Raw genomic sequence first — 72,089 nt, forward strand, 5'->3', positions numbered from 1 at the left:
TTCATCCGATTGCGATGAAACCTTCGTCAGTTGTTGTGGTAACACCCGCAATGGTTTTTGAATTAGTACAACTATCTTCTTCTTCTTCTTCTTCTTCTTCTTCTTCTATTCGTATGCGTTTCTATTCCATTCATCCGATTTCAATGAAATTTTGATCAAGTGTTGTGCTCACGCCGCAAAGGTTCTGAATTGTTACAACTATTTTCTTTTTCTTCTATTCTATCTTCTTCTGTTTGTATGCGTTCTTATACCATTCATCCGATTGCGATGAAATTTTGAACAGTTGTTGTGAGCACGCCCGCGAAGAGTTCTGAATTAGTGCAACCATCTTCTTCTTCTTCTATTCGTATGCGTTCCTATACCATTCATCCGATTGCAATGAAAATTTGATTAAGTGTTGTGTTCACGCCCGCAAAGGTTTCTGAATTGATACAACCATTTTCTTCTTCTTTTTCTTCTATTCTATCTTCTTCTATTCGTATGCGTTCTTATACCATTCATCCAATTGCGATGAAATTTTGACCAGTTGTTGTGCGCAAGCCCGCAAAGGTTTCTGAATTAGTACAACCGTCTTCTTCTTCTTCTATTTGTATGCGTTCCTATACCATTAATCCGATTGCAATGAAACTTTGGTGAGTTGTCGTGCGCACGCCTGCGAAGGTTTCTGAATTAATACAACCATCATCTTCTTCTTCTATTCGAATGCCTACCTACACCATTCATCCGATTGCAATGAAACTTTGGTGAGTTGTCGTGCGCATGCCCACGAAGATTTCTGAATTAGAAAATCATCTTCTACTTCTATTCGTATGCGTTCCTATACCATTCATCCGATTGCAATGACATTTTGGTAAGTGGTTGCATGCATACCCATAAAGGTTTTTGAATTAGAAAAATCATCATCTTCTTCTTCTTCTTCATTATATTTTCTTTTATTCGTATGGTTCCTATACCATTCATCCGATTGCAATGAAACCTTCGTCAGTTGTTGTGGTAACACCCGCAATGGTTTTTGAATTAGTACAACTATCTTCTTCTTCTTCTTCTTCTTCTATTCGTATGCGTTTCTATTCCATTCATCCGATTGCAATAAAATTTTCGTCAGTAATTGTGCCAACACCCGCGAAGGTTTCTGAATTAGTACAACCATCTTCTTCTTCTATTCTATCTTCTATTCGTATGCGTTCCTATACAATTCATCCGATTGCAATGAAATTTTGATCAAGTGTTGTGCTCACGCCGCAAAGGTTCTGAATTGTTACAACCATTTTCTTTTTCTTCTATTCTATCTTCTTCTGTTTGTATGCGTTCTTATACCATTCATCCGATTGCGATGAAATTTTGAACAGTTGTTGTGAGCACGCCCGCGAAGAGTTCTGAATTAGTGCAACCATCTTCTTCTTCTTCTATTCGTATGCGTTCCTATACCATTCATCCGATTGCAATGAAAATTTGATTAAGTGTTGTGTTCACGCCCGCAAAGGTTTCTGAATTGATACAACCATTTTCTTCTTCTTTTTCTTCTATTCTATCTTCTTCTATTCGTATGCGTTCTTATACCATTCATCCAATTGCGATGAAATTTTGACCAGTTGTTGTGCGCAAGCCCGCGAAGGTTTCTGAATTAGTACAACCGTCTTCTTCTTCTTCTATTTGTATGCGTTCCTATACCATTAATCCGATTGCAATGAAACTTTGGTGAGTTGTCGTGCGCACGCCTGCGAAGGTTTCTGAATTAATACAACCATCATCTTCTTCTTCTATTCGAATGCCTATCTACACCATTCATCCGATTGCAATGAAACTTTGGTGAGTTGTCGTGCGCATGCCCACGAAGATTTCTGAATTAGAAAATCATCTTCTACTTCTATTCGTATGCGTTCCTATACCATTCATCCGATTGCAATGACATTTTGATCAAGTGTTGTGCCCTTACCTGCAAAGGTTTCTGAATTAGTACAATCATCTTTTTCTTCTTCCATTTGTATGCATTCTTATGCCATTCATCCGATTGTGATAAAAATTTTGACCAGTTGTTGTGCACACGCCCGCAAAGGTTTCTGAATTAGTACAACCATCTTTTTCTTCTTCTATTTGTATGCGTTCTTATGCCATTCATCCGATTATGATGAAATTTTGACCAGTTGTTGTGCGCACGCCCGCGAAGGTTTTTGAATTAGTATAACCATCTTCTTCTTCTTCTATTCGTATGCGTTCCTATACCATTAATCCGATTGCAATGAAACTTTGGTGAGTTGTCATGCGCATGCCCACGAAGATTTATGAATTAGAAAATCATCTTCTTCTACTATTCGTATGCGTTCCTATACCATTCATCCGATTGCGATGAAAATTTTGTCAGTTGTGTGCGCACACCTACGAAGGTTTCTAAATTATTATTATATAACATACAAAGTTTGTAGTTTGTTTGTCCCATCCAATTTTGATTTTTTTTTTACTACATATTAATAACATTAATAACGTTTTCATATTTTGGATTCGATTTTAATTTAGTGTTCTTATGTTTGACCTTTACTCCTATTAGAATTATTTTCATATTGCCATATTGTATTACACAGATATTTTAATATAAAAAAAAATAATTACCTCTTATTATTTTTCAAATATCTAAGATAAATATAACCACGAAGCGACCCTGTGCGAAGCCGGGTACTTCAGCTAGTCTTATATAAATATATGAAGGTATACTAAAAATAAAAGACAAACCCGTTTACAGTGCACCAGAAACTGACCTAATTGCTCTTCACTTTAGCATTGGTTTCATCCATATTCCACTGCGTCAGACTAGCTTCAGTGGAATCGAGAAGAACACCTCTTCGCATATCATGCTGTCTGACTGATGAAGATTATTAAAAAAATATATTGAAATATTTTATGCAATAAAAAAATATAAATGACGTCCCTTGGCAAAGTGCCGACCCTTTTTATTTTTAATCTCGATTTTTATGCTCTACTAAATTTATTTTTTATTTGCATTATTTCCATTATATACGGATGTATATAGTATGCAATACTGACGTCTAGAAGGGGGTTGTTGTCAGCGCCACAGTCAAAAAAAATCTTCTACACAAAACCTTCTTTTAACATAATTATTATGTAATATCCGAGTTTCTTCCTTAATTTCCGGCCTTTAGAATGTGTCGTCCGTAAACAATGCATGATCTACATAACGCTCACGTAACATTGCAGAAACTAGTCACACAATAGTATTTTATCTAGATATTGGTGTGACAATTGGAATGTGTATTGTAAATAACCTATAAATGAAATTTGAAAGTCAAAAATGCGCAACAAGTGATTGGTTTGTAATAAAAATTGATCATCAAAGTTGTTAGTGTGCATTGTTTATAAAATTCACAATAAATATAACACTATTATTTTGAGAAACACAATTTGGGAAACTCTAAAGTAATTAATTAAGATAAAAGCATTCTAAGCTAAATATATTCCCCAGTCGGATTTAAAATAACTAATCACTTACAAAAATGTATTTATAAGAAAGTATAATCAGATTATTCAAATTTCTAATTTATTTCATTGCTGAACTGTAATTATTTTGTGTTTTCTTGCCAGAGCCAAATCTACATAATAATATAATAAATTAAAAACATCGGCTTAGTGCTTCAAAATTCGATAAAAAATACGAAACTGTCTATCTGGAAATTGTTTAGTGTTTTCAATCAAATTTGAACAAATATATTGTTAAAATTCATTTAGATACCCTAGTTTAATACGGAAACAACAAAAAACCCTATGATGAGATAATTGCGTTTGAATTTTTACACAGTATCATTCCAATCTAAATATCATTGATTTTTTAGGGAAATGTGTTCTTTACTATTTTTAATCTAATAGAATTTACCAACGCTCAAAAAATGTTCATTACAATAAAAAAAAACCAATCAAATATTCACGTATAGAATTTCTTCTTTCTTCTTTCGACCATGTCCGATCCTAATAGGATCATATGGGCCTCCGCAGCGTGGAGGTTTGTATTGACAGATTTTTGTTTTTACGAGAAATGGATGTCAGCCACTTGCTCAACCTATTAGGTCCATACTCTGACTCATACACAAATTGAAAAACAATATGTGTACTTGCCACACCCAGGATTCGAACCTGGGACTCACGACGCAATAGGCCAACGCTTAAGCCGCGCGGCCATCGTGGGTGTGAAATTAATGAATAATCCTAGAAAGGGTGATTCGATTTTATGACACATTCAATATTTCTTTGGCTAAATTATAGGTACACTTGATTAAACTACACGATTTTACATGAATTTATAGAACTAGGATATCATTTTTATAATTTCCAACTTGTTATACGTGTGATTGAGTTAATCTTGTATTTACCCAAATACTTTCGATGTCGGTGTGTATATAAATACACCGAGTAGAATTATTACGGATATGATTTGAGTTGCCGCATCTGTACCATACATCATACATGCCGCATCTGTACCATACATCATACATGCCGCATCTGTACCGTACATCTTCCATGACGCTATAAACGTGTTAGAATGAAAAGATTTTAGTGCCACACTTCCTTGTCCCGAAGCGATGCTGCACGGGACTGATGTAGCAACCATGCACCTTAGTGCTTAAAGAAAGAGTTTTAGATAATAAAAGAATCTTGACTTGCTCTGCCGTCATTTATCTCTAGTGACATGAAGTGTCATCTATACCCGTGTACCTACTTACGGATAGTAGAGACATAAGTCTATTGATAAAAGATGACAATGCCTAATGAAGAGAGGGCAAAACTGCACACATATTTTGTTTTAATTGATAGCATTTCGAAAGTAATTTTTCGTCTTACATATTAGAAACAGGGTGACGATTAGGCAATAAGAATTACGTTAAACTTCGGAAGGTTTATTTTGACGGGACTGGTATTTTTTTCGACACTTTGAAGTGAATATTGGATTTTGTATGAAATGTTTAATCTACATGACTGTGTACCTATATAAATAAATCAATCGAATCACCAACATGTTTGCAGTCAGTTATGGTTATGGTGTTCGCACTGCTTAGTATCCTCCTTATTACGGGTCTGATATATATCTATTCTGTTTTCAGTTGGAAGCATTAAATTCGGACCTGTACGAGGACAAGCGCGCGTGGCAGAATCTCCACGGGCAGTGGGGTAAGCGGGGATGGCAAGACATGAATTCGGCGTGGGGAAAGCGCGGATGGCAAGACATGAACTCTGCATGGGGAAAGCGCGCATGGCAAAACCTGCACGGCGGATGGGGAAAGCGCGGATGGCAAGACATGAACTCCGCATGGGGAAAACGGGCATGGAACAACTTACACGTAAGTTTTTCTTAACACCCTTCCCTAGATCTAATAATCACATAAGTCCAATTATTGATCATTTATGACACTTAATAATTTTCTTGATTTTTTCTTCCCCCGGGGCTCCATACAATACGACACAATAATTATATAATAAATAAAGTGTATTGAAAAGTCAAAAGTAGAATTTTTAAACAGTTCAATATTTATAATGTTTTCCGTAAATACTTAATTCATTTTTAATGCCTACATGAATTGAAACCATCGAAAAAAAGTTGATTTGTAATTTTAAAAAATGCATTGTCACAATAACAAATTATAATATAAAAGATACATAACGTTTTCATTTATAGATTTAGAGCCATATTCCCAAACTGTCTTGGCTATTTTTAAAAATATGTTTTCAGCACTCATTAATAATTAATTCTGAATTTATCAAAAACTCCACAGTTTTATATCATATTTACTCAACCCTGATACAATGATCAAAAAACTCATAATATTTACGATTTGTTTACATTTAAAACGTATCTCAATCACTAATTAAAGGGTTGAAAGTCTATAGGGTCTAAGTGCCAAAAATATATATAACAAGTATTTTACTTCAATACAATCTATATGCCAAGCCTAATGATATTCTGATGAGTATAAGTTCCTAACGCTACCATTTTTGTCACACAGATACATTGAAACATGGGTTTATGTGCTATTCTTCCTTTTGTTTATTTTATCTTTAGAATTATGTAAACTTATCATATTATACTGATGTTCTTCTGTAACTTTGTAAAAATAAAAATGTAAGTTTTCATATTGGTATGTATTATTTTTTTGTTATATCTCAGTTTCACATTTTTGGCACTTAGACCCTATAAACTTTCAACCCTTCAATTATCTATTTAATGAGCAAAAATATATCTTAGCCTAGAAACTTAGCATTCTAATTTCTTAATTCACATATAACTATTTTTTTTGGAAACTTGTTTTTATTTGTTTTTACTTTCAAAAATAAGTCATAGATTTTGTATTGTAAGTCAATATCTACAATCACACAATAATGGGCAATCAAAATTTGGTTTTTCGGATTACCTAAAGTATTACTTATTTCTAGTCTATAATAAGATATCTTATGAAAATGATTACCAATTTCAGGGAGGCTGGGGCAAGCGTGCATGGAACAACCTTCATGGAGGATGGGGAAAGCGGGACGCGGCTGACATCCTGGAACTGTTGGAAGCCAGCAATAATGGACAAGATGGAAGCTACGACACCAACACCATTGATCAATATGCCCCTTTGAGACAGGTGCGTTATCATTACTCTACAAACCATAATATTGAACTTATTCCAAATCATTGGAATTTCCGACAATAATTAGTATCGAGATGCCAAGCCAAAAGGTGTAAGAGATAGGTGAAATTAAAATACTTTGAATTGTTTCGATTGACGCCACCTATGAATTAAAAATATTGAATATTTTGATTTAAAATTAGAAAAGATGCACTGGTTGGTTAACAATTTTATTGGCCGGAATACAATGAATGCGGTTTCAAGTCCCACTCAGTACAAATATTTTTCTAATACTATTTTTATAATAAAGCTGTTCAAAATAAAATTATGTGAGTATATTCAATGAAGATTGCAACATTGTGTAGTTTAAATAAAACTTAATTTAATTGAAAAAGAACATAACCACTGACACTGAATTGATTAATTATGAATGTTAATCCTATATTTTATTCCTTGGTAGCGAAATACTAACTCATGGGTGCAGATTCAAATTTAACATTTGGCAAAAATCATATATTGTTTTTGCAATTGATCCAGAGCAAGGACCAGATAGGTTGAGCGAATAGGCAACAAGTTCCCATAATAATTCTGTTAATATATCTCCTATCTAAGAAAGCCTTCATGGTGAATTAGACACTCACCTTTAAAAATAATATTTTGCATTTCTTTGTCAACATTTAATTAAAATTATTAATACAATAATATTTACACGCAGGTATTAAGTAACAATGCTGAGAGAATAATGAATGAGTATGGAGATGAACAAGACTACGCAAGAAGGCCATGGAGCTCAATTGAAGAACCCAAGATTATGGACATCAAACGTAAGTTTAAAGCTTACATATTATATATTATTATATTAATACTGTCGACCGAAGGTACTTGATCAAACTTGAATTTAAATTCTAATGGATTTAAGTTTTGTACTATTTCATTTGAGTAATTTTTTGCGACCCGGGTTTCGCCTTTCGGCATCTTCAGACGCTGTGTACACTCACCAAAGGCAAACATACACTGACAACGAACACTCTTAACTCTACCTTATATAATAAATCAATACAATAAAGTAGGTAAAAACTTGACTTGATAGGTAGAGGTCATGTCATCAGAGGTAGCCATTTTGAACGAGGATTAACTTTTTACTTACTGAAAAATGAAGTTTAGGGTTGCCTACCAAGTAAATCATTCAGCCATCTATGAATATTTTATAAATTAAATTTGAGTGATGAAATTTAAAATGGTTTGTGTATAGGCTAAAAATAAAATAAAATTTAATTCGGTCATAGTGTGGGTTACCAACTTTCTTCACCACACCCCTCATATTATATAGGTACGCACATAGTAGACATTCGTTTTCCCGCTATAGATATTATTATTAATTGTATTACATAAGGAAACCTAATTTTATTTCAGCACCAGTAGGAAAGCGTGAGCCTGGCTGGAATAACCTCAAAGGATTGTGGGGAAAGAGAAGCATAATGGAAAATATGGATGGTAATTATTTTTGGTTTTTTTATATTAGTGTAATAAGTATATCTGCACAATGAATTCTGATATGCTTATAGGTATTAGAGACATTTAGTGATGGTATTAAAATACCTACATGTCTTGACATTTTGTAATTATTTATGATTTTTCATCTGGTTTTCACTACTCCACAGGAAAGATGACATGAATATAGATCGGTTAGATTGTTAGAAGATCATTAGCCTCTCCCCATTCCTTTTCAAAACCGTTTAGTGGAACCGTGGAACAAGTACCACATCAGTGACCTAGGACCCTGTTAAAATGAACAAAAGATGGTGGACCTAGACTAGAGTCAATAAAAAACCACTTAAGTATTTTCCCAAGATAATGAGTATGAGCGATGATAAATACAGGTGTCGAAGACCAGGCACACATATTTGTTTTTTCCTAATATTCAATGGCCATTAGAGATAACCGCTACACCAGGAACACACTTGGCAATATCTGCAGGCAGTGTTGCCATGTCTACTGAAATTTCAGTAGTTCTACTGGTATTTTTGGCAATAAAAAAATTCCCACCATCCGGGAAAAGAACGAGCCGTCTTTGAAACATTGGTAACCTGCGGCCCGCGGCGAAATTTTTCTTGTGTAAATCGAGAAACAGAAATCTACTGATATTTTGTCGAATCTACTGAAACTTTTTTCCACATTCTACTGAAATTTCAAATTTTGACTTGGCAACACTGTCTGCAGGTTTAATAATTCATGGAATTATTAACCCATTGAATGAATCTAAATTTAAATTCAAATACTTACAGTTTTTAATATATTCAGGGGGTGATATAGTGTGAAGTTTGCTTTCATTGCAGCTATAGTCTTGGTAGACTTTTTTTCAGCTTCACTTTCATAATATATTTAGGTTCCGTCTCAGGGAAAATTTTCTATAAAGTCTTTGCTTAATTCCGAGTGAGCTTCAGAGTTTAAAAATGTAGTAATTTTTTATAACAACCAATGAGAAATACAACTATTCCGGAATGGGACATTATATCGCATTCATCACGATTAAATATTATTCCAATGTGTCCCCCTTACTCCATCATTTCAGCAGATGCACACCATATATTGACTTCAAAATTTTAATACGTCATGAAGACCTTTTTGTTATATTATCCTTGAGTAATTAGTCATACAAAAAGGAATATAATTACAATCATATTGCAACATAATATATTTAATGTCTTCTGTTGAATGAGATAACCTATGAAATGTATGCTATTATTCATTAAACCTATATAAAAGTTGTAATAACATCAATAACAATATCATTTTTCTTTTCGCAGAATCACAGAGTGGGTATCCTGACAGACGAGATGAATAAACGTATCGAGCCAAATCAGTTGTAAAAAGAAATATCTATCAGCCCTATGCACACATTAAAAATAGACGCTACTTAAATTACCAACTAAACATTTTAAAATTTTGACATTTCTACGGGATCCATTTAACATTTTCAGTGTGTAAGAAAATTTCATTAATTTAAATTAGTTACTTTCCATTGTCATAGAAATCTTATTTATTCATTGTATGTTTTCTACTGTTAGATTAAGCCATTCCTTTTTCAATTTACGCTTTGATGATTTTTAGTAAAATACAGTGAATTTAATTTTTACTTTCCACATATTCCAAAATTCATTACTTATAAAACTGTTCTTTGGAAATATCACATATCTTTATCTTGTGTCTAAAAACATCTTAGGTACATAGAATACATACGTTCAAGTGATAATCATAAATAAATTCACTGTAGCATTTCTCTCTGTGATTGTAATTTGGTTTAGTTTAAAATCTTCAAGTAATCTAGTTTGATAATATACATTAATAAACATGATGTTACAATTATAGCAGATTTTAGGCTAATTCGTTTGTTATTGTTTAGTAATCTTTTATAGCTATAATTTAAATTAAAAACCTTAACGCTATGATGTGGCAACACGGAATGAATATTATTTTATTCAATTTTAGAACTCATTCCTTTCTCTTTGACTCACAACAGCCTACTTATAGTCCCAGCCAATCAGCATTTTGTAATGTTGAAGTCTTTAGTTAGGCTGTTATGATGATAAAAAAATGTACACAATAATATCCCAAAGATATATAATTCAAATTATACTATAAATGTTATTTCATAAGGAATGGGATGCTATTGTCATGATGATAATAGACATTAAATTAAATATATTATTATAAATTCTAAGAAAATATTATTACAAAAATACCTTTCGTTTGGAGCTTATATTATGAATTATTATGTGTTGGAAAAATTAAATCATAGTGTGATATCCAAAACATCTGGATGTATTATTGTAACCTTAACAAAATGTATCTATTTACTGTATAATTATTTGTCAATAAATGCTGAAATCAAATAATTTGTCAAATAAAATATATTAAATGTACTGTACAAGCATTTATCTTTCTTTTTACTGAAGTGAAATGATTTTTTTTTTTAGTTTTTTTACCGCCCACTTTTGTATCTCTGTTAGTAGTAAAAATTTCTAACCGTCCACCGGTTCCACAGTAATGGCGATTTATTAAGACGATACATCAGTAAAACGGCAAATAATTTTCAACTATAGGCGCGACGAAATTTTGGACTCGCTGGCATTCGGAGAGCGAACGTCGAGGTGTCAATACGTCAATTTGTTTCGTGATGGCGACGGGGGTATTAATTCTTAAATCGTGTAAAGATGACTAAAAACATTACCCATTTACTTGAAAAAGAAAACATGTCAATGAATATATTATTATTGTTACTAATAGAACGATAAACAGAACATTAAATGGACGCATGTTGGATTTATATGACAAATTATATTTCGTTCGGCATGCGTCATTTGCAATTAGCACATCGCCTAGCCACGATTTTTTTAGACCATGCCTCAACTGACGTATAGCCTTAAGTAGGGAAGTAACTTTACTTTACAGAATTAAAATTTATAAAGCAGAGTTTTTGAGATGTTTTCAAAACCCCTACCGCCCACCATGAAAGCTGAAACGCCCACCAGTGGGCGGTAGGGACCAAATTGACTACCCCTGCTTTAGACCCATGCAGTTGTTCAGAAATAATCAACCAAACTTCCCATTATTATACCTAATTAGTAAAAACATATCACATTAACCAATCCATCCACACACGTAAACTGAACTTATCAACCACCCTGGAAAAGGGGTTACAGCGCTCATGTTTTGATACGTTTTTCACGGGTTCGAATCCCGAATATGGGAGTTAAAATCACATTATTGTGTGGCTTTATCGACTGCATATAGCCAATGGCTTGGATAGATATTATCTAAATAACAATCCTCGTAATCAATTACCAGAACATTTTTAGACCCGTTATCAGCCATAATATATTAAGTCATTCAGATATCATAAAAATACTAATTCAAATATGATGTTTGTTCTTTACAGAATCTATCACCACTTAAAAACATTTAAAATGACACATACTGGATAAAAAAATAAATGCAATATTTGCTCTTTTACACACATAAAGCCTGAAAACTCTAAAACACACCAAATGATTCATACAGGCGAAGATGAGAGGTATCGATTCATATTCTTTCCCCATTTTAAACTGCCTTATGGGCCATTTAGTTTTCTTGCATCCTCCAAAGAGATGGTGAGCAACCACTTTAGAAATTACTGGTCTATCTGATTTATCTTGGAAAAAAAAATGATTTACCTTATAAACTCGTTAGCAAGAGCAAATATTATGTTATGACTAAACATTAGAAAGGTCCTGACTTCGGCTAGGTACTTACCTTAATTCAAACCACAAAAGGAATATGAACGACTTTAGTTAATTTCATCCTCATTAGGTAGGATGAAGGTAGTTAATTTGATAAGTACAATAGCCGGAATCTGATGACTGCAAGTTCAAGTCTTTTCCGGCACTAAAACAAAATCTGTCAATACAAACCTCTACTCCGTGGAGGCCCATATGATCCTATTAGGATCGGACATGGTCGAAAGAAAAGAAGAACATTACAAATTATGAATTTAAGACATTCACAACATATTTAGAAACAAAGAAAAAATTAGTAAGATTAAGTTATTAAACAGTAAAAAAGTGTAAACACAAAAAAATATAAATTAGATACAAGGAAATACACCGAACGAGCTAAGCAGACCCTATTTTAAGAATCTATAAAACGAAGCCCACCTATACTCATCTCACACAAGTGGAATATGTCAATATCCAAAGTAATTTGGTTAAACAGAGTTATTGCCCTTTCAATTGGCATTACCAATGGCAGGTTAGTTCTGCACCTTGGGTGAACAAGCAACTGATGCTCCCGATTTCTAATACACATACTACCATTTTCATCACGTATAATTCGGAAAAAATACGTCGCCAAATATAAATATCATCTAGTGTTTAAGCTACAGTATGTAAGCATACCTAAGAAAAAACCAGTTGGATAAAGCCACGGATAGTATCCATACAACCTCAAGTAAAGGAGTCACAAAAATTTCTTTTGAACTCGTTCCACCATAAGGTCGTATTTCAACTGATGTGGTGCAAAAAATCGACCCACTCTCAAGCCGGCTTCTAACTAAGGAGTTATAGAGAATATTTGATACTGCAACATCCGAAAAGACCCAAGTATGCAAGACGAAACCCAACATTTGTAGTGCCTATTTACAAATGACAGCCAGACCAGTAAATGTCAGCTTATTATCAAACGCAATGCCAAGATCCCTTATAGATGGTATTCGCGAAAGAACTCTGCCATGCATCGAATATTGAAAAAATAATACTCGTGAGGATATTTCTATGTATACATATACCTACGTACTTACCTATAATATTTTTATAGAACAAAACATTTCAATGATTTTTAGCGAAAAGGACTTGGACAGTGGATTGGCAACACATGTTGAAGAATAAATTAATGAAAACATTATGCGATGATCATAATTGGTTTATTAAAATAAGTAATAAGTAACAAAAGATTAAACTGTAAATCAAACAATATTATCAAAATTCAGTGAAATATAAATATGTTTCTTCCAGCGATATGTACATATAAACTAATATAATATGGCTATCAGAAAAATAATACAATTGGTTATTGTGATCTTAATTATTTCCAATGGTGTAAAAAATGAACATGATAAAAGGTAAATTATTACACTAATATATTATATTCGCAGACTTATTTATTTGTCAGATTCTAGATTCAAAGATGTCTCTCTATTTTTAGTTGCAATAATACAAACATTCTCAGGTGAAACATTGCTGTTCACATAATAACATAACCTTGCATTATAATTATGTTGTCGCAAATACAAAACACGGCCCCAATCTAAAATATGCTTTGCCTTCACGCCGATTACAGCGCGTTGTTTTAAAGTCAATCCGAGATTCTTACTGCATTTAATATTGGTATCATGAATCGCTTCAAGTTCATCGCTATCATTATAAAATTCTAAACCATTTATACTGTCTTTTTCATTAGGAATTTTATTTTCATTACTGGCAACACTTTCAGTAATAATTAAGCTGTCATCGATAATTTTACTATTCAATACTTTTTCACATGAAGAATCGAGAATTATTTTAGCACTTGTATCAGAATTGGGCACTTTTGAACTTTCCCTAGAACCGGGGTCATTAATTTCAGTATCTGCCTTACTGTATTTGGCTTTCTTGGGCTGTTTCGAGTCACTGCTAACTGTTTGATTCATCTGTGCTCTTCTTTCTCTGCTTAAACCAGTCCCACACGTGGCCCATGATACGATTCCGCTAATTATATTGAATTGTGTATGGGTTATTCCATTTTCCTTAAATAAAAACAAAATTGAAATCACTACATAATAATATACACATTCAATGACAAAAAAAAATAAAATATGGCAAATCGGATAATAAAATAAGCTAATTAGCAAAATAAATATTGCTAGAGTATGTAGGTACTTATCTCAAAATTTAAAAAAATATCTAACTTTAGAATATTATAAAATTCACCATAGAAGAATTTACATAATAAGTCATACAACTTAAAAATAATATAATTAAGTATCGTCCGACAACAAGAAATCGGCGAAAAAGACCAAAACTTTACTAATAATAATTCTAACATCACTCCTAATCTTTTTCGACATATTTTTATTATAAAAAGCTTCAAATTACATAAATTGACAGATCGAAATTGAAATGATAAATTTGGGGGTGTTCCTGATTTGAAAACGGAAGTGTGATTAGCAGCACTGGAGGGGATTGTTAGTTCACAGTTTTAACATGTGGACAAGAAGTTCTTGTTCGACAGTAGGTAAAAAATTTGATCATGCTTATCAATGTTTCAGATAGGTGCATATTGAATATTTAAAACACTTCAAAATGTAAATTATCAATCAATTGTATTAAATTAAATCTTTTGTATTCTGTTGCTAGATGCGCCTAGTGCAGCGATGGAAAACCTTTTATGCTTACAGGTAATAAAAGAAATCGATATTCGTAATAATGGGTGATGTGCCACGACTACTATTAGGGAAAATTTATAATTTAAATTATAATCATATTAATTAGTAGGTACTTATTATTGTAAATGTACAGAAATGTGTCTTTCAACAGCGCACTGCCCAAAAATAAATATAGTTACAGACTTAAAGCCCGTATAGTGATATAGCGGTATTTTTTTATGACTGCAATAATTGTACACTATTGTGACTTTTTTTTAAATTCAATCAAGAATTCATTATTACCGCTAAAAATGCTTGTCCCACATATGACTTCCAGTAGCATCTGTGATGACAGCAAGTCGCCATGACTACACCTTCAGTTTTTTGAATAATCTCAGATTTCATGATACATCGTAAAGCAAGGTCTGTAAAATAAAGCATGAAAACAATTAAACAGTGGCAAAAGCGTGTTTTATTAAGGCGATTAGGATGCTTAGGACAATAGAATAGACAATAGCAATATTAAATCAATCTTAATATATTACGTATGTGAGTATAACTGAAAAAAAGTATCAATAAATGATAAAAAAAAAAATTATTACCAGTGGCAATTCCACAAAGATGTTTTGCAACACTGACAATTTTGTCAGACGATGAGACTATCGGAACCTCAGACAAAAGAAGGTCAGATATATCGGCCCGAACCCTGTGACTTCCGCTGTCCAGTTTGTTGTCAAGTTTATGACGATGCGAGGCACGATCTACCAATAACACTGAGCAGCCAGGAATTTGATTTACTGCAGTAGCCAGGTAAAAGGATACCTGTCCTAAAAGAAGAATATTAAAGTCAAAGATAAAACCAAATTAAAGTAATATTATCGGTAATTTTATGAGACACTCCAATCCAATCAACGACACAGCAAAAATTATATAAATCATTATAAAAAGTAAAAGTAGTGTCTTTCATATAGGCTTTCCATTTAAATTCACACATTAAAGTGACTTCTGAGTTATATTTCTATTTTAAAATTTATAAAATGTCACTTTTTCTACGTCTTAGAAAAAAATACAATAAACACCTTTTTACTTCAAGCCTACAACGTAAATATAAATAATTTTATTTCCTCATCATATTTATTGACATAAAACAGTGATGACAAATACCCCAATTCGCAAAGAAATATCATGGAATTTATCTATCTAGAGCAGATTTTGTGACTCGTAATTTGCAATTGTAATTTTGACTGGAAACAAAAAGTGGGCAATACAACAGGCATGAACTGAACAGTCAGTGATAGCAACCATAGACAATAAACACATTAGCCTACAGCACGCATACGGGAAGAAATAGCACCTGTGCATTTTGACGGTTAAGCATAACTAGAATACATCATAAACTATTGTAACCAACACCTTCGGGGTTATTCTGGAAGACATATCTACTGATAATGCTAAGGCGAAAAACCCACTGAAAGCACCATTCACAATACCTATGGGCCCATGGCCCCCACATCCTAAAGCGGGCCCCCAGGCTAGGATCTATGGTGGGCCCTCCTATCTATCGCTAAAGTTAAGGGCAGTGTGATTTTTTTCAGCAGTGTTCCCCAAATGGTATCCACGGAACCCTAGGGTTAAGGGTATACCGTGTATTTTTACCGATTTTTAAATAAATCCAGTTGATTTATTGACTTGTCGGCACTCAGCATATTATGAAGCACTGATCGCGACCTCATTTTGTGGTAGGTAACCAAGTAACATGGAACTCTTCGCCATATATTCGCCAGAAAACACACAAAATAATTATATAACAAAACTTCTACACGTTCTACACGTGGATTATCATTTAATTACATCAATCAAAATATCACATCAAATTATATCGCACAGACACATATTTTTAAATGTTAATAATCATTTAGGAAAATAGCGCTGCAGGCGACTTTTTTTACTATTCGAGAAAATTTGTGGTGTTTTTCTCAACTGGTCGGCTTGCCAAGCAGGGCCCCCTCTAAGCCCGGGCCCCGAGGCTAGAGCCCTGTCAGCCCCCCCCTTGTGGGGGCCATGCCTATGGCACACTACAAGTTTAGTGCCTAAAATTACATAAGGACATGCACAACATTACCGTTGTAATACATATATGCTACGTAATATCACTGCTAGAATAGGCCTTAAACGCCTTTACTGTTTCATTGGTAGTTATTGTTTCTATAACCTATAATAATCATTACATTGAAACGATCCCTGTGAAACGGAGAAAAACTATTATAACAGATGAAAATGATTTAACACACTTTAACAGTGATCGATGTGTGAAACGGAGCTTATTAGAGACAATTTTAAACAAACATAAAGAACCGTGTTCATTGAAGATTTTAGTTAGTATCATTACCTTTTCCTGCACCTAGTTCCACAAAGCAAGTATTTTCATTGACTAATTTCTCTGCTTTGACAATACTGATGAGGGCCGAAGTTTGCAACAGATGGCGTTTAGTATTGTCACCTCTCTCCGCATTCTCCAACTCCTGCCTCACGCACGCATGAGGCTCTGATTGATCAAATGATGATACTTTATCGGCAATAAAATCTAAAAGACAACATTAAATTATATTATCTTTCACATATTCTTTCGCTGAAAAGAGGGAATAAAAAACTCTTAACGCGCATTAGCATTTGATTGAAAACAAAGAACGGAAATCAGTTGGAACCCAAAGACAACATTCCATAACAAGTTGTTAAGGTGTTTGAATGAAATGCTAAAGTTCTCAAACCCTTTATATTAATGTCCTATAACGTTTTATATTCTTATTATAGCATGTATAGAATTTTTTTTTTTATAATATGTATTCGAATCCTGGGTCTGGCAAGTTCCACATATTGTTTTTCAATTTGTGTATGAGTCAGAGTATGGACCTAATAGGTTGAGCAAGTTGCCGACATTCATTTCTCGTAAAAACTAAATCTATTAATACAAACCTCCACCCTGTGGAGGCCCAAATGATCTTATTGGATCGGACACGGTCAAAAAAGAAGATTTTATTAAAACTCAGCCTTGAGAAAAATTTATTCTTTATTTTCAACCCTGTTTTTTTATAATTTAACACTTGGTATTCACCACATGCGATAATTGCTTTATGACGAGTATTTCACTCACACGGCGGCTTTATAATGTATGAGAATTTAAATTCAAATACAATGATAAACTCATTTGTATAAATTATCATGAATTACCTACCTTCATATATTTTTTCTATTATGGCAACGACTTCTGCTAAGGCACCTTCAGGAACACTGGCAAGTGATCTTCGACTATCATCTTCTATTTCTGCTTCATCCTTATCGATATTAATATCATCGGATATGTTGCAATTCTTTTTAATATATGGAGGGAAGGTGTCTTCTTTTGCATTACACACTTTTAAATGCTTTTCTAATTTACTCACATAACATGTACTGAAAAAAAAAATAGAAATTTGCACATTTTTAGTTTAATATTATTATTAAAGAATAATAAAATGAAAATGATAGAAGATGTACATGGCATAGGCTTAAGCATCGGTCTATATCGTCGTGGGTCCCAGGTTCGAATCCTGGGTCTGGCAAATACACATATTGTTTTTCAAGTTGTGTTTGAGTCAGAGTGTGGACCTAATAGGTTGGGCAAGTGGCTAACATCTATTTCTCTTAAGGCTATACTTCAGCTGAGGCATGGTCTAAAAAGATAGTAACTATGCGACGTGCGGATTGTGCTAATGACACGTTCCGAACGCAACATAATTTGTCATAAAAATTCAACATGCGTCCATTTAGTGTTATGTTTACTGTTATATTAGTAATAATAATAATATTTTCATTGACATGTTTTCTTTTTCGAGTACAGGCATAACGTTTATTAGTCATCTTTACATGATATAAGAATATATTCATACAACGCCATCACAAAAAAAATCGACGTGCTCTCACCTCAAATGCCGCTCGGCGATTGGCGACGAAAGCGAAATTTCGTCCCACCTATTATTGAAAGTTATTCGCCGTTTCACTTTTTAGATCGGCCATGGTCAAAAAAAAACATGTATGTACTTAGGAATTATATTTCTCAAGCTACCATATGGTAGTGGTTGGAAGAAAAGTAACTAAAGAGATGAAGAAATGAAAAAGGTTGCCGCAACAACAATAAATAGTTCAGCCAGACTATAGACATCTTCCATTAATTATTTAGCAGTCTGTGAAAGCATTGTTTTCCATTTAAGTGAGAGTCAGTTAATGTGGACGCAGTTGTATAAATTATCAAAATAGTTCCCCAAACAGGTCCGCAAGAATTTACAAAAGTTTGAGAAAGGGGGTATATGACTTACCACCTTTCTTGTAATTGAGTTTTTTTTTTAATTTTATTTAATACATAGTTAAATAATAAATTTTAAATAATCGCCTTAGTTAGATATTCAGGTGATAGGTAATTAATTATTGAACAAATGAGTAAGTCAGTAAGTAATTAATAATATGTATAGTGAAAATATTTATCATTTTACTTTGCCTGTTGAACCAAATATGAGTAACTCAAGTAAAGATTCTCTTGATTTTACAAAATATCTCAAGGGTTCTTCCAAACAAAAAATGTTAAGATTCACTACTCTGAAGTCACAGTGTTTAATTTAATTAATTGATTTTTTTTTGTCATGTTTGTATTAATAGAAGTGAAATATTTGTTTACTTACTGTTTTGGGTCTAGTGGGCATGCCATACGAAGTCTTCCTGTTTCCTAGAAGTGCATATAAAATAATATTTTAGTAGACTATTATTACGCCCACGGTGGCCGCGCGGCATAAGCGTTGGACTACAAAGCCGTGGGTCCCAGGTTCGAATCCTGGGTCTGGCAAGTACAAAAATTGTTTTTCAATTTGTGTGTGTCAGGGTATGGACCTAATAGGTTGAGCAAGTGGCTGACATCCATTTCTCGTAAAAAACAAAATCTGTCAATACAAACCTCCACTCTGTGGAGGCCCATATGATCCTATCAGGATCGGACATGGTCGGAGACTATTATTTTGTTATTCACAAATAATTCACAAGATTTTAGAACATAACATTCTTTATTGAACATACATAATTTGAATATACCTCTGATATACGAGGGTGGGTCAATAAGTCCTTAGAAAAGCCGACAGGTGGCGCGACTAGTACAGTAAGCGGTTTGTTTTCAAGCAGCGGCACTACCGATTCAGTATGCTGCTAAGTTTCAATCAGATTGGTCGGGTTGGTGTGTGTTTCTCGTACATTTAAAAAAAAAATTTGCTTGTGGAAAATGGAAAAATGGAAAATGGAGAAAATTGAGTTTAGAGCTGTTATTAAACATTTTAATATAAAAGGGTTAACAGCAAAGTAAATAAAAAATGAGTTGGATTTAATTCACGGCATATCTGCTCCTTCACTTGCAACTATTTATAACTGGTTAAATGAATTTAAACGTGGTCGTACATCAACAAAGGATGAACCACGCTCAGGACGTCCTGTAGAGGTGACTACACCAGAAATGATCAATAAAATCCACGATATGGTGTTAAGTGACCGAAGATTAAAGTTGAGTGAGATAATTGAGGTTACAGGGATCTCAAAAGGTAGCGTCATTTCTATTTTACATGACAAATTGGGCATGAAAAATATTTCTGCAAGATGGGTGCCGCGTTTGCTCACAGTCGACAATAAACGCAATAGGGTGGTGGCCTCTAAAGCCCTGTTGTCGCTCATGCAACGCAATCCGGATGAATTTTTTCGTCGCTTTGTGACTGTAGATGAAACATGGATACACCACTATACTCCCGAGACGAAAGAACAGTCAAAGCAGTGGATTGCGAAAGGCGAACCATGTCCAAAGAAGGCGAAAACCGTAAAATCAGCTAGTAAGGTTATGGCTACTGTATTTTGGGATGCACGTGGAATTATTTTCGTTGACTATTTGGAAAAAGGAAAAAAAATAACAGGGGATTATTATGCATCTTTATTGGACCAGCTAAAAAACAAAATTGAAGAAAAACGGCCTCATTTAAACAGGAAAAAAATCCTCTTTCATTAGGACAATGCCCGTGTTCACACATGTTTACGATCAATGGCTAAAATTGAAGAATTGAAGTTCGAATTGGTCGACCACCCACCGTATTCGCCAGATTTAGCCCCCAGTGACTTTTTCCTTTTCCCAAACTTAAAAAAATGGCTAAGTGGACAACGTTTTTTTTCAAATGAAGAAGTCATCGATCGGACAAAAGCTTATTTTGAGGACCTTCCGAAAACTTATTTTTCTGACGGTTTAAAAAACATTGAGAAACGTCTAACCAAGTGTATTGAGCTCCAAGGAGATTATGTTGAGAAATAAAAAAAAAATACAAAAATAAAAACTGTTTTAATGCTTTTTTCTAAGGAATTATTGACCCACCCTCGTATTATAAGATGTATGCTCCGTATCTAATTAAAACAAATTACAGTATAACCCCCATTTTACGTTTTTTAAAGGACTGAAAAAAAAACTTAATTGGAGGGAAAATGTAAAAGGGGGGTATTGAAAAAAAGAACATTTAAATTTTATGTTTCTAAAAAAATAACGTTTTATTAAAAAACAACATTCAATTAAAATTTTTATTGAAAAATCGTTTGAATGTCATGACCCAATCATTGTCAAGTGTGCGTAACTCGAATATTTTGAATATTTCCAACGTAAATCGCGGGAAAGAAAAACGTAAATGAGGGTATTAAATGTACTGAAATACATCGGAACTGAAAAAAATACACGCAATTGCCGGGAAAACGTGAATTCCGGGCACGTAAAAACGAGGTTATACTGTATCTGAAATGCTTTATAAATTGTGGTAATTTGTGGTTCGAATCAAGATACCAATAATAGGTACTGGTCCCTTTGATTCATAGCCGATGCCAGGATCTCTCCAAATTTTAGTTTAACCGGTTAAGTGCCCAAAGCGTCTTTGGACGCCCTAATTACACCAATTCTTATGTTAATTACTATCAATTAACTAATTGCGGCATAGAAAGGATTAAATTTACTTGCACTTTCCGATAATGTAATACACTATTTTTTCTTCAATTACTTAATAACTAATAAGATTTGAGAATGTAATATCGTCTATGTAAGTTCAATACCGCGTATGAGCCAATATGTTCAAAATACGTATTTTTGGCCTCTCTGTTAAACAGCACAAGCCCCATTGTTTGGTGCATTCAAAATTTGAAATTGACCAATAGACTGCTTGCACTCAGTTAAAATCAATATCGCGCATGAATTATCCATAATAAAAAAGGAAGCAAAACCGCGTATATCCCTAGCCCTAGATCCAATACAGCGGACGAGCCGTACTCGATTTGCGCGAAAGCAATACAGCGAATGCGCCCAGTTCCCATCTAGTAGTTCCTAGGATAGCATCGCGATAGTAAAAATATATTTTCTAATATAAAAAAGGAAGATACAATAAACTGCTTTTTAAATTTATTTTTTATCTTTTTTATTGACGAAATTGCAAGGTTTTTCGTCCCTTCTGAATATTTTGACAAATGGTTCTTTCGCAGTATTGAACTTACATAAACGATATTCTTTATTGAATGTACATAATCTGAAAACACCTCAGATACAAATACATATTAGAAAAAATAAATTCAAACAAAGACGTTTGTGCCTACTCAAGATTAAAATTGTCATTAAAAGGGGTAATTATATTATTCATGATAAGCAATAATTAAATGGTATTACAACTCGCAATTATGGGTACTAGGTAGCTATGTAATCTTTATTATGACACCCACAGGTAGGTAGGTACCTACAGAATTCATAAATTTAATCCACAGTAAAGTTTGTTTACCTTTTGTCTTTTTATGAATTAAAATTATTCTCGTACGAATCTTTGTATATAATACAACTGCAATCATTGTGTTATTATTAAGGCAGGTAATCTAAAAGGAAGTAATAGTATTAATATGGTTTCTTAACCTGTTGATTTTCTTCAACAGTTGCATCCGACGTTTTGGGTTCATGTTCCCCGCAATACTTCGCACCAGTTCGCACTGTCATTCTGCATAATCGTTTCTTCCGAGCTACAAAATAATTGCACTGCCCTTCCATTGTGTCAATAATATTATAATTCAGTCACCGTTCAGTTTCGTACGGAAACGAGGTAGGTATCTATCTTTCATTCAAGTTATCGGAATATTTATAGTGAGTTAAAGCCGTTTACAGGCTACGTATTGTATTTACAATCGAACAGCTACATATTTATAAGGAACGTTTTCATAAATATAGTAATTTTACCAAATTACTCTAATCGTCCGAAGTGTCAAAAACGTATTATTTCTGTGTAAATTTTGACATGTGATTACAATTCAACGTTACCAGCTGTCAACCGGTGAACCATAAAGTACAATAAAGTTTTCCACTGGAAGGAGGATGAATAAAAATAGTAGCCGGGAAATGGTGGGTAAACTCCAGATGTTTAATAAAATAACAATATAATAAAATTAGAGACAGTTAAGAACAGGCAAAACTATTTTAACGTACCAATTTCATTTTTACAGGATAACATTAATATCGTTCGTGTATATTATAATAGTAAGTTGTATTCAAACTTTTTGTGTGGCGAACCCTCAAAACCTTTACCATGCTATATGCCATTATTCGTTTTTCGTTAAGTTCATTTTTCTTAGTGACCAAGACAGTTTTCAATGTGCAAAGACATTGTAAAATAGGTACGGGCTTATGCAATCTGTAATAATTTACAAAATAATACTTCATTACTACTTCCTAATAATTTACATTGTTCGTCAAGACGAAATCAGTAGGTAATTATTGTTTATAATACAAATTGCCATGTTTTGGTGCTGTCTTTCATTGAATAATGGTAACGAAATTGCGAAAGTACCTACATTATCTCTTTTCTAAATTTACAATACCTACCTACCGAAATAAATTAAAATAATCACCACTATTTAGGATATAGGTACTGTTACACCCATGATTATTGGGCCTCTCCCGATAGTCTAAATTACGTAATTATTAGGTGTAACTATGTCACCTAACCTCTAGTCAACAATGGGCGTACGTACGTCCAAAATTCCTTGATTAACTGTCAAAATATTCAGCATGTACTTAGCACGTAAGAATTGTATCTAATTATAATAATAGTATGTCGGAAAAGAATGTGATTTACCGAATAAAAGAGACGAAAGCCAAAGGAATTTAATAATAAGGCGTATGTAAGGGAAGGATGGCAACACTGTTCGATAGAAAAAAGTTTGTCTAGGTCGCCAATAAAGGAGAAACATCGGCTCTCACCAGTGTTGCCAACCGTACTATAATTATAGTATTTGTACTATAATTTTCGTCTGCGTACTATGTACGATATAAAACAGGTATAGTACGCCCAAAATACTATAATTTTGAAAAATAGGAAAAAAAGTTAAACAAAGAAAAACAACGCCAAAATAATCCGTTAGAAGCAAAAAAACCCTCTGTCTAAAAAAAGGTGACGGCGATTTCCAAACTAGGAGGCGGGGAGTGTTGCAAAGCGAGACAATTAATGTAGCCACAGGTTTGCAGTTTGCAGTTTGCAAATGCATAGTTTATAAAACGGCCGCTAGTTATAAACTACAAAAACAAAACAGTCCTATAAAAGGTTGTTTGCAAACCTTTCTGCAAATATGGAGACTAATTTTATAATCCCTCACTTCTATACTATTGTGAAGCGCAATGGCTATCTCGTAAAAAAATGGAATAAAGGGGTCAAATTAATCAGAATGTTCAAATTTGAGGCAATATTGGTTGAAATTTAAAAAAAATTAAGTGAATAAATCAATTCAAGGACCACTAATATTAGTGGTCCCTGAATTGATTTCGCTTCACTTTGTCGTTTTAAGTCAGTTCAATTCATAAAAATATTGGAGCTTAGGAAATCAAAATGACAAAAAAAAGTTCGCCTTATCTCCACTTTTAAGTGATTTTTACGCCAGATATACTGACGCAAACAAAAATCTATGGTTAGGTTGCTAATATACTTTTCACATTATTTTATTAATAGCAAAAAAAAGTTACCTGCGGGGCTGCTTTGTTTCGGAGCTATTATTTTTTTTTAATATATAGTTGAAAAATTCTGACCCGGAGGGTCTGCTTCAGGATGTGAGGTCCTTGATAGAATACATATTTGGCAATGAACGAAGATGAATTTGGATTGACTACTATTGAAATTGATTGTGCTAATAAACAAGCACATTCGTCAAAGATTAATGTTATATACGTAGTAAAATCTTGTATATTTTTTTTTTGTATTCGTAAGTAGGTACATTGTTGACTATTTAAAAATGTGTCTGTATTATTTAATGAAATACGGGGGGGGGGAGGCGGCCAAATTAGATTTTTTTTAAAGTGGGCGTAGTAACATAAAGTTTGGAAACCACTGACTTAACATTTGAATTTTGTCTAAAAAACGAGACGTTAATTACCCTTCATGGATATTTTGTCTAAAAAAACAAGACGTTAATTACCCCACGTTTAATTTTTTTAAATGCAGAAAATTATTGGTCACTCAACGCGTACTATATTTTTTGCCGAAATACTATAATTTTGAAGGCACTGTACTATAATTCCACTTTCAAAATATGGCAACACTGGCTCTCACGACTCGGGAGTAGAAAAAGAGTGCGTACTGCGTATAGACGGCGATAAAGATTGTAAATCACAAGAGCCGAAATAAGTCAGATGATGAAAGGAATAATTGAAGAATGACATTGCAAACCGGCCTTAGTTCAAAATTACAAATTTTCATGTTTTGATGGAATCCGATAGTGTGCTGAGATCTATAGGCATAAAGTCCACTAAAGCAGGCTTACGGGGCGCTCGCGCATTTTCTATGTGAATCATCGTAAATACAACGTAATCAAATCGTCGGTCCCAATTAAAAAAGTCGGATCTGAATTTTTGTCATTTTCGGATTATTACGTAAAAGTTATTTAAACACTTTAAATATTTATACCACAATCACAGTTTTTTTTGTTTGTTTGAAAAATTCCGAGATACTCAAGTTAAAAATGACAGATCTACCAACAGTGTCCGAATAACAATGTCGGTTCTTACCAACCGACATTGTTGGCTGGGCGCGGGTGAGCAAGATGCGTCGGATCTGACAGTTGCTGCTATGTTCACCGGACAGACGGATATTTTTATAAAAGTTTAGAAAAGTTTCTATAATCCGTATTTTTATTCATCATAGCAAGCAATAGGTCACAAAGGATATTTAAAAATGCTATAGGCTCAAATTATAGTGACAAATTTCCGGAGAAAAAGAAAGAAATGAACACTGAAAATTCAAATCTCAACGGTCATTCTGACAGAAAAGGTAGGTTAAGTAAAATTTTACTAAAATATTATTTTTAAGTGGCATTCTTATAAAATTAAATAAGTGGATATTTTATAATTGTCATATTTTTATATTTACTTAACATAGTTCACAACTAGGTGTTTCCAAGTAATAATGTCGGTTGTGGAAGATATGACTATTTTAACCTACATTTTAATAAGATCTCTGTCCGATGTGGGACATCCGACGTTTTTAATTGGACAAAACTTTATGCCTAATGTCATAAGTGGTACAACCGACTATTTTCACTGTACATCAACAATTCTGTTTTGTGTTAAGTGGTAGAACCGACAGTTTTAATGGGACTGGTGTTTTAAAATTATTGTAGTACCGACAATGTTCCTTGATTAAATTATTTTTTTATTAAAATGTTTAAGCTAGCTTCTGAGGGTTACGGGTAATATATATAAAATGGCTAATTTACATATTATTCTTCATTATTTTGTTTAGTATATCGTTAAGAATGACTATTTTTATTTTTCAGCTAGTGAAAAATGTTTGAAGAATCCATGCCAAAATGCCGACTGAAGTGCTATGATTTTTTTTCTGAAGAGCAACGCTTACACATTTTTCACAAATTTTGGTCTCTAGACGTAAAATATACCGAGAAAATTCTGAAGCGTCGTCAAAAAACTGTAGTCACCAAGCATGATCGTTGAAATACATTTGTTTATTATGTGCCTATTGAGGATAAGAAAAAGAAATATTTTGTAAGACTATGTTTCTGAATACTATTTCATCTGGAAAACGTACTATTATAAGCACTGCTTGGAAGAAATATGATGGAGATAATAATATTGAGCCTGATCAACGTGGAAAATACGACCATAAAAACCGTCATAGATAACGGTGGTGAAAAGCATATGCGATCACGTAAACTGTTTTCCTCTGGTAGAATCGCACTATATTCGAAAAGATTCTAAAAAACTGTAAGTGACTCTTGAATGTTCAATTTATATCGCGAGTGGTTTGATCTGAATAAATATTCTAACAAGTCACAAACCAAAGGGTAATACAGAAATATTGTAAATGAAAAGTTCAATATAGCATTTCACCGGCCAAAAAAAAATTGCCTTTGTCATGCATTTTCGATCAAAACCGGTCCAACAGACGAAGATAAAAAAAGACAGGGCAAACATTTAGCCCTTAGGAAGGCACATCGCACACTTAAAAATGAAGATAAAAACGAGGCTTTACAGAGTAAAAGTATTGTAATTGTTATATTTGACTTTCAAAAAGTACTAACGACTCTTCATGGGGAAGTATGACGTATTTTTTATTACAAACGAAAATTACCAACTTTGAATGTTACTGTGTATAATATGGCAATGAAAATCGGAACTTTTTATATGTGGCACGAAGGAGTTGCAAAACGGGGAGCAAATGAGGTTTCTAGTAAGTTGTCTGTACAATTTTATAAAAGAACCGCATTATTTATCGGTGTAAAAGAATTTAAATTTTGGTCCGACAATAATTGTGGTGGTCAAAATAGAAACCGCATCGTATTTACCCATTATATGCTTGCAGTCAAGAAGTTCAATGTCACCATTACTCATAGATTTATGGAAAAGGACCACACTCAGAATGAGAATGACAGCGTCCACTCAACCATTGAAAGAGCTAGTGATCGCAAAATGTTTGTATGTTCCTAAGAAGTGGTAGGTATTGCTTAATCCGTTGGACAAAAGCTGAAAGTGAACCATACATAGTAAAGAAAGTCTTTACAATGATGTACCTATAGGATTTTAAATCATTACTCGCAAACAAAAATTGGACAAAAAATACTTCGTGAATTTATGTAATTGACTCGTGTAACAGAACTAAAGGTAAATGCACAACAATGCGACACGATTGAGTATAAATATGATTTAAGTGAACCTGTAAAAGCTATAGTTGTGCTAAGATGTGCAACACGAAACACTTCACAAGCTTCCTTCAGATCAAATTCTCTTGAAAATCTGAAGGAAGCTTATGATGGCTCACTTCCTGTCAGTTACTATAAGTATGAAAATTTGCAAGATATGTGTAAGAGTAATCTTATTCCAGAAAAATATCACAACTTTTACATGGAGCTCGCCCATATTGAAAGATTCTTAAAAATACAAGCGGAGGATATCATTGATAGTAATAGTGACAAAAAACAAAGTTAACTATTACTAACTATAGTTTTTGGGGATTTTTAAGTTAAAAAAAATATTTAAATATATAGGAGTTTTATAAAGCTACAACAATGACCAGTTTTTATGATTATGAGGTATATTTTTTATGTTTACAATGTCAAATTTATGATTATGTTTTCTTTTTTGTAAGTAGCTACTTTTATATCTATCTGTGATTTCGATTTTATACATACATTCTTTAAATTAAGTACTTGGAATTGCTTTATTCGACAGATCCGACATAAAATTTTTATCAAATTCCAGTTAAAATAGTCGGAACTGACACATTCGACATATTAATTTTAACATAGTCCCATTAAAATTGTCATAACTGACACTTCTGACAAAATTACTTAATTTATTCCAGTTAAAAATGTCGCATGTGACTTTTCTCGAGTTTCTATAAGTAATTCTCAAAAATTGTAATATATATATTTGAACCACCTAAAAATAAGTGTTTTTGCCAAATTTGGTAACAATATTTCATAAATTGGCGATTTTACGGATATTTAACGGATAAAAATATCTTTGATTGCTCGTACTGAAAAGTAGCATTTTGCAGATCCGACTTTTTTAATTGGGACCGACGTCAAATACGCCAGCGCACACTGGATTTGACGACGCATTGTGCCCGACTGCCCCATTAGTCACCGTTTTTGGCTTCTCAGCGATACGAATTAACGAAAATACAACGTAGTCCATTCATTGAACACGGCACGCAAAATCACGCTCCTCGAAGCGTCGTCGATAAGACGGGCGAGAAGCCATTATTTAAGAACAATGAACTCTTTGTTTAGTTATTGCGTGTCCGATATTAATTACAAGCCCCGAGAAATTTAATAATATTTTCATTGCTTTGTTATGAGAGACGCTGATAATAATTATTATTTTGTGCTCCTTGAGCCCCTTATTACATAGGTGAAGGGTAATGCGCTGGTGGGAGGGGGCCTACTCAGTAATGAGCGCACCGAACGCTTTTTTGGTGGGCTTTATGCCTAAGTCTCACTAAAACTTATATTTTACAAAAATCCTAAGTCTCTTAAATGTTATGTCGAAATGTGCCTTTTTTTCAAAACAGCACTAAAGCCTCAATTACATTGAGCTTTTTTACGAGCTGTTTATTGGTGAATTTATAATCTGCCTGTAAAGACACCCAGTGTAATCATCGAATAAGCTAATAAGCAGGTTGTAAACACTCTACCGAGAAAAGTTGAAAGCCGGTCAACTTTATACCCTACACGCCGACATCTGGGCCTACTGCGTCTGCGCAGTAGAGCGCAGTACCAACCTCCCGGTAAAAAAACGAACTACGTTCCGTCAAAATAGTGGCTTTTCAGCGAATGGAAAGTTTTGTGTGTAATCATCAAATCGCAGTAGCTAAACCGCCCGCTTTTAAATTCGCCAATAAACAGCTCGTAAAAAAGCTCAATGTAATTGGCGCTTAAAGCCTCAATTACATTGAGCTTCTTTACGAGCTGTTTATTGGCGAATTTACAATCTAATAAGCTAATAAGCAGGTAGTAAACACTCTACCGAGAAAAGTTGAAAGCCGGTCAACTGTACACGCTACACGCCGGCGTGTGGGCCTCTACTGCGTCTGCGCAGTAGAGCTCAGTACCAACCTCCCGGTAAAAAAACGAACTACGTTCTGTCAAAATAGTCACTGGCTTGTGGCTTCTCAGCGAATGGAGAGTTTTGTGTGTAATCATCAAATCGCAGTAGCTGAATCGCCCGCTTTTAAATTCGCCAATAAACAGCTCGTAAAGAAGCTCAATGTAATTGAGGCTTAAGGTATCGGTTGATTCTTTCCAAACTCGTCTAAGGGTATATGCGCATGCGCAGTTGAACCCTTTTTGCTACATTTACGCTCCAAGCGGCCATAATATAATATTGTAACACGTCAGATTAGAAATGTCATACGAAATATTAGAGAATTTGTGTTTTATAAGTTTTTACCTTTTTATCAAAAAATGCAACAAAGTGAAAGAAATTTAATATTATTTATATTCATTAATCATCCCAACAGACCTTTCCATGACCACACTCTATTACACAATGATAATTGTACACACAAAAGATACTCAACTTTACTTTATTGTGTTCCAAACTGTACTTGGTACAGACTTAAGGCTATTTTGAAAAAAAAGTCAGTTTTTGAATGAATTTTTTTGAAGTTCCACTATACTTTTTAATGTTATTTATATTTCATGTTTTCGTGTCTTTGAATTTTCTATGAAATCGCCAAATATTATAGTAGGTAAATCGCAAATCACAAAAATACGATTATCTCAAAATCAAATTTTTAGACTTAGGCGGGCTTGGAATGTTACTCTTCAACTGTGTTGTGCCTAATAAAATAATTCATTTTAGTTTCATGACAAAATTAAGGTCAATATTTTATAAAGTCTCTTTCCTTTTCTGTTCATCTCATTTAGCTGGTCGCCACACCGGGCCCCAGGCTAGAACCCTATCATCCCCCCTTTGTGGGGGCCATGGGTGTAAGGCGCAAAACCCACTTAACGCAGCGAGTGGGGCACTCGCGCGAAATTTCACAAGTGGCCCGTAAATCATCGAAAATACAACGTAATCAAATACGCCAGCGCACACTGGATTTGACGACGCATTGTGCCCGCCCGCCCCATGATTCACCGTTGTTTGGCTTCTCAGCGGGACGATTAACGAAAATACAACGTAGTCCATTCATTGAACACGGCAAGCAAAATCACGCTTCTGGAAGCGTCGTCGATAGACGGGCAAGAAGGCATTATTAAATAACAGTGAACTCATTGTTTAGTTATTGGGTGTCCGATATTTCGCTGGTAGAATGATGTCATCGTGAATATTAATTACAAGCCCCGAGAAATTTAATAATATTTTTATTGCTTTGTTATGAGAGACGCTGATAATAATAATTATTTTGTGCTACTTGTGCACCTTATTACATAGGTGAACGGTAATGCGCGGGTGAGAGGGAGCTACTTCGTAGTGAGCGCACCGAGCGCCGCTTTGGTGGGCTTTATGCCTTACAGTACCTACTTAATAATAATATAATATGCCATATAATCGAAACTGTTCAATAGGTATGTTGTACCTACCTACCTAGGTACCTACGACAAAATAATTATTTTCTGAAAGACTACACTTAATTTCTTTTTGTGGACACATTGGACCCTTTTCCGTTATTTCGCAATAATTATGTATCTAGGTAGGTACACGCAATTCTTGGAGTTGGATGTCTGAACGTGTTTTACGTCAGGTAGGTTTTATAATTTTATATTTTATGAACTTTTAACAGTTATTATTAGGTAAGTACATAATACATAGTAGGTGACTGTCATTGTAGGTAATTGGACAATTTGAAAAGTACGACTTTACTGAGCATTGTTGTTAGTGACAAATTTTAATCTAGGTAGGTACCTATACTCTGTTTTTTTTCTTTGTACCCGTGACTGCGATAAATTCTTGGTCAATAAAATTGTTAATATTTGTTTTGTTACAAGCAGTAAATTAAATCATCTGCAATACCTACACCATGACAATAAAGTTAGTAGGTAGGTACCTAGGTACCTACCTAGAAAGTACCTAGGTAAATTTATCAAAATATAGTACCTCATTAGAGTCCAATCTCGTACCTATTTTACCTAAGTAGGTACTTATTACAATTAAAAAATTCACTTCATAATGAAATTATGTGCTATTAAATTTTTCAAGGTTGGTTTTGTTATAATAAATATAGTCTCGTCACTGTCTGTGAACTATTTTATATACTCATAGGTACCCTATTACTAATTTTAATCGTCACTTGCAATGGAAAATTTTACGAACCGGAGAGCTCGTTAATTATTTTCCAAAAATCTTGTTTTCAAAAATTTTATAAAAATATGAGTGTTATGCCGGGTCCACACCGAAAACAAGTCGCGCGACAACTCGTTAAATTTTACGATAAGCATGATAATTATCGTAAAATTTCTTAAGCAATCATGATAATTATCGTAAAATTTAACGAGTTGTCGCGCGACTTGTTGCCGGTGTGGCCGCAGTTTTAGATTTTTTGTTATGCCTATATCATAAACTTTTAAAATGTTTTTTGAAACATTAAGTTGTATCTTTAAATATGATTATGGTTTAATCGACAAAACGATGCCTTATTATTTTGCTGATTTACAATTGTAGTATCCCCTATATTTAAAGCAAAAAATTCCATAGACACTTTTGCAGCGAGCCTTTTTTATTATGATGTAAACACTCATGACTGATAGTAACGTCTGAAAGTGACATTTGGTTTGAATTCAAAAATCCAAACATTTAATATCTGATTGATTGTTATAAACTTAATAATACGTCATGTATGTTGTCTAATCTGTATTATAATTTTGTGAAGTTGTAGTAAATATATTAGAAAAAATGAGTCTTTTATCGGCTGTTCTCAAGGTGGCGGACGAGAACAATAGAAACGATCTCAAAATAAAATTCAAAGACATCAACAGAAGGACTTCACTGTTTGTCGACGGCGTGAAAAGTTTTGCAATCGACGTGAAGGAGATACTCGTGAGCAGATTCGTAGATTATTTACCTGTCAAGAGTCTGGAGTACATGAATTTCAAAGGAAGACAAAAACAGTTGCAATCTGAACTGGACGAACTGCAAAGCATGGTGGATACGTTTGCCAATACGATTTCAACATCTGATAAAAACTTCAAGGCACTATACGAAGATTTCATCCTAACGGGAAGTCGGTTTAAATCCATTTCTGATTTGGGAATTTGCTGTATCGATTATGAGACGTCTTGTAGATTTATAGACAGACGACGATACAAAGAAGCTGCCGAATTATTAGAAAAACTTTTGAATATTCTCAATCAACCCATAACGCACAATGATTTATCGGATCTCATTAATTCAATGAAGGATATAATATCATTGAAACATGCGCAGTGTTTGTATAAGATTACAGAACAGTGGAGAGAACGTTTAAAATGGTCAACGACTGAATCTAATAAGGGAAATACAATTCTTGTGGAAATTAATATAGCTGATAGAGAAAATTTACAAGAAATTCTTAATGCATTGTCGATTTCAAAAAGGATTAATGTAGAACTGGCGAGGTTTGCAGATTTTTTTGTTAAAGTCATAGTACCAGTGCTGGTCACAAAAAACTGTCAAATTAACATCACTGAAAAACTTAATAAAATATCCTTAGAAATTGAATACAATGTGAAAGATAAAAGTGGTTTAGATTACAGAAAAGTTTTAGAAAATCTTGCTTTGTTCTTTGAAACGGTGCAAATGAATATTGATTGTATATGGGAAGACGACAGATCTGTGTTTTCTATTCTCGGTCAAATATCCGGAAAACTCTTCTTTAATTTACTTAAAGAAAAGTGTTTGGATAATTTGATACCTACTGATGAATGCCAAGTAGAATCGTATCTTTTGATCGTAGAAGATATCAAAAAATTCAGTACGTTTTTGAATGAGCTTAGATTTACGGACGAAGAAACGTCTCCGTTGTCAAAATTTGTTAACGACGCACACATTGTAATATGCGATAAAAAATGTCAGAAGCTGTTGGACACGGCTAGAACTCTCATGAAAACAAACCTGCAAGAAAATATTATCCAAGTCTGCCTAAAGCGATCACCAGAACTTTGCGTTGACGAAATAAAGATGTTAGATAAGGAAGATTATCAAGAGAGAGATATAACTGATGCTCCGTATCTGTTACCGAAATGCTCCGTCTCTTTGAGTGCCAAGAAGATCTTACAGCTGGTAGTGGATGAACTGGATCAGGCGCAGAAGTCGTCTCCGTTTTTGGCCAATAAACTCATCGTGGCTGTGAGGAATATGTTTGAGCTCTATTTTACCCTCGTGCCAAAGTTTCATGAGGACGTTTTGAATGACAATGCACTGGACTTAGGTAAGATGTTTATTAAATTTTACTGGTATTTAAGTACGTGGTCGAACTCAGAACTTTGAAATATCCACATTTAAAACACAGACTTTGGAGAGAAAAAGTTTTTAAATGTTGATTGGTTAATCTAGAGTGATTTTTTAAATTTAATATGCTTCATTCTAGAAAATGATTGCTTGCAAATATAAATACTTCACTGATAAATAGTGAATTTGTCACCATAGGTGGTCCATAAACATCCAGGGTCAGACTCAGATACTTATGTCACCATTAAATCAACCTAACCAACATAAATGTACAACACAAATAGTAGCAGACTTAAGAAACGCTTGTCACATCAGAGTTGTCAAATAAGTCTAGCTTAAACCACAGAATTCAAGCAAATAAATATAGCATTGTTTTTTAATATAGCAAAATAAAATCAACCTGAAATTCAAGTCAAATTCGAAGGAAATACAATACATATTTAAGTAAGTATTATGACCAAATATAAATCAACCTGACAGTTTTGACAAATGTCACTTTTGATAAATTCCACAATCATTATTTATATCATAGATACCACCCACGGTGGCCGCGCGGCTTAAGCGTTGGACTATCACGCCGTGGGTCTCAGGTTCGAATCCTGGGTCTGGCAAGTACACATATTGTTTTTCAATTTGTGTGTGAGTCAGGGTATGGACCTAATAGGTTGAGCAAGTGGCTGACATCCATTTCTAGTAAAAAAACAAAATCTGTTAATACAAACCTCTACTCTGTGGAAACCCATATGATCCTATTAGGATCGGACATGGTCGAAAAAAAAAAAAAAAAAAAGATACTTTGTAAGACAGTCAATAGAAGACGGTCAGTAGATACTTTGTAAGACAGTCCGACGATGGCTGAGTGGTTACAGCGTTGGCTTATAAGGTCGTGAGTCCCAGATTTGAATCCCGGGTCTGGCAAATTCACATGTTTTTCAATGTATGTTTGGACCAGAGTATGGACCTAATAGATTGAGCATGTGGCCTAACATTCATTTCTCGTAAAAACAAAAATCTGTGAATACAACCTCCATCCTGTGGAGGCCCATATTGGATCCTTGGAATGAATGTACTGTTATTCAATGGTTTTAATTGATTTTCAGCTCTCTTCTACAACAACTGTTTCTATCTGGCCCATGGCATGCTTGGCCATCCATGGAGTAGAGTATTCCGCAAAGAATTTGCTACCAGCATAAACTTGGTATTGTCCGATCAGGTCCATAACATGAGGCTGGCGGCCATTGTGAAGCTCTCCAATTTCATCCGAAAGCAGAGGCAGTTTATGAAAGAAGCAATCTCCAACAGCGGTATGATAAAGCCACTGAGTACTTGTAATGAATTTCTTTAGACATCTGGTTTTGTGTAATTTTAATTTTGTCTACAATGTCATATTATGCTTATTGATAATAACATGATTGACGTGAATCAATGCCAATCAATGATAATGGTCCTGTTGTCTGCAATCAGCAAAAGATTGACACATTGTTATTTGAGTACTTATTTTTTTTCATCAGTCTACTAAAGACCTTGAAAACTTCTTACCAGTAGGTCTATTATTAACGGTTATCACTTTAACACGTTTCCGTTATTATCATTGTTCCAAATTAACATGGTAGGTATTCTCTATACCAGCATTTTCCAACCTTTTTTGGCTCGCATACCACTTGGTAGTACATCACGCTTAATTGTACCACTTCGTAAAAATGATTGTATTTCAAGAAATTTGTTATTCTATTTGCATTATAAATTTTATAGGGTGACTATATTTCCCAGAACTCAATTTATTTAAGTTTAAAAAAAAATACCAAAGGATTTATTTTTTCTGATAAAAATGACATTTGAACTTTACATATCACAATGTTTTTTTTTTAATAAAAGGTGCCGAAGCTCATTTCTTGTGGAAATTCAAAACCAGGACATTTAAAGAAGTTTTTTTTACAACTAATTTTTATTAAAAAAAAAATTACATAGAATTAAATTTAATTATTTCTTTAAAAAAAATGAAATGCGCCGCAGGCAATTTTTTTCCAAAAATTACCGATATTTAATAGAAAATATATGTATATAAAATTAATTAAACACGGTAAATGTAAAAATTCTTCTGATGAAAACGAGACAATTCACACTTTCATTTTTACATATTTACAGCAACGCCGCAGGCAAAATTTTTGTTTTAAATATAATAATATTAAGGGGGGACATGCTCGTCGAAGGTCAAAATTGAGTTTTTATTGTATTTTCAAACCATGATCCTGGACACTCCTTAAACATTGTAGATAATCTATTTATATAATTTTGAAGCCTTATTATCCTTTATAGTTATTTTAAACATTTGATGACTGCATGAAGTATTTTTGTTACATAAAATAGTATTCTTTTAAACCTCTCGCTCTAATGTTTTAGAATATAGTCATATTTCGGTACAGAACTGTGCAGTGGTGTTAAGATTTTTTACATTTATTAATTTTTAAACGCATTTATAAAACCATTAGTATAATTTATTACGAGATAATTTTTGTAAAATATTCACGATAAAAAATTATTTTGATAATCTCTGTGATCCCAAATTTGACAAGAATTAGGCATTTTATTATTCAAAAAATCGGCAAGATTAACACATTTGAAGATGATTCTAAAGATATTTATTATAAGCTATGTCTTTGATCATTCAAGTGTAATAAAAATCTTATGAAGAATGATTGCTTTATAATAATTATTGACCTAAGAATAAGGTAGTGTTTTTTTGAAATACGCCATTTCTTTTGTCATTCCCTAGTAGTTAAGCTACAACATACGGCCGTAGCCATAAAATGACAAACTATAATTAAAGTAATGAGTAAAATTATGTTAACGCGCGTGTTTGAACATGTACCTAACCGAATTTTTTTTTATTTTTTTTTAAACGGTACATGTTCAAACACGCGCGTCAATATCATTTTACTCTTTACTTCAATTATAGTTTGTCAATTTATGGCTACGGCCGTATGTTGTAGCTTAACTACTGGGGAATGACAAAAGAAATGACGTATTTCAAAAAAACACTACCTTATTCTTAGGTCAATAATTATTATAAAGCAATCATTATTCATAAGATGTTTATCACACTTGAATGGTCAAAGACATAGCTTATAATAAATATCTTTAGAATCATCTTGAAATGTGTTAATCTTGCCGATTTTTTGAATAATAAAATGCCTAATTCTTGTCAAATTTGGGATCACAGAGATTATCAATATAATTTTTTATCGTGAATATTTTACAAAAATTATCTCGTAATAAATTATGCTAATGGTTTTATAAATGCGTTTAAAAATTAATAAATGTAAAAAATCTTAACACCACTGCACAGTTATGTACCGAAATATGACTATATTCTAAAACATTAGAGCGAGAGGTTTAAAAGAATACTATTTTATGTAACAAAAATACTTCATGCAGTCATCAAATGTTTAAAATAACTATAAAGGATAATAAGGCTTCAAAAGTATATAAATAGATCATCTACAACGTTTAAGGAGTGTCCAGGATCATGGTTTGAATATACGATAAAAACTCAATTTTGACCTTCGACGAGCATGTCCCCCCTTAATGAAATTGTATTTAAAAATATTTTTATTACCGAAATTTTCTATTTATTATCGAAAATAATAGTTATGAAAGTGTTGCTTAAGATTATAATACATTGTTATCAAGTTATAAGTTTAATTTTTAAACAAATTTTACGAAAATATATGCACAATAATATAAGCAAAATAAATTTAATGAGATCCTTGTGCTTGTTTCGAAGAACATAATTTTTTGAAATTTGGTTCAAAAGATGTGAGATATACCCTTAAATCTACACCTGTGTCCAATTTGTTTCTATACTTATTTAAAAAAAAAACACATGAAGAAAAAGCTCTTTCTACTAATTCCGTACTAGTGAACGGTAATAAGAATTTGAGAGCTTTTTCAGAAAGTTCTTCATATTCTTTATCGATGTTTAACCAAAAATTAATTAGATTGTTTCGTTCGAATTTTACTTGTAAAGTTTTGTCACTTGATAAGTCTATTACATTTTTTTTATCTTTCATTGATAACGATGAAACTTTTTCTAAATTTTCTGCATAGAAGGGGTTTGAAATCCAATTATTATCTTTGTTTTCGGGTTTTGGAAAATACTCCATGAATTTAATCCTGTTAAATGAACTATTATATGTTCTCGTAAATCTTGAGACAAGCTAACCTTATTTTCAACCAAAAAAGTATGTAGAGTTTCGAATACTTCCGGTTGATTGTTTTCGATACACTGTTTCTAAAACTCTAATTTCTTAATCATACTTTCAATTTTATCATTAACATTAAAGATCGTCGTCGAGCTTTTCTGAAGTGTCAAATTTAAGTCATTTATTTTCAAAAAAATATGATTTTTATGACTGATTTTTTTTTTACTTTTTATGTCTGCCATTACTGATTATTTTTCGCGTACCACCAACTATCCACTCGGGAACCACTGCTCTATACCAAACGGTTATTGGCGGCTATCTATAATTCTTGACACGTCAGACATATCAACATAACGTACAATTCTATTAGTCATATTGTCATTGCGATTGCACCAAAACAGTCACTCTTCCATCTTCTTCTTCCACGGCGCTACATCCCGGGGTGGGATTTGGCCTCCTCCACAACCGCTCTCCACTCACTCCGGTCTCTCGCCACACTTCTCCAGTTACTGGGTTTTCCTATATGAAGCCAGTCCACTTCTTCGGCGTCAGCCCATCTCCTTCTTGGACGGCCTCTGGGTCTCTTCCGTTGGGGTAGCCACTTTGTCATGATCCTTGGCGCTCTAACTTCCGGCATTCTCTCCACATGTCCCGCCCATCGTAGTCTTTGGGACTTACAGTATCTTATGATTGTTTGCTGTTCAATCAGCTCTTCCAACTCGTGGTTCATTTTTATTCTGTAGTTCCCATTTTCCAACGTGGGTCCAAAGATTTTGCGGAGTATTTTGCGCTCGAAGACAGCTAATTTGTTTTCCTCGTTTTGAGTTAAGCACCAAGTCTCACAGCCATAAGTGACCACTGGCCTTATAATTGTTTTATAAATTAGAAGTTTACTTCTTCGGCCTAGAATTTTCGACCCCACCAGTCGCTTGCAGGCATGCCAGCATTTATTCCCGGAGATAAGGCGGATTTTTATCTCCTCTGCTGTCTTATTTTGGGTATTTAGGCTGGATCCGAGATACGTGAACTTGTCCACCCCTTCATATGCATGCTGTCCTATGACTATATTCTGCAGCGGTACCTGATCGCGTGTGCTGACCATATACTTAGTTTTTGACTGGTTTATATGCAGCCCAGCGTTTTCTGCTTTTATTTTCATAGTGCCACCATGGTCGATCATCCTTTGTTTGGATCTGCTTGTAATTACTATGTCGTCAGCATAAGCGCACATCTGCGTTGTATTGTTATCTACCCATCCTCTTATGTTGGTTTCACGAGCTATGGATTCCACCACAAGGTTAAATACCATAGTGGATAGCGCATCCCCTTGTCTCACACCTGATTCGATTTTGAAGCTTTCAGTTTGCTCATTTTGCGAGAAATTTTAAGAGAGAAACTGCAACAAAGCTCTGTCGAGAGAAAAAGCGAATGATGCTCAAGAGAATACTCCAAGATATGGAATATCAAAGAAGAAACAATGATCCCAGAAAATTTTACAAGACTCTTCGAAATCTAACGAAATCCTATCAACCCAGATTAAACTCCTGTAAGGATAGTGAAGGACAAATGCTGATCGAAAAGGAGGACATTATGGAAAGATGGAAAGGCTATTTCACAACACTTTTAAATAGTAATGATCATGAGGAAACGGAAGAAGTATTGTACCACACTGCTGAGGAATTTATTGATGAACCTACTCAGCTTGAAGTAAGAAGAGCATTAAGAACGCTGAAAAACAATAAAGCACCTGGAACCGACAGGATAACAGCCGAGCTGATAAAGAGTGGTGGCCCAACACTGGAAGCAAATATCCACAAGATAATTCTCAATATTTGGGAAAAAGAAATTTTACCTGAGGAATGGAAGATGGGTATAATCGTGCCTATTCTGAAAAAGGGAGACAAAACAATGTGCGATAACTACAGAGGGATCACAATTCTAAACGCAGCTTATAAAGTTTTCTCATCTGTACTGTATAGCAGGTTAATGATCTATGGTGAGGAAATCCTGGGAGAATACCAATGCGGCTTCCGACCAAATAGATCCACCATAGATCACATCCATCTCATGAGGCAAACTATGGAGAAATCGCACGAATACAACCTGACACTCCACCACCTGTTTATTGATTTTAAACAAGCTTTCGACAGCGTGAATAGGTATAAAATGCTGCAAAGCCTAAAAATACTGGGAATTCCCTTAAAACTAGTAAGGCTAATAAAGACCACACTGACGGATATTCAAGCAGCTGTCAGTGTGTAAAATGAGCAAACTGAAAGCTTCAAAATCGAATCAGGTGTGAGACAAGGGGACCAAAACAGTCACTCTTGCATCTCAATTCTCCATATGTAAAATTGACGTCTCTGTCTCGTTCTCAAAATTAGCACGGCTAAGAGAGGGGCTGTTAAAAGATATCACCTTTTGACAGTTCAGACAGTTAACTTTTTGACATAATTAACCGCCAGAATACGTAAAGTGATATATTATGTAATATATTTATCACAATTAGCTCTTGATGTTAAGTGATATGTTAGAATAGGCCTGCAGATGGACTGTAGTAAATATTTTAAAGTGAAACTGCAAGTAAATTTGCATTGCAGATTTGTTGTGGCATATTTTAAACTATTATCGCCCACATCTATCACCCATATTATCGCCCACAACAAACACCACATGCATTTCAACAAAAATTTTGTTTCAAATGGTCAATTCTATAAATTATTAAATAATATGCTGCTATTTTGTAAAGGTAAACCTGTAAACATGCATTTATTACAAATGGATGTGATTGTTTTATTAATTATTTCGTACAAAACCGTTTTGAATACGAAACATGCTTAACTTGTATCAGAATGAAAATATTCATATTATACTTAATGCAAATGTAGCCTGTTAGGCTAGGACAGACCGCTTCCATTATTGTACCTACTTAGAAAGGCAACTAAATACCAGTGGCGAAGGGTAGATGTAGGCTGTTAAGATCAGCCATAAATAGTGCACATTAAAGTTTGTTAGTCATACGTATTTGTTTTTATTGAACTAAGACTACAATTTACAGATGGTATTGGTTAGTTTTTAAAAATCAATTAAACCCTGCCTAACCCAAACTATAATAGATAAAAAAATATTATTCTATCTATACAATATCCAAAGTTATATTATATGATTTAATTGCATAATTTTAGATATTTTATAGATAGACAAGTATTTTTTGACTAGTATCTACTATGGCTTGGTTTCGCAGGGTTTAATTGAATTTAAAAAACTAACCAACACCATCTGTAAATTGTAGTCTATTTCAATGAAAACAAATACGTATGACTAACAAAGTTTAGTGTGCACTATTTATGGCAGATCTTAACAGCCTACATCCACCCTTCGCCACTGCTAAATACACCAATACCTATTACCAAAATGTTCAAAACTGTCAAAGATGACAATTATAAATGATGTCACCATATCTTTTTTTTTTTTTGTGATTTTACCGAGGCTTTGACTGCGACTCGCTGTCATATCGCCTCTTCTCTTCTAGAAGGGCATCCGTCGATCAGGTCCTCACTCCTATTCTGTTAAATGGCTTTATAATTATTTTGGCTAGCTCTTCCGTCTTTCTTTCTTTCTTCATTAGACGCCAGTGTTTTATGCACCAGAATCGCTCTCCTCCGTATCCATCCCCTCTGTATTTTCGATACATCGTGTAATCATTGAATTTCAGATAGTCTAATTCAGACCTCAGTCAAGTCTCTGAGATTAATGCTGTTGTTAATCTTAATGTGCTAACTTACAAAGTATAAATTTTGCTGTGGCTACACACCAAAGATGTTATGAAAATGAGGTGAAAAAGTTATTATAAAGTGAAAAAGAAATTTTCACACAAATTCTGAAATCAATGAGAGCTTTTATATTGTTTTGCTTTTGGAAACCACAGAAGGCTCTATCTGAAGGCCAATTCTTGAATGAAGCAGTATTACCGGCTGCACAACCTAAGCGCAAACCTGCTACAACGAAGTATATAAAATATCGACCGGTGGTGTCGACTACAGTATGCAATTTAACTATACACGCTTTGCCGATAGAGGCGCTAGTAACTCTCCATTTGACTTTGACATATTATTAAACGTCAAAAATTTGTACGTAGTGAGCAGGCTGTTATTCTATTTTTTCTATCTTTTACACAACTATTACCGCTGAAAGTATTAGTTTGTGTTTAAATTCTCACTTAAATATTTATTGTGATTTTGTAATACAGAAACACACATGTTTGTTTGCAAAATACAACGGAAATTCCGTGTTGTAATATTGTTATATTGGAGACGTAACTGATTAATTGGCTACGTACTTCAACAATTCACAAACGGTTCGTTTTGGCATGTTTACTTTCTATCTTACTCTAACGCATGGATATAAGGTATAAGCATGCTGAATGCTTTCTCACTCGCACGAATGCAAGTCGTTCGAAGCTTTATACACATAATATCTCCTGTAAAACTAAAAATTTTACGTGCTTCATTAATGCTTCATTAAAGCGGTGTTTTTTACTGCTTCATTCAAGAATTGGCCTTCTGGAAGAGAATTCACCATCTTTCGTGGCTACCCGTTCAATCACACTGAAAATGTTTTTCTGACAAAAAATTTCATAAGGCAGTTATTTGATTTCAAGTAATTCAACTATGAAGCGAGTAACATGTTCATTATGCCACTGAACTTAATGTTCAACTTCTTTTTGATATCACAGCAGGCTTCAAGCCTCACCCGATACATCTGAAGGGTGTCGAGACGGAGACTGGAAAGAAAAATATTGCCCCTCTTAATCTACGATTAGTTGACCGATGTAGATCTTTTCCTATCCCCGCCACACAGTGTGTGGTGAATACCAAGTGATAAATATGTTTATGAATTTATTCATCTAGTGAACACTGAATCTCTTAAAAACATTACCTATATGTAATTAGTTTCCAGCTCCTAACAAAGTTAATCTAATATTTTGTTTTATTCCGTTACAGAGCTGAGTGATCTTGCTAATGTAGAATCCCTAGGCACCGAGAGCGAAGCAAAAATATCAATGTGTTTGGAAAAGCTAACCAAACTGAAACGCCAATGGAAGCCGATATTACCCGGGGACACTTACGAAAAGACAATGGCCAACCTGATCAGTTGTCTCTCCAAGGAGTTGGTCGATGTTGTTCTCACTGTTAAGGAAAAGTCTATTGGAGAAGATCTTGCTCGATCAATTTCAAATGTTTATCAGCCTGTCTTGGATACCGTACCGCTACTGTTTGATGTGAGTAGACATACTGTAGTACTTATGTATTAGCAGAACAGTTGATATTTGCCTGTTTTTACTGCTGCATGGTCTATTATGCCGGGTCCACACTGGCAACATGTCGCGCGACAACCTTGTTTAATTTTACGATAAGTACCTATGATAATTATCGTAAAATTTAACGAGGTTGTCGCGCGGCATGTTGCCAGTGTGGACCCGGCATTACGGTCGCATAAAAGTTGCAAAATAATTTTATTTTGTCCACACAAATGTATATGTATTTTTGATATAGTTACTTACTGAATCCAAACTAAAAGTATTTCGTATCATTGTGTATTTTCAATCAAACAAATTGCTGCTTTTATTTCTTCAATATTTCGATGCAAACTTTTGATATTTATTTGACATAGCTACTAGGTCAGTGGTTCTTAACCTGGGTTCGATCGAACCCCAGGGGTTCGGTGAGTCAGTCTCAGGGGTTCGGCGGAAGTCAAGACACACACCCGACTCATATGATTTGTGATGACACACCCCGCTTGGCCATCATTGGCTGCAGGTGATCACGCAACATCGCTTGGCCTATCTGTGCTGCAGGGAATTTGGTGCGCTCAGTAGTCGACTTGTGATCTTTGCGAGCAATCCTTTTCGAGGATGCTGGACATAAAAACGAAGAAAAGGAACAGACTTTGTTGCGATAATAACATGAGAGTGGCCAAGCTGAAGCCGCGCATTTCTGAACTGGTCTCTAAAAGGCAACAGCAGAAGTTTCACTGTTTTGCAGTAAATATTCATTTTTATGTTTTTGTTTTTGTGTGAAAATCATGTTTTAATGGTTTTGTTCTTTGAACACAGTGATGTTGACGCACGGTTCATTTTGTGCACCAGTAAAACATATACCTATGTTTTGAATTTGAAAAAAATCATATTTTATTTTTCCAATTAAGAAGGGTTCGGTGAATGCGCATATGAAACTGGTGGGGGTCAGTACCTCCAACAAGGTTAAGAACCACTGTACTAGGTGCTAAGTGTTTATTTTTCGAGAAATAAAAGTAACAATGAGGCAGCTTCTTAAAATACTACTTCGTTGTTAGGTTTGTTTTGTCAAAAATAAACACGTAGAACCTTCTAGTGTTAGGATTTGTCAAAGATTTATTTACGAAAATATATTGTGTTTATCATTTTGAAAGATTAGAAAGAAAGGGTTCCGAAACATTTCAGAAACACATACATTAGAAAATATCTTAAAAACAATATAAGTGCCAGGAGAAACTCTCACCCATCATATTCCACCCAATATGCTTTACCAATTTAGCCATCTGTACTAATTAAAAAAAATACCATATCCAATCCTAATAAGATAATATTATGGGTTTCCACAGAATGGAGGTTTGTATCAACAGATTTTTGTTTTTACGAGAAATGGATGTCAGCCACTTGCTCAACCTATTAGCCGGCTCGCACTCATCTCGTCTGCAACGTGTCGAATACATCGATGTGGCGTCATCGTTATTCACAAAACACACATTGCGAAATGGAGCAAACACATTGGTCGAATGCGACTTTTTAGTTTGAAAAAAAAACATCTAGTATTGCTAGCAACAGATCGCATGCGTCTCGGGCTGCGAGTCGAAGCTGCCAGTATGCATATTTCATACGTACACGCTACAAATTGGTTATGCGCGACCGTCGCTAGGCGCATATGTGTGCGGGCTTCATATGCAACAACGGTCTGACGTTCCTAGAAGGTTTGATTTATGCCTGTGCTGCAGACGAGGTGAGTTTAGACGTGCGAGACGGGTTAGGTCCATACTCTGACTCCAAACACAAATTGAAAAACAATATGTGTATTTGTCAGACCCAGGATTCGAACCTGGGACCCACGACATTATAATCCGACACGTAAACCGCTCGGCTGTTGTGGACGATACTAAATAACCAATAATATTATGTTTGTAGAAATGTTTTAACCTACAATTTATTAATTTTGATGTTATTAAATCCATACAGGAAAATGTGGATGCTGATAAATTATCCAGGCATTGGGCGAGACTCGTTGAGTTTGCTTCCTTATTGCAGTGCCCGATGTTCAGTGTTGCCAATGCTTGGAAGGAGGAAAATGGCTGCCTCGCGAAACTCTTCACTCGCGATGAGGTCAGGCATTTTGTGAGGATAATTTTTCCGGGCAGCACGCAGAAGTCAACAGTGCTAAACATGATACAGTGATTTGTGGACTTAAAAAGTCACCAACTATGTGACATTTTTTAAAAATATTAAGTGCACACTTAAACCTCGTATTCACTAGGGGACAAATGGAGCAACATGTCGCGGGACATGACGCTCAATATCTACATCGATGTCTCAGGAACAATGTCGTGAAACTTTTTGCGTGTACACATTAGTTGTCGCAGAAATGTCGCCCGAGGAGGTTGTGTCGGTTGGTGTTGCGTACATATTTATTCCCACACTGTTACCATGTTGAGCGACCACTTCGTGTAGGTACGCCACATAGAAACGACGCACTATGTTGCATGCAACGTTGAAGGACAGTGTGTAACGTTGCAGCGTCACATAAACTCTTATGTTGCACATCGTGTTGAGTGACAGATTGTCCTCTAGTGAATGAATATGAGGGTTTAAGGTTATAACATACTTTAATCCTTTTGACGTGCATCATTTTATAAAAATCTATTATTTAATAACTACAGGAAAATTAATTTCAGGCATATTTAAATGTCCATCGAAATACATACTTAGGTTGACAATCAGAAGTCAACTGAATTCATAAAAAAAATAAAAAGATTAGTTACCTATTTGAAATTAAAAAATATCACTTCCTTTGCAATGACCTTTTCATATAAATACAGTAGAACCTCGTTAATACGAATTCCATGGGACCGAAAATCGAAAAAAAATTCAAATTACGAATTACGAAATGTATGGGAGAAAAATATAAATTTTTTGGATTTTCATTAATTTCGTTTCGGATCATAGATGTGCCTACCAAATTTCCGATACAATTCTTTCAAATTAAAATCTGTGCAAATACCATGTGTCATTAATCCATAAATTGAAGTTACCAAGTACCTACTTAGCTAGAATTATAGAAAAATACGAAATATTTGTTATTTTTCCAATTATTTGTCAGCACAATTGTTTGGCATTGGTTCTCAGTAAAACTATGTGAAAATCTAATAAACAATCAATAATTAAATACCTACAGCCCTGAAACATGTGAGTTATTGTTTTTCCTTTGAGTGGAGTGCAGTTGTGCCTCTAAAGTCTGTCCCAATTTTCAATGACAGGCTCATGAAATAATGTACTTTACTACGATTTATTGAATATTTTTATATGCCAGGACTCTGAAATCATTTCGAATTACAAAATTCGAATTAAAGGTATGGTTTTATATGAAAATAATGTTCAAGGGACTTTTTTTTCGCGAAAATTTCGAATTACGGCGAATTTCGAATTATCAGTGTTCTTACTAACGAGGTTTTACTGTATTGGTGTTATATAAGAGGTACCCGGATGTTTTATTGAATCATGCTAATATATTAATGTAATAATATATTACAGTTATTTAACATTTTTTTGGTAAGCCTCAATTACATTGAGCTTCTTTACGAGCTGTTTATTGGCGAATTTAAAAGCAGGCGATTCAGCTACTGCGATTTGATGATTACACACAAAACTTTCCATTCACTGAGAAGCCACAAGCCAGCGATTATTTTGACAGAACGTAGTTCGTTTTTTTACCGGGAGGTTGGTACTACGCTCTACTGCGCAGACGCAGTAGGCCCACACGCCGGCATGTAGCGTGTAAAGTTGACCGGCTTTCAACTTTTCTCGGTAGAGTGTTTACAACCTGCTTATTAGCTTATTCGATGATTACACTGGGCGACTTTACAGGCAGATTGTAAATTCGCCAATAAACAGCTCGTAAAGAAGCTCAATGTAATTGAAGCTTTAATGATATATTTAGATAATATTTAGAGTATGTAGTAGATATAATTAAAACATTTCTATTATAATATTGTATTTTATATATTTTTACAGTTAAAATTGTGATAGAAATAAAGGTCCAAGGTATTTTATTTACTTTAAGTGTAACTTATTAATTTATTGTGCACTGTGATTTTTAATTAAAAAATACAAGGTTTTACCGCTTGTGAGGTTACACAGAATCATCATAAAGAAATAGTGGATTCTAAAACAGTAAACAAAAATTTGAATGTCGATTCAATTGACAATGCAGATGGCGATGGAGCTTTCCCATTGAATTATTTCATATTGTAAACTCTCGTAATAACTGAAATAGATCCTGAGCTCAATCAAAGACAATAAAATTACTGGAGAACACGTTTCAGTTTTTAATAAAAATATCGAAAGTAATTGCATAACAAAATTTGCAATTATAATTTTATTCCAGATTATTAACTATGAAGTATGACAATTAGTGTAAAATAAATTAATAAACATAATAAACACCTCATAAATATTTCTACCCATTAAAAAAATATTAAGTATCTACTTATTGAAAAATACTCCTACCGAATGGCACTCAATTCGGAAATATTCTGATACTGCCACCAATATTAATGGAATTTGAGATAACATTTTGGATGCATAGTTGGTAAATTTCGGTGTGATTAGCATGGTACGAATTACAGTACATTGGTCATGATTCGATAGATAGGAATTCAAATCTTACTTGGTACCAAATTTTTTTCCAATGATGGTCAAAATTGTGTCCAATAACAAATGCTACATTTTAAAATCTTGTGTATTAGTCGTTGAATAAAATCATAGCTTAATTTAAAAATCGGTTTATTGATCAACCATTTTGATTATACTTTGTACTAAAAATATATTGCAATATACATATTATTATAATATCTGATCTTGAATGAGAAACAATAATTATTTGTTGATAATTTTATTAGTAAACTTTCAGTTTATTTCACAATACATAACTGAATTGTCACCGATGAATGGATTTTTTTTTATTTAGTCGTGTTAATTGAATTAAAATAATTTAACATTTTAATTGGAACCAATAATGAATAGTCATTCTGAGCAACATTAATATTTATTATTTTATTCAATAGATAATAATTAATGTATTTTCACGAGACATGAATGTAAGATTTATTTTATTGTTAACACATAATTTGTAAAAATCCTAGAAAAGTAGAATTCAAAGTCAAATTTTTCACTGCCCTGGTGAGTGCCCTTATGCATTATGCTACCGATCCAACTGTCATTCTTGCAAATGATTTCTAATAACTTATTTTTCTTTTACTACACATATACAATCCTTAGGCCACACGGCACTTCCAAAAATCCCTGTCCGGATACTGGTATGGCCTGGAAAGATGCAAGAAGACCGGCGAGTGATAGAGATTCTAATAACTACACTATCTTTATTTCTTCTTAGAATTTTTCTAATAAGTGTGATGTGTGTGTAATATATAAGGGATGTAGTCGTTACTTACTTTGTTCCAACTACACCCGTTATTCGTTTGATCAGATAGGTCGCTCGTGTGTGTGACAGGCGTTCGGGTAGAGTTGAATAATACACGAGTTGGTGTTTTATATCGTTTATATTATGGCGCACATTGACTTGTTTGTTATTACACGGCAAATAACAAGGTGTTAAATTATATTATATCGCTAAGGCTTAACATGATTTTTTTAATTTGATAAATCAGCGAAGAACTGGAGCGTCCTTATAACCTCTACACAGGAACGAGGTTTCTAGACAACTGTCAGATTCTTATTTTCGCTTCGCCGCTGTCTATGCTCCAAACATGAGCATAGACAATGGTGTGGAAGTTGTTATATCATTAATAGCGGAACATCAAATTCTTGTTCTGCAAAAAAAATCTACTTTCACTCTCCAAATACATAATACAGTCGAACTTGGTTATTACGAGGAAGATGGGACCGACTGAATTTGCTTGTTATAAGCATTACTCGTTATATAACATTTTTTACGCCACATTCTATTTAAGCATAGAACATAAAAAATCTGAAAACCGTCATAAAAATCCCAGAAACAAGCATGGCATTCATTAACTACAAAATAAGTTGTTTATTGTAATGAAGTGCTGAGCCGCCGGCGTTGGTAGGTACCTACTGACTTCACAAAACTTGGATTTTTTACATGCAATTTCAACCATATGCGTGTATACTTTTTCAATGTTGTCCGCGAAAACACCAATTAGGTACTTTGACACTAGTTAAGTGTCTATTATCTCGCTATTTCCGTGATCCTAATAACCAAGTTGACTGTATAAAAAAAAAACTTAAGTACTTAATCTCCAAATAGTCTTATTTTATGTAAAAAATCTTAGTAACAAATTTTTTTCTGATGAGAGATGTGCATCACTGCGGAGAACATAACGCCAACTCAACGATCCATTTATATATTAAAAAAAAAACAACAAAATACATATACTGTTAAATATAAAATGTAAAAAATAAATGTTAAATAGCTACCACAACAATAACAAAGTAACAATAGATCCCCACATCCTAAAGCGGGCCCCCAGACCACGATGTTTGGCATACCCTCCTAACCTATTGCTAAGGTTAAAGGCAGTTTAATGTTCTACAATAGTGTTAAGGGCCGTCCACATATGACGTCACACGATTTTGGCTATTTTTAACCCCCCCCCCCATCCTCACATAACCTTTTACCCCCATGTCTATATTACATCACATTTTTGACACACCTAAATGTTAAAAAACAAAAAATGTTTTTTTTTAATATCTATCCTTAAATTCCCTGAGTTAAATTCTTATTGTGTTTCAGATCCTTTTATATGTTTTGTTTACTTTTTGAAGTCACATTATATCAGACCCACCCCCCATAGAGTGTGATGTCTTTTACCCAAATGGTATTCCGTGGAACTCAAGGGTTCCAGGAGTTAAACCTAAAGGTATACTGTTTTTTTTTTTGCGATTTTTTGTATTTTTAAATAAATCATATTATGAAGCACTGATAAATAGTCATTTTTTGCCATCTAGGATAAATAGTAATTTTTTTAATCTGGAAATACACTAAAAATAATTATAATTCTACACATGAATTATCATTTAATTATATCAATCATGGTACCACATCAAACAGCCTGATATTTTTAAATGTTAATATTCTTCAAGTAGACTTTTTGTGTGTTTATCTCACTTAACTGGTTGACCTGCCACATCGGGCCCCCATAGAGCCTTGTCAGCTCCCCCCCCCTCGTGGGAGTCAGGCTGAAGTAGATACTGGGTAGTCCCAGAAGTACCCGACCTGACGTATAGATAGCAGTTGTTGTTTAAAAATAATGACCATGATAGAAAGTACCAATCTTATAAAGCCTAAGTTTGAAGTTTGACAACGATACGTTGTTCAGTAATTATTTTTCAGCCATCAACAGTGAACGCTCTCAGTGAATTTGTAAACATGAAAAAAATTGGTCATAGTTATGTGATACAATATGTACTTTTATTTGAAAGGCTTCAGTCCAACCAATATCAAAGCGACGCTAGATTCTACTCTAGGGGTGTCTGCTCCTTTGTTTACAATAGTAACATATTGGGTGGCTGAGTTTAAATGAGGCTGTACGAGCTGCCAAGATGAACATCGCAGTGGTCGACCAAATGAGGTGACCACGCCAGAAATGGTGACAAAAATCCACAAAATGGTATTGGATGAACAACAACTGAAATTGCGCGAGCTAGTAGACATGGTAGGCATTTCAAAAAGTGCTGTACATCACATATTGACTGGAAATTTGGACATGGGAAAGCTGTGCGCAAGGTGGGTGCCGCGATTACTCACAATGGAACAAAAACAGCATCGTGAGGATGTTTCAATCGAGTGTTTGGCGAAGTTTCACAGCAATAAAGCAGAGTTTTTGCATCTATTCATAACCATGGATGAAACATGGGTTCATCAATTCACACCTGAGACAAAAGAACAGTCAAAACAATCGACTGAAAGGGGAGAATCGGCTCCAAAAAAGGCGAAGACAGTTCCATTTGCAGGAAGGTCATGGCGTCAGTTTTTTGGGATGCGCGTGGGGTAATTTTCATTGATTATCTTCAGAAAGGAAAATCAATCAACGGAACGGCGGCGTGTATTATGCAAACTTATTGCAGTGTTTGAGTCATGAAATCAAGAAAAAACAACTGCATTTGGCGAAAAAGAAAGTTTCGTTTCATCGGGACAATTCACCAGTTCACACATCCGTTATTGCGATGGCCAAAATCAATGAGTTAAAGTTCGCATTGCTTCCTCACGCACCCTATTCGCCAGATTTAGCCCCCTCGGATTATTTTCTGTTTCCAAACTTGAAAAAATGGCTCGGTGGTAAAAGATTTGCCAACAATGAAGAGGTGGAGTCTGTGATTGATGTCTATTTTGAGGAGCTCGACGACTCTCACTATAAACAGGGTGACGAAGCTATTGAACATCGCTGGGAAAAGTGTATCGACCTAAAAGGAGACTACGTAGAGAAATTTAAAAAAAATTTCCAATTTTTTTGTGTTTTCTTTGTTAGGTCGGGTACTTCTTGGACTACCCTCGTACATCAACGTACCTGCGTATCTTTTCAGAATTTCTCAGATGAGCTTTAGTCAATGTGAGTGCACTTAGAATTTCTGTGTTTTTTTTTTAATATTGCAAATATATATTTTCATTTAAGAAGGGCTCTCCCGGACTGTTGTCTTTTGTGCAATGTAGTGCCGCCACTGTGTGTCATAATATGTTCCGGGAGGTTCCGTCAGCGGCTTCTGCACATCCAATTTGGTGGATATTTGGTTATCACGTCGTCGATATTGTATATAAAACAACACCACGAAAATCACCAAAATAATAATAGCAGTAACCGTCAACAATATGAGTATAATTAATGTAATATCCCCTTCAAAATTTATTTTATAATTTCCTCCTACTGGCCCTGGAGTCCGATTTATAGAAAGAGTAATAGTCCTTTCTTCGACTCCTGCTGGATTTTTAGCAACACAAGTATAATCTCCTTTATCTTTGTATTCTACACGAATAATAGTCAAATTCGTCCACCGAGCTGTGGTACCTTGTGTTTTTGTTTGCTTTATCATATATCTTTGAGTGAAGTGAGGTTTTCTTGGATCTCCATCTAAAATTATGGAATTCTGTACCCAATTGACTTCAGGTTTTGGATTACCTATGACTTTACAACTCAGCGTGACATTTTCGCCGGTCACTTGGATAACAGTTCCTTGGATTGGTTCCATGATTTTTGGTTTACAAGCAAAGTCTTCCGAAGTTAGCTCGACCCAGAGTCTGTTGCGTAAATCTTCAGGTTCCGCACAAGCCGTCGGATGGGTATACAAATTATGTTCGATCACATAATTTCTAAACGATTGTAAATTGCAATCGCATTTCCAAGGGTTTCCATGGAGAACCAAACTTACCATACTTTGCAATTTATTTATGGTCTCAAGTTTAATGTGCGATAAGTTATTGTTTTCTAAAAATATCGTCTTCAGCATTGGCAGGGTCCTAAAGCTGTTGACCCCGATTTTAAAAATACGGTTGTCTCTTAAATCAATCTTCTGCAAGAACAGAAGATCGTTAAAAAGACCATCTTCTATCTTTTCTAGTTTATTTTCACTAATTATCAAGTGTCTTAGCTTTGTCGTTTCGTTAAAAGTACTGGGGTGTAGAGTTTTGATGTTGTTTTTAGATAGATCAAGTTCAATCACTATACTTAGTCCACTGAAACCATCCTTGTGAATCGTGATCAACTGGCAATCGTGTAAAGACAGTTTCTTTAGATTGCATAGGCCGACGTTTTCGAAAGCTTTTTGGGATATCTCGTATAAAGGATTATTGGAGAGGTCAAAGTTTTGTATTTCACTGCTCAGCTTGTCGGGAACTGTCTTGAGGTCTCTCCGCGAACAGTTGGCAGCTTTGTTCCCTGACTGCCACTTGCAGTCGCACGTCGTGGGGCACTCGTTGGTGAAGTTTGCAGTCACGTAGCCGAGGATAAGCAGTGCTAGCGCGCAGGCGCCGGCGCCGGGTCGGAGCACCCTCATCGCTTCTGGTGGCGGTACAGGGTGTCAGATACCATTAAAGTGTTTGTCTTGGCGATTATTCTGAAAAAGAGAGAAGTAAAATTAGAATATTTTATTTCATATCATCCTCGACAGACAGCACCGTGAGAAATAAAATTGTAAGTTATTCTGATGTGTCGAAAGTATCCTCAGTGATAACTTTGGAAAACTTTGAATTTATGGTGAAGCCTTTACTCAGCCTTTCTAAAAGAGGCACCTAGCGGAAAAAATACGAAGCTTGCAATTTGAGACATTTTTTTTAATAATTAAGTTTAACTGCATTACGTCGCTATAGGATTTGTTTCCCGAATATCCATTTTTGTCGAAATCGACATTTTAATGCAATTCAATTTCTTTTATCGAACTCTACCGAAATCATTTATATAAACAATATATTTTTATCTAGGAACAAAGATATTTTTTTAAAAAACCTGAATACGCCATGTTAAGTTACAATTACTCCGTGGTGTTCTCCCGAATGTCCAACTATTCGTACCTGAATATCCAAGTTAATTTCGGTCGAAATAGATCTCTGGCTGAGTGTTTATTTCCCGAATATGACTTTAGCCAATCAAACCGCACTGACGCCGTGCATCTCGCTCCCACATTCACGCTGTCTAGCTCTAAAACAATCACGCCCACTTTCATATTTTTCGGCCGTCCGGAGTCTTCTTTCAAATTTCGTCTTATTGATATTGTTTTTAAAGTTACTATTGTTTTAATAGTGAATTCATCAAATTTGAAGAGATCATTCATAGCTGATACATCACCAGTTCGCCCTGAACTTACAGTAGAGTTATGGAAGTGAGTATTTTAACCTAAATAACTGCATTTTGTTTTTATAAATGACACAAAATCCCAACAGTTATATGAATTTTACAGTGTGACCCGGCAACTACTATGACGTAAAAAATAATTATTATTTCAAATTATTATTAATCAAACATTGTTTGTCTTTATTTTACTTTTAATCTAGGTATTAATTTCTATGAAAATAAAGGCGATGCTATTATTTATTTTTGAATGCGCTGATAGTTCATTTAATTTAATATGTATGTTAGTAACTATTTATTTGGTGGATATAATATATTTAGGATATTGGTACCTACCTTATATTAGCAGCCAATGGTAATTAATTTATACATGCTAGTATTTTGTGTTGTTATTCCTGAAAATAGTAAATATATAATATTTATTTGGTGGTTTGTAATAAGTTTAATTGTTAATTATAGAAATATATAGATATAATAATATACAGATATATATTAATAGATTTTTTTTTTTTTGGAAAAAGTATTAATATAAAATTGTTAGCAAGTACGAGTAAGTACCATCATTAAATATTGGAGAAATCCGTGACGTCGTTTAGTAATTGAAGTAGTAGATATCTACTGTTATTTAATAAACAAAAACCGATTGCCGATACTCGCTTGATTTTGAAGAATGCTGATGAGCGGGTATTAAAAGACCAATAGTTAAAGTTTGTCGTCATAAGTATGTCACCTCGTAGCATAGTGGATAATTCGTGGACTGGGGCGTAAACCCAGCAGATGCAGGGTCGATTCCTGCCAGGTGTCTTTCTTTTTTCAAAAAGATTTTTTCTATTGGTTATAATATATTTTCTCAGAAGTGATTTTAAAAATTATGTATGTTCAATTATTAGAATGGTACATTCTTAAATCTTGTGAATTACTCGTTCAATAAAAAATTAGTTAATTACTTAAAAACTATTTTATTACTTAATCCGAAAAAAAAACCGAAAAAGCGATTGCCGCATGTTATTATTACACACGAACTTGGGCAATTACGATCATTAAGTATTTAAATAGTAGAGGTAATTATTAACAATTATCGTGTAAATAAATATAACATTTGAGGCGCGTACTTTTTGACCACTCAGTAATCTGTGGGCCGTGCAGCAATACGCTACGGTCTTAAATCCCGAACGTCCATGTTTTGTCCCGAATATCCATTATTCTGAGAGAGCGCTAAAAATTTCCCGAATATCCACAGTGAGTACTTGTAAATAAAACGCATTTTCCGTGCATTTAATGATTTATACCAGTATATTATTCTTGGAATCTATTCTTAGATAATGTTGCAATCATACAGTGTAGAAAGAATGATTGATACATCTACTGATATTAAAATATACGACAATAAAATTTGTTTTTCGTCTCCTGTATAATTGACATTTGGTCTATTCGGGAAACAAATCCTATAGCGACGATATGTCTCTGAAAACATTAAAAAGAAAAATATTTTTTATTTGAAGTCAAAGATAAACCTACAATTTAAGAGAAATGTTATACAATGTGAATTTGGTGCAGGGTCCCACGTTATTATTATATATTATTTTATAGTCATATTTATTATTAAATTCAGTTTATTACGCTTTCTATTTATTGTGATATATTTATGTGAGATTTTTGATTAATTCATAGTTTTAATATTTTTTATAGTTGTATGTATTTTTTATTTTTATATGTATTTTATACCATTTTATACGCATTTTATATGTATTATATACATTTTCAAGATTCATTTGCTATTAACAACATTTGAACGCACTATACACAGGTTGTAATGCTACTTTTAAAAATGCTTTATTTAAGATCTTCACGGTTTTATAGATAAGTAGAATCGATGTTTTTCTATTTTATTTCACAATGCATCTAAACAATTTTAAAAGAATACAGAAAATCATATAATGTTATATAACCGCTAGAAAAAATCTTTTTCAAAAAAATACGACGCCCACCGAGATCGAACCGGCGCCAATGTGCTCTACCTACCAAGCTACGTGCGCCCCAAATAATTGTGACGAAATTAACTCTTGGTTTTTACAATTCTCACTGAAGTGTTTTATAAATTTCATTATTGTTTGGCAATCGACTTATTTATTTTTAAATCAAAGTTAAATATAACCCTCCAAATATTTGTTTATAACATACTTTCACATAAGTAATTTAATAATCTATTTTTTTTTATGTAAAAAATCTTAGGTAACACATTTTTTTCTGATGAGAGATGATGTTTGGCACACCCTCGTAACCTATTCTAAGGTTTAAGGCAGTTTAATGTTCTACAGTAGTGTTAAGGGCCGTCCATATTTTATGATGTCACACGATTTTGGCTATTTTTAACCTCCCTCCCCCATCGTCACATTTCGTCACATAACCTTTTACCCCCATGTCTATATTACATCACATTTTTGACACAACGTTAAAAAACAAAAAATGTTTTTTTTTTAATATCTATCCTTAAATTCCCTGAGTTAAATTCCTATTGTGTTTCATATCCTTTTATATGTTTTGTTTACTTTTTGACGTCACATTATTTCTGACTGCCTTTCCCCCCATGTCACAAATCATCACATTATATCAGACCCACACCCCCTAAGAGTGTGATGTATTTTACCCAAATGATATTTCGTGGAACTCAAGGGTTCCACGAGTTAAACCTAAAGGTATACTGTTTTTTTTTTGCGATATTTGTATTTTAAAATAAATCATATTATGAAGCACTGATAAATAGTAATTTTTTTTGTCTGGAAATACACAAAAATAATTATTGGTTTTTACAATTCTCGCTGAAGCGTTTTATAAATTTCGTTATTGTTTGGCAATCGATTTATTTATTTTTAAATCAAAGTTAAATATAACCCTTCAAATATTAGTTATAACGTACTTTCGCATAGTTTAATAAACTATTTTTTTTAGTCAACTAATAGCGAGCATCATCATCGCTTCCGGTGGCTGAACAGAGCATTCGATACCATCAAGTGACGCTTGCTTGGTGAATTTTCTGAAACAAAACAGAAAAGAAATCTGATATTTGACCGACATACGCATGACTGACAAAAGTTCGTGTGCACTATTTATGGCGGATCCTCACAGCCTACCTACACCCTTCGCCACTGTAAATCTATGATATAAAATATATAAAAAGGAATACACCAAATAATGTACCTAAACATCTACATGGCAAAGTTATTGCTGAGTAAATAATATTCTTTACTCATTTGAAATACTAAGTTTTAGGTAGTATATCTACTAAGTTAATTTGTCATACCAATCTATGTCCTTATTTTATTTTGAAACTACACTGCACATTCATATTTTTTATCATTTATTTGAAAATTTACATTTTTTATATGGCGATGGAGTGTGGCTGTGTACTTTGGAGTATAGCTTTATAACCACACCATTTAGAAGCGTTTCAATTCCACAAATAGCTGTAAAACTTATAACAATCGAACCTACCGAATTATACAAGTACAGGTAGGTAACTCACAGGTGAATTCCATTTGATAATATCATGATCATATTATGAGAGAAACTGATAACGGTAAGTCAATGATTGTATTGCAACATATTGACCGATTGAAGCAAGTAAACCAGTGGAGGTACGTAAAAATATTATGGTAAGGTTGAATATTTGTCAGAGCCACGAATGCTCTGAAATGGCAAAATCTGGCGACCAGAATTTTTACTGAAGATTCTTTGAGCAATTTATAGGCCAATATAAATATTTTGAGCTCATAGTGTGGTTCCGTTCACAAAGTACGATAGGACCATTTAACACAAATAACATAATTTTGAACATAGGTATGTATTTTTAAAAAAATCAAGAAAAAATAATTGAAAGGAGTGGGGGTAAATGTGCCGCAGAGGTGGCGATGAGATTTTACAACTTTTTTTTTAGACCAAACCTACCATAACCTAACTTAATATTACCTTATATAATCTTAGTTTGTGATAATGGTGCATCAAAATGTATGAAAATTTCAAATTTTCAATTAACGATTATTGGATCGAAAAACCGATGCGCCGACAGAAAAAGGTATTTATTATAATTGTCTACATGGAATAAACTGTTTTCGTAAAAAAAATATTATAAAAGCTCATGGATACCTCTGCGGCACAATTACCAGAGTGGGACTCAAACTTACGTCTTTGACTTTCTGGGTGAGTGCTTTGGTTTCTAAGCTATCAATCCATCAATAATTTATGTGAATCATTTCTTATAAAGGGTTGTCAAATTAGTACTATAGATTTTTAAAACATAGTAGCTATATTTTTTTCTGATTCTCACCAAAATTGACATTTGTGTTCAGTATTGTTTGACAAATAATCATGGAAAGGTACACAGTTGTACAGCACATTTTTGGTTAAACGGCTTCGTAAATAAGCACAATTGTCGCATTTGGTTTAAAGAAAACCCACATGCGATTCTTGAAACACCTTTACATCCATAAAAATTAACAGTTTGGTGTGGCTTATGGTCTGGAGATGTAATCGGACCGTATTTTTTTTGTAATCGAAAATGGCTATGCAGTTACTGTCAATGGAGAACGCTACAGAAACATGATTACTGATTTTTCTGACATGAGTTAGATTATTTTGATCTGGACGATATGTTATTCCAACAAGATGTTTTAACATGCCATACAGCTCGTGATACAGTCAACTTATTGAGAGAACAGTTCAGTGACCCAAGAAATGCCGATGTGAACTGGCCACCAAGATCATGCGATATACCCCATTGTAATTTTCCTCTGGGGTTATGTTAAATCATTGGCTTATTCCAATAAACCATAAATATTCAATTCTTAAAACAAACATTATTCATATCATTGGTGAAATAAGTGCAGATTTATGTGGGAAAGTGACCAAAAATTGATGTTCCAGAATCGAAAATCCAGTGGCGGTCATTCAAATGAAATCATTTTTAAATGTTAATGCCATGAATTGATGTTCAAAATAAAAGAAATAATAATTTTAAAATACATACATTTTGTTTTTCATATGCTCAACCTCCAGGTGAAACTCTCCGTCTTATGCCCAGCATTTATTAATTTATATTGATTTTCTGTTTATCAATGGGCATTATATGAATAATTTATTATCTATAAATTCTTAATATTCTTTCGAGTACTGTTTCTCAATAATACCTACATTCACATTATTTCTCAATGACTCTGTTATCAATATTTTGCAAGATGTTAATATTTATTTACTTATTTAATAATCTCCCTTTCCAAGATATGAAGCGCCTACTTTCAAAACCCCCTAAAACGATTTTACGTAGTTTTGGGAAAACTGAGAAAAACTCATATCTATTAAATCTGTAAACTTTATGTATTTATTATTTGATTCATACATTCTAAAGAGTCACTTTTAGCATTCGTCGCTGTAGGATTGGTTTGTCGAATAGACCAAATGTTCAGGAGACGAAAAACAAATTTCATAATCCTATATTTAAATACATGGAGATATTTAAATTGTTGTTTTTACAGCATATGAATGATGTATTGATTACCATTACAAAGTAATTTAAAGAAAAGGATGGTTCTGGTCCATTTAGATACAAAAAAACATTCTGCATTAAAAGGTCGATTTCGACAAAAACGGATATTCAACAAACCAATCCTATAGCGATGATATTTCACTAAGAGAATAAATAAATTAAAAATCAAATGAATTGATTAGTTAATAAGAAGAATTAATTATGTTCACAACATAAAATTTATTGAGTATACATAATTTACAAACACCTCGCATATATACCTACAAGAAGAGACCTTTTTTTGAAAAACATACGTCCGACGGGACTTGAACCTGTAACAACTGGATTCGCGCGAGCGCCATTAGCTTATTTATCCATTTCAAGGGTGTTTGAAAACCACACCTGATCATTTTAGCGGGTTTTGAAATTTACCCTAATTTTTATCATACGTATTGACCTTTTTTGGCGTTTTTTAAAGTTCAATCTTTGGCCATTATATAGGTAACAAAAATATCTGTTTAAATACATATTTAACTCAAAATTGTTCAAAATCCGTTGGATAGGGGGATTTGAAACTAGGAGCTTCATATGTGAAGAGTTAATAGCATCAGCAAGTTCTCACTATCACAGGTTATAAAAGAAAATGATTATATTTTATTTCTGCATTCAAATTTAACTGATACCGCATCAATCTTATCATACATGTGTTGCAATCGGTTAATAGAATTTGTAATAACGGTGTTATTAATATGTTTTTCCAGTGGCGTAAATTCGCCATTCTTAACCTATGGGTCGATTGGGAAATTGAGTGAAACAATGCTCTGCTTTGATGGTCTTTCCTCACGAAGGCCTATAAAATCAGTGATACCCCAAGGTTTTTGTGATTCTCGTTGTTGAGGGACGAGACCACCGTGATTGGGGATGACCAGGCGGTGCAGGATGGAGAGTCGTCAGAAGTAGAGATGAGAAGTCGAGATTTGGTGGTTGCTCCAATGAATGGAGGAGCGAGATTTATTTGCAGCATAAACAGTTGGTACAAGAGTATGTTACAAGAGCATTATGTTACAATATTTATGATACTGTTGCAAGGTCCAACAGAATGCTGTGCGGAGCGACTGACACGAAGTTTACTGATTGGGCTGAGATTAAGATTAATACTAATAGGAATTTAGACTGACTAACTCATCAACTATGACCCGCTAATTATATGCATGAATATTCGGTAAATTGCAAGTCATTGTTGATGAAGTTTACAATTGAGAAATCTGCTGGCCACTGCATTACTGCACTTCGAACGTTGCGATACCATCGAATAATGTCATGTGTATAGAATATGCTGACTGTAGATGCGACGATTGTGCGATAGTTTAAATGACTTGGTAATTCTTACACTGTCGAAATAATGCTGACAAGGCCCGAACTCAAGGTAAAGTACCGCTATTAGGCAGCATAGAATGCCATGGGCTTTCATTTTTAGTGTCAAATTGAATGCAAATTTCTTAGGTACTGATAAATCCAGGGTTCCGGTCTAGCTCAGTCAATGTTCAATTCGAACCCTGGTATCATAATTTTTTGTAAGTAATTTCGTATCTTCTTCGGTGTTTTTGTCAAGTGTTTGGCAAGGAGCAAAAAAAATAAGAAAAACTCTGGAGAAGTAGTACTGTCCCACTTTATTCATGTATAGTTCACATTCAGCTTATAGTTTTATTACAGTTATTTATTAATACTAACTTATAGTAAACTTTAGACTCTAGACCGTCTCATGAGACCGGTTTCCATCCGTAGAAGGGTTTCTGGACCCGAATACTTCGTTCGAGATCAGAATTTATTCGATCCTCGATAGTAGTTTATAGATAGTATTTTATTTTAAAATTCGAATCCATTACTTTATAATTATTTTCTTATTATGTGTGAATTAGTCACAGTTCAAACTTGTTATCTTAGAGTTACTTTTTTATAGCACATGAATTAATCGTAATTCTAGTCAGTTATTTTATAGTTATCTGTCGTTCGTTTCGTCACAATAGTTATTTATAATATTCAGATATCGCGGTTGACTGTTAAAGATGGCAGTTTGTTATTCACCGTATACGAAAAGCAAATGGCCGCCCGATACTACAATTTCGCGCGATCGACTCTACGATTTGCCCGGCAACGTATCGTAAATCCGCCCGAACGGTTCTTTTGTATGCAATTTTTTTTCTTGTTACCACCAGACGTGGATTTTGAGATGAACGGCTTTTTTCTTTACTGACTCGCGCCGTTGCTTTGCGTACCGAAATTTACATATAGACACGACGTGGGGTCTAGGCGGAATCCCCAGCTGTAACTGCTTTTCTGAGGGAAGAAATCAAGCTTTTATATCCTCTGAAGGAGGTTGATGTAGCGGGGGTCTTGAATAATTTTAATTCTGCCGTTACATTTCGATTACCGCCAATTTTAGAGCGTAATTTTAATTAATTAATAGTTTTGTTCTATGTTAATTTTTGATCATTTTACAATGGTAATTAGCTTGTAGCGGTGCTAATGCAAATGTCCGACTTGAAATATTCGGAGAAAAGTCAATTTCAAATCAATTAATCTTCGTTTTAAAAGTACAGATTTTCATGAACCTTCTCCGAATGGCCTTATCTGGGTGTCAAACCGTAGCTGACGGAATTCCTTATCGAATGGCCCCATGATTAGTAATATAAAATGAATGGTACTGATTGTATGTTTAGCGATTTTTTGTATTTATTAATATATCCACTTGAATTATGGTTAGTTATCGGGTTACAAATAATTATTTGTCGAGTATTGACATAATAATATTGAATAATTGTATCCTACAATCGCATGTTTGAAAATATCAATATCAGCGTACTAACATAGCGCCGCGCCGCAAGCGGCTTTTTTTACTATTACAGCAAATTTGTAATTTCTGTTTGACTCACTTATCTGGCTGACCCCCCTGATAAGCCCCCCTCTTGTGGGGCCCATGCACCAAAATTTCATTAATTTATATTTTTTTTATTTGATAAAAAAAAATATACAAACAACATAACACACGACGAAGAACTAAATGTACATCTTTCCATGTATTTGTATTATCAATATAATAACTAAATAATGTGATAACTGAGCCTGTTTCAATGAACGTAAAAGTTTTAAATATTTTGACTTGATATTTGAAAAAGCAACACGAAGTTCTCGGTCAAGACCCTTCAAGCAAGACTGCTTATTATTTTTAATTATAACTTTGAGTTGAAAAACTTTTCTCACCTAGATATGTCGTATAAAATGGTAGCTGACCTTGCCGGAAATCCGAGGATATTCTTTATTAAGCGAAATACAGAAAATAGCCAATGGAACATCGGTGAAGTTCAGTTTTAGCGACCCGTCGTTTCTCAATTCAACCAATTCCTCTCGAATTTATAGGGAAATCGATTCTATAGAATTTTCGGCATTGATTGCAAAAGGGCTTCGAATCCATTCGTATTGATTGTATGAAAATAATGATGAAATTTCTTTTTCAGCAAAGTTAAATGTTTTTGAGACGGATGCAATATTAATTGTTTGTTTTCAATGGTGGTCTGGTAGTCCTTTGGTAGATTTGTAGAAATCCTTGTCTTAACTCCTTCTAATTTATCAGAAGACGTCAATATATTTTCATTCAGACCTTGCATTGTTTTATTAAGTCAGGTACTCAAATATATTACCAGCCACATACGCAAATTTGGCTATTTATATAAAAGTATTGTATAATATACAAAAGTATTTGTATTTTTTATTTGAAGCAATGCTCCGCGGCACACCTAGCATCGTCTCACGGCACACCGGTTGCAGAGCACTGGTGTAGAGGTCTGAGGTGCTGACAAGTTTGGAGGCTCCTTTATGATTTAGTACCAATATGTTGTCTGTCCACGGTCAATAAAAATCTGTTAATAAACCTTCATTCTGTGGAGGCCCACATGACATTATTAGGATTGGATATGGTGAAAAAAAATAAAAAAAACTCGTAGTCGTATAACTTAAAGTAAATAAAAAATAAAGCACTCATTAATTTCTAAAGAATGAAATATCTCAAACTATATACATACAGTCTTGCTCTTCCTACTAGCAGAGCCAGTTGTCTCGCTAGGTCAGCTTGGCGTCCTATTGACATGATGTTGGATTCAAGTCATGGTAATTTCCTTCCCACATACAATTTAGCTGTTTTCTTTTATCGTGCAATGATTCCCCACAATCAGGTTATGGGAATACAGTTCTCACATAGTTTTTCTATACCTACTGAAATGTATATTTATTCGCTTTTTATATCTAAATTTAATTTTGTATGTTTTAGTGTAATTTATTTTGTTAGTAATGTACCTATCCATATAACACATTTCTTAAACATTGGAGTCATGAAAGGATGATAAAAAATACTGTATAAATAATTGGGGCTGCATTTTGTCTAGGGATGTCACCAACGTTCACTTTAATTTTTCTATTGTGTGTGCGGATCATCCACGCATCTGAGCAGTGGCGTAACTAGGGTTGGTGTCACCCGGTGGTGTAGATTTACAGCCACCCTCCGCCCCACAAACACACATATACAATTTTTCATTAAAACTTATATTTTGAAGGTAGGTATTTATTAATTTCAGTGTTTTTATATACTTAATAATAACACTAACAACGATAATTTCTGAAGTACTTAACTAAAAAAAATAGAAAATAATGAAAAAAAATATTCGTTGATAAAATTTGTTAAAATTAATATACTAAACTGGCAGAACATTTTTTTATATTTATATCAAATCTATATATTTGTATGTTGGGTTGTTTTTTTTGCAATATAAACACTTTTATGCAAAATAAAAATTTGAGAAATAAGTCGAAGAATTGTGCATGTGATGGATGCAAAACTAAAATCTGGCAGAGGAAACTTTCTTTTACAATACTTTAGTGTGAGGACTGTGCGGAGGATGAAAACATGTGTACACACCTTACATGGAACATTGGATGTCTCTGCATCAGACCTATGTGAATTTAGCTACATCATATTATGGTAAATCAATATTATTCAATATTGGAAATGACAAAGGATAATACAGAAGTTTTGAGAATAAATAATATAGGGATCGGTGGCGTGCGGTCCATGGATGCTGTAGGTCAGTGATTCCCAACGTGGGGCGTACACCCCACCGGCGGGCAATTTGAATGTTTTGGGGGGCAAAAAGGTCATCTTGAAAATCATTTGAAGACGAAGCATAGCACAAGTATCGCACTAATTTTCTTCCGAGTTGTACATGTAACATAACATGATATTTACTTATAAAGGTTAAATTAAAAATAGTATTGTATATGTTTTTATTTGAAGCAATTCATTTTTTCAGAAGTAGTTAGGTAACTATAAAATTGCATGGCGATTTTTGAAGCGTTGAAGTGGGGCTTGGCAGAAATAAGGTTGGGTTAAATTGGGTTACGGGAAAAAATGTGTAAAGTCATTTTTCTTGATTGATGATTAAAATGTCATCAGACTCCCATCCCGTAGCACATTTAAACCTTTGAATGAACATTGTCAGTTAGCAAAATCAGCTGAAATCGCCAAAACAACAATGAGGTCACTTCACGCGTATCGCGCTACATTATGAACCGCACTAGTCAGTGAACGATTTTTTTCTATTTTCTGCAGGCGTACATATTTTCAACTCGTCAAAATCGCGTGTTCTTTGTTTTTAGTGGTTTTTTCTGTGGATTTTCTATTAAATTATTATATATGTCTGGTGTTTACGTCTATTATGTATGATCTGCTGGTTGGTTTGTGTTCAAAATATTATCTATGGATGCAACATCGCAAGTAGGTAATTTTAAAGTGTACGCACATATATAGAAACTGTTAAAATTAATTGAAATTAGAATGAATAATAATTCAAAATACTATCTACATTAGAGTTGGCACTCTCCATCATTGAATTTATAGAGATAGTGATCATTTAAAATATTCTGCGGAGTGACGAAACCATAGAGTAAATTTGTCACTGTGACAGCACGTGACGTGATCATAATGCAATCAACGCTTCTCTCTCCCTCGACACAGTTTGTCTTAGACCAATCAGTTTACTGTTCCTATTTGTTTACCTACATCATTTAGTATTTGAAATTAGAGATAAATTTAATATAAAAGTAGAAGAATGACTAGTGCAAGGAATGCTAAAATGTAGGATATTCAGGAATACATGACTGTAAGGTTCAAGGACAAAAGAGAGTATTTCTGGAATTGGTCAAATAGAACAATGCGCATGTTGTGTAGCTTGTGTGCACATGCATCACTAAGTTTAGTAATACACTGTTCTAGTGCTGTTAAGAATAAAATTAAAATCTTCCTGTATTTCTATATAAAATGTCCTAAAATTTAGTTTCTTTATATTTTACATTCACTGATCACATCTCACATCATAATATGTTTGTAAAATCACTTCCCTTGACAAGGTCCATGACGGAAATATGTACTTAACAGTTTTATGCTATTATTCATGCGTAACAATTATAATAATTTAGTTCCTTGTTTTCTACCTATTTCGTAACAAACTACTATGATTACATAATCAAGTGGAATTAGGTATGCATCAAATTCCACCTACAATGTGTTAATTTTGATCTTATTCAATCTCTTCAGGAAAACATGAATGGTTATAAATTATTGAAAATTGTTGAGTTTGCTTCCTTATTGCAGTAATCAATGTTCAGTGTTAAAGGGGACGTCTCTGTAAATTTGTACGTATGCAGTTCACCATATCACACTCCACCGTGAAATGTTGTATCAGAAATATATTCTTCTTCTTTTCTTTTGCCATATCCGCCCCTTAGCTGGAGCATATGGACACCACGCGGCGCCTCCAAGAATCCCTGTCGCTCGCCAGTCTTCTTGCTTCGTTCCAGGTCAAACCAGCATCCCGTAGCTCAGCCGTATACACTCTGTAGATTGTATTTAGTGGCCTTCCAGGACGCCGGAATCCGGTCGGCTTGAAGAACAGGCAAGCCAGGTTGAAGTTCTCTTCTGGCATCCGCAGCACGTGGCCGAGCCAGGTCCAACGTCGCCTCTTCACTTTCAGCGTGATGAGAGGCTGCTTGGTGCGTTCTCTTATCTCCTCGTTCCTCCGAAAGTCATACCACCGCACACCCAGTATTCGTCGCAAACATCTGTTTTCGAAGCTCAGTATACGGTTGCTCTGAGCCTTCGTAAGGTGCCATGATTCGCTACCGTAAAGCAGCACCGTCAGAATGCAAGCGTCGAATAGGCGACATTTGGTTTTGACCGAGTACAATCGTGAGTCCCAGACATTCCGCATCGAGTTGAATGTTGTTGCTGTATCAGAAATATATGGTTGTATATTAAAGACCATCCAACCTTTTTGGGTCGTATAGTACTGACATAAAATTCATGTTTAAATAAAACACAGTTCTTGTCGGTTTACAGGAAGCCAGCGCCAAACAAGTTTTGAAAATAGCCGATATACTGGATTATTTGTTAGGTTAGTGACATCTCCGTCCAGGTCGTGAGCGAGAAGAGGCATTCATCTCCTCGCTCAGTATGTTGGTGTTATCGTCTGTGTATGGACTTCAGGGATGAACAAATTACACCGGAATTGTGGTTGGAAACGGCGATTTTATTTTAAATATTACAGCTAGGGTTACTACATATTAATAAATTTGTTTTCGAAGCGTGTCAAAATCAAGCTCTTTTCTATTACGATGACAGAATCCTTCTAATGTGTTTTCCCAAAATGGCTGCTCAACCTCTTCCTTTTGCGCGCCAAGATCGTTGCTTTTCGATCTCTCTGCTGCATTAATTTAGCGCTGCTTGCAGTCTCCCATTGCTTTTAGCGATAATTTTACGCTCGAAGCAATGGACAAGATTGCGACGTTGCTGTTTTATTAAATTTTGGCGCTCAAACAGCATTGCCGGTTTTATTATTGTTTGTTAATTTTTATTTTCGCAATCAACCCTTACTATGTGTCAGCTTGATAATGGTTCGAGCCTCTCTAGATCCACAGAGACATCCCCAAATGGGGACCATTCAGGGGTGTAACATTAGGTTAGGTTTTCATTTTTGAATTCGTGAATTTTGCCAAAATCGACTATGAAAATTGGCACGGTTTCAACCTGGGTTCCTGCAAACCAACTTGTACCTAAACCGTAATAAAAACTACCAAAATCGATGACCGAAGAGAATACGGTCATCTCTTTCCGAGAAGATGGCTCACGGTGAACTGTGCTACAGTGAAATGTAATACGTACAATTTACATGTAACCTAAAGGAAAGTAGAGGGATAGCTGCCTTCTGATGAAGTTAGACATTTTATGTGGATTATTTTTAAAAGCACTGCATAAAAGTTGACTGTGCTACAGTGATTTATGGTTTGAAAGTAAAAGTTTAGTATCCAAGGCTTTTTATGTGCATTGCAGAAATGTTAGAATAGTTAGGTGTCATGTAATGCATAGATAGAGCATAATAGCAATTATTGTTGGAAGGTGTATTCAAATTGGTTCATATAATAAAATAAATATTTATGATAGCTGATCAAAGTTTCTGAAATATCTAGAATTCAGTTAATAACTTTTTATTGAACATCAATAATTTTAAAACACCTCAGATGTATAGCAGGTGCAAGTACGTTATAACTAAAATTTGGAGTGATCCAGGCGTCAGTTTGTAATTGGTACACGATACCTTGATTTAAAACACAAAAACCAATAGCCAAACATAACGCGATTTGAGAAGTATTTCATGTAAGAACTACTACTTAATTTCATCGTAATTAAATAGGATGCCCATAGCTTAATTGGTAAAACAGGTGCAAGTCCTGCCGGGTGTCATATTTAAAAAAAAGAATTTTTTAGTAGGTATATATGCATGAGATGTTTTCAAATTATGTATGTTCAATATTATAAAGAATGTTTCATTATCAAATCTTGTGAATTATCTGTTGAATAAAAGAAATAAGTAGTTTATTAATACTTTTTTATTTAGTTAGTTGGATGCTAAACCAGGATATGTCACAAAGAGACTTTCAAGATGCGGCTGTATAAACACATCCTCAAAATTCCTTGGGTTGGTTGGTTAATGTTCTCGAACGAATGTGAAAGGACCGAGAAGTTCTGCGTAATATCAAAACTAGAGCACCTCGACCATATTACGAGAGAACAAATGTACATCATTCGCCGTAAACATAGCAAAGGATGACGTCGCATTTCGTGGTTTAAGTTTGTGATTGGTACGAGTACAGATCTACTGAACTATTTTGGCTAGCAGATAAAAGAGTACAGTTCGTCTCTGATGGTGGCTATTTTCTATTAGGGAATGCCACAATAAAAAAAAAGAATTTAGTTGGCATTTTATTTTTGAGATTACCGTTTTAAGAATAGAAGAAATTTAATACAGGTTTATTTATATAATATATGTTTGAGAGAAACGAATGGGTTAGGAAGCAGACAGGAGTACGCGATGTAATAGACGTTGCCAAACAGCTGAAATGGAGATGGGCGGGGCACATTGCTCGTCGAAAGAACGGCCGCTGGACAAACGCCGTCATCCAGTGGTACCCAAGGGGCACGAAATGGCCACAGGGTCGCCCTAAAAGCCGCTGGATTGACGAACTGGTAAAGTTCGGCGGAAATATATGGCAGCGAACGACACAGGACCGAGAGAGTTGGAAGAAGCTTGGGGAGGCCTTCATCCAGCAGTGGATTGACCCCGGCTGATGATGATAATATGTTTGAAAATGACTTATTAATGTGGACCGCTTTATTGTATATGATTGGTTGCCTCTGTAATTTTTTATTTATTTTTATGCGACTGATCGAATGTTGGCATTCCTAGGAAGTGTTGGTGTATTTAATTAGCGTAGCATAATAATTCGAAATAATTATTGCGTATCTATTATGTATTGTTTATAACTTAAAAAAGTGTATCAAACATTTTATTTGCTTACATAATAAAAGTCACTATCGTTTTTTTTGGTCTCCTAAAAATTCTACATCGCAGACGATCGAGTGCTACCACTTTCCAAATTATATTGGCTGAGCATCCTCAAATCCCTCATGGTGCAGTCCAGCAATCTATGTTTCGGCTTTCCACGTCGTCTCTTGCCCTCGGGAGATATGTACATAGCTTTCCTTGCTGGTAGTTCTTCCAACATTTTATGTTCATGGCAGTACCGTATCTTTATCTACCTTGCGATATTTTCACCCCAGGAAATGCTGTAAATAAAAATATTTTACAAAAAATCTTTGTAGTTTTTATAACTGTGTGTTTATTTTTAATTTTATTGATTTTATTTTTCATTTGTTTTTCAATTTATTTTTTTTCAAGTTTAGTTAGTCCAATAGTAAATTTGGTTGTGTTTAGAATCAAAAATTCCAGATTGTACAGTAAGTCTTCATTTAAAAAAATGACAGTCAGCGGCAGGTGCGCACACAAAAAAATGATTTGGGGGGGTCCATTTTGAATAAAATACACACAGTCGAACTTGGTTATTACGAGGAAGATGGGACCGACTCAATTTGCTCATTATAAGCGTTACTTGTTATATCAGAGAATAGTTATTTTTAAATGAGCGGTCACATAACACAAAAAGTCGCAATTCAAACAAAAATACACAATTAGAATTTTTCCCCGAAACAAGCATGGCATTTATGAACTACAAAAGAAGTTGTTTATTGTAATGAACGCCTGTAGGTACCTACCGACTTCACAAACCTTGGATTTTTTACATGAAAATATGCGTGGATACTTTTTCAATATTGTCGGTGAAACAACCAATTAGGTATGTACTTAGACACTTAACTAGTGTCATAAACGTAATCCGATCCCGGCGGCATCCTGTCCAGTCGGATTTTATTGCTTAAGGTCGAAATGTTTTTAAACAATCGACACATTAATAGTTTTCAGAAAATTTTTGACGATATTTTAGCTTGGTATATCCGATAAGGAGCTCGTTATAAAAGTGAATAAATGTACGGAGAAAATCATAAACTAAAATGTGAACGAATGTGCCCTCGTTACATCCGAGATCTCGCTATATCCGTCATCGTAATAACCGAGCTCGACTGTATTTTTATAAATATATTTTTGTTGATTTTTAAGGCGCCACAGGTGCCACAACCTTCCACATTTAATCAACCTACTACTTATAGTTTTTCGTCACTTCAACCGCAGAATAAAGCAATTTTCCAAAAGCATTCCCTATACCCAGACACTCCGCACTTTGAGTCCAGCGATAAAAACGTAGCCTCAAGGTATAATCAAGGGTGTTCACCAATGAGTTATATATTAGTAATTATCGAATGCGTGTTGCATAACGGTCATAATTATTATGATCGTTAGTGTCCACACTGTCTTGTCTTTTAGACATACCACATCAGGAGTATTAAAGCAAACATTGAATGCCCCAGATAGTTGTACCAATTTATGAGTACTAGGGGTGAATGCCGAGAGGAGTGGGGTCGACCTGTTCATATGGTGTTCGACAGTCAAATCATCCGGATCTTGACCCTCAGTCATGAGGTCCTAACAAAAAATAATAATAAGAAATAATATTTCATTTACCTTAATATTTTTATTAAAAAGAGGGGAAGCAAGAAAACAAAACAGTTCCATTCGATCACTATGATGGTTCATAGTTTGAGCCGATTCACTGGGTAATAAATAGTAGGTATCTGAAAATGGTTTTGTATGTGTCAATGACCTTGCCATCAGATGCTGGATGTTTTTTGAATGCTCATTAATGGCCAATAGTCCTAACTGAAGATCGGACTTGCATGATAAAATTTTCTCCTTAAGCTGACATGTAAGGTTTCATTTACATTATAACCTTAAGTTCTATTACTGTCTAATTTCACTCATGCATCTCATTGTCATAATGAATTATAATGATTAATGTGTAATCATGACAGATAATAACTAGCCATTACATTTACTGCTATTCATTGTTCTTTTTTCGCAGGCCACCACTACACAATTGAAATTCCTGTAAGCAAGGAAATACTTTTGATTTTTATTCAAAATGTCCATTACATGTCTCGTGCACACTTCCCAGTCATTGTTAACTTTTTTTAGCTTCAGGCATGTGGTAAACTTTCTTTGGATACTCATCTATTGGAATCTAGTCAATATTTCATTCCCACTTTCATTGTGTCTCGCTTCACCGCACTCATTATTCAGTGCTAAAGAAC

The 72,089-nt window shown here is 34.2% G+C and overlaps 4 protein-coding genes across 5 annotated transcripts in view; 2 read left to right on the top strand and 2 right to left on the bottom strand.

Moving 5' to 3' along the window:
• The window catches only part of Mip (Myoinhibiting peptide precursor), a 14,948-nt gene extending 5,250 nt beyond the window's left edge, over positions 1-9,698 (top strand). The window contains exons 2-6 of the mRNA XM_085961305.1: positions 5,106-5,342; positions 6,474-6,626; positions 7,327-7,435; positions 8,025-8,105; positions 9,419-9,698. Coding sequence (XP_085817431.1) covers positions 5,106-5,342; positions 6,474-6,626; positions 7,327-7,435; positions 8,025-8,105; positions 9,419-9,456 — 618 coding nt within the window. The 3' untranslated portion in view covers positions 9,457-9,698. The remainder of the gene's footprint in view (positions 1-5,105; positions 5,343-6,473; positions 6,627-7,326; positions 7,436-8,024; positions 8,106-9,418) is intronic.
• A 3,338-nt stretch (positions 9,699-13,036) lies between these two features.
• LOC147078185 (tRNA:m(4)X modification enzyme TRM13 homolog) lies at positions 13,037-22,938 on the bottom strand. 2 transcript variants are annotated; one of them, XM_085961303.1, is made up of 8 exons: positions 20,972-22,938; positions 19,583-19,664; positions 19,260-19,336; positions 17,780-17,997; positions 16,937-17,131; positions 15,150-15,374; positions 14,851-14,972; positions 13,051-13,929 (listed from the first exon to the last, which is right to left on the bottom strand). In XM_085961303.1, the coding sequence occupies exons 3-8, from the start codon at positions 19,283-19,285 to the stop codon at positions 13,306-13,308; spliced, it is 1,410 nt and encodes a 469-aa protein (XP_085817429.1). In that variant the 5' UTR covers positions 19,286-19,336; positions 19,583-19,664; positions 20,972-22,938; the 3' UTR covers positions 13,051-13,305. The 2 variants fall into 2 exon arrangements, with proteins under 2 accessions (XP_085817428.1, XP_085817429.1); XM_085961302.1 differs by lacking the exon at positions 19,583-19,664 and having other exon boundaries at positions 13,037-13,929; positions 19,260-19,303; positions 22,532-22,938.
• A 9,392-nt stretch (positions 22,939-32,330) lies between these two features.
• Positions 32,331-46,726, top strand: LOC147078186 (centromere/kinetochore protein zw10 homolog). The gene is made up of 4 exons (XM_085961304.1): positions 32,331-34,022; positions 35,143-35,346; positions 43,248-43,525; positions 45,515-46,726. The coding sequence occupies exons 1-4, from the start codon at positions 32,510-32,512 to the stop codon at positions 45,728-45,730; spliced, it is 2,211 nt and encodes a 736-aa protein (XP_085817430.1). The 5' UTR covers positions 32,331-32,509; the 3' UTR covers positions 45,731-46,726.
• Positions 46,727-50,695: 3,969 nt separating this feature from the next.
• Positions 50,696-53,578, bottom strand: LOC147078187 (uncharacterized). The gene is made up of 2 exons (XM_085940182.1): positions 52,458-53,578; positions 50,696-50,807 (listed from the first exon to the last, which is right to left on the bottom strand). The coding sequence occupies exons 1-2, from the start codon at positions 53,576-53,578 to the stop codon at positions 50,696-50,698; spliced, it is 1,233 nt and encodes a 410-aa protein (XP_085796308.1).
• Between the last annotated feature and the right edge of the window lie 18,511 nt (positions 53,579-72,089).

Source organism: Rhyacophila brunnea, unplaced genomic scaffold (genome assembly GCF_057557595.1).
Source record: "Rhyacophila brunnea isolate RB1 unplaced genomic scaffold, BYU_Rbru_1.0 scaffold_12, whole genome shotgun sequence".
Classification (NCBI taxonomy): Eukaryota; Metazoa; Arthropoda; class Insecta; order Trichoptera; family Rhyacophilidae; genus Rhyacophila; species Rhyacophila brunnea.

Coding starts and splice junctions, on each gene's coding strand:
- LOC147078185 (XM_085961302.1), bottom strand. CDS start 22,663: ATGGAAGGGCAGTGCAATTATTTTGTAGCTCGGAAGAAACGATTATGC. Junction 19,304..22,531: donor CTGTTGAAGAAAATCAACAG/GTTAAGAAACCA, acceptor ATGCACTTCTAG/GAAACAGGAAGACTTCGTAT. Junction 17,132..17,779: donor AATAGAAAAAATATATGAAG/GTAGGTAATTCA, acceptor GTTGTCTTTTAG/ATTTTATTGCCGATAAAGTA.
- LOC147078186 (XM_085961304.1), top strand. CDS start 32,510: ATGAGTCTTTTATCGGCTGTTCTCAAGGTGGCGGACGAGAACAATAGA. Junction 34,023..35,142: donor TGACAATGCACTGGACTTAG/GTAAGATGTTTA, acceptor ATTGATTTTCAG/CTCTCTTCTACAACAACTGT. Junction 35,347..43,247: donor AGAAGCAATCTCCAACAGCG/GTATGATAAAGC, acceptor ATTCCGTTACAG/AGCTGAGTGATCTTGCTAAT.
- LOC147078187 (XM_085940182.1), bottom strand. CDS start 53,578: ATGAGGGTGCTCCGACCCGGCGCCGGCGCCTGCGCGCTAGCACTGCTT. Junction 50,808..52,457: donor TCTATAAATCGGACTCCAGG/GCCAGTAGGAGG, acceptor TCTATACGTCAG/GTCGGGTACTTCTGGGACTA.